The sequence below is a fragment of the Centroberyx affinis genome, unplaced genomic scaffold (genome assembly GCF_046629955.1).
Source record: "Centroberyx affinis isolate AG114_WGS23_722 - 3 ecotype Tasmania unplaced genomic scaffold, CSIRO-AGI_Caff_v1 ptg003079l_1, whole genome shotgun sequence".
Lineage (NCBI taxonomy): Eukaryota > Metazoa > Chordata > Actinopteri > Beryciformes > Berycidae > Centroberyx > Centroberyx affinis.
The window spans coordinates 1-72,089 of record NW_027281162.1 but is presented as its reverse complement, the minus strand read 5'-3'; the positions used below and the strand labels follow the sequence as shown (position 1 = coordinate 72,089).

Sequence of the window (72,089 nt, the reverse complement as noted above, 5' to 3'; positions counted from 1 at the left end):
AACAAGACTGTGCTCGCTCCCATCGCTGCATTAAGCACGGAGGTGAACCGGATCAAATCGGACGTCTGTGATACGATAGAAAACCGCATTACGGAAGTGTCTGCTGCCATTAGAGGTGAGATTTCATCCCTAAATCAAAGTATCCAGAAGTCTATTTCAGAACTGAAAAACAAATCAGCCGTACATGACGCCACTTCAAAAGAGTTAGAGACCAAACCAGTCCGACGCCCTCTCTACACTTCAGACCGCAGTGGATCGTTTGACAGCAGAGGTAAAACAACTGGATGAAAAATGTGAAGACCTTGAGGCACGTTCAAGAAGAAACAATATTAGGATCATGGGAATACCGGAGGGAAAAGAAGGACCAAAGACTAGAGACTTCATCTCCCAACTCCTAGCCGAAGCGCTGTCTCTGGAGGAGAAACCTCTGATAGACCGAGCACACAGAATCAATTGCCAGAGACCCAAACCAGAAGACCCACCCCGACCTTTCATCTTGAGATTACATTATTATCACATTTGCGAGGAGATTTTACAGAGGGCCATGGAAAAGAAAAACCTGAAATTAAAAATACACATATTTCCAGACTTTCCCCCCTCTGTGGTCAAACGGAGAGCAGCATTCACCAAAGTCAGAGAGATGCTGTGAGGAAGACCAGACGTCAGATATGGGCTGGTGTACCCAGCCAGACTGATGGTGACGCATGGAAATGTGAAAATGTCATTCACTGACCCAAAGGAAGCTCAGAATTATGCCGAAGAACAGTTTGGACAGCCGCGGTAGAAAGGGACACACTGGCTGGCTAAATAATATAGACTATCAACCCCAAAGTCTCACGGCTGAGTGGACAGACTGCCTACGCCGACATCCATATCCTATCCTGAGGAGTGATGGGCGGACGCGGACTCGTCGGTCGGGTGCCATTGGAACAGTGAACTCATTTTTTTTTCTTTCTTTTTTCTTTTTTCCTTTCCTCCTATCTGCCAAGAGAATGTTCCATCTCTGACTGACTAGATTAAACATATGTTGGAACTGAATACAGGAGGTGAACCGATCCAATCGGTGTATTGTTTATTAGCCTGCTGGTTTAATTTTTTCTCAAACTGCGTTGGCTTTTTCAAGTTCTTAAGGTATGCTCCGCTTTCCTTTGTTATCATAACCTAGCGGCTGGCCAGATAGCCTATCGTGGCTTTTTCACCACTCCGTTGCCCATGATGCCATCTGAGTAAAACCCTGTTCACATCCAATGCAAGGAAATTTCATATTGGGACTGTGAGTTGTATTTGAATTGTTCCAATTGTTCCAGAGACAAGTTATTTGTTTAGAGGAGAAATAGTAGTTTTAGTAGTAGGTTAACAGTAACAGCTCAGGGAAGTAATAGATTTTAGTTAGATACATTATCGTTTGTTTATTTGTTCATTATTATTATTATTTGAACACTTCCTGAAGTACATTCGTGCCATACTTGTTTGTTTTGGTTTTTGGTTTTTGCTTGTACAGGTTATTGCTCTAGGGAGTTTAAGGGAGTATATAGAACTTGGGGGTCTAGGAGGGAGGAAGGGAGGGGACTCAGCCATCATACTACTTTAGAATCACTACTTGAAGGTTGGCTAATTAAAACAGATCTTTACTTTGCACCTTTTTTTGATGCCAACACAAGATGATCTGAATACAGAGGAACAGAGGAGAGGTCTGACTCTAGCCAGCTGGAATGTACGCGGTCTGAATAATCCGATTAAAAGAGGGAACGTTTTTGCTCATCTTAAGTCACTATCACCATATAAATTTTTTTTAAAGGAAACTCATTTGAAAAATGATTCTCATACCAGACTAAGGTGTAAATGGATAGGAAATATATACCACTCATCATTCCCTGCTAAAGCAAGGGGTACAGCAATTATGATAAGGAAAGGCATTCCCTTCATTCACAGAGCCACAATATCTGATAAAGAAGGTCGGTTTTTGATTGTAACCGGGGAAATATATTCTACACCTCTCACCTTATTGAACATATATGCACCCAATGTAGACAATCCTAATTAATGACAACTCAGAGACCTCTCCTTCTATACTTTGGGAGGCATTCAAAGCCTTTCTTAGAGGCTGTGTTATTTCATTTGAAGCGTCTAGAAGGAAGAAGAATAAAGCCAGATTACTTGAAATAGACCAGCAAATTAACCTGCTAGACAAAGAGAATGCCCGAACACCTTCTAATGAATTACATAAAAAAATATCATCCCTAAAATATGAATATAACAAGATAATCTCAGCAAAAGTTAGTAAGGCATTTTTATACACCAAACAGAAATATTTCGAATTTAGTGACAAACCACATAGACTTTTAGCGCAGCAACTCAGAAAACAGGAACATGATCGCACGACTCACAAAATTAAATCTGACAAAGGTGAGGTTTTGACGAAACCCAAAGACATTAGTGACCAATTTCTCTAATTTTACAGAAACCTGTATACATCCAAAAATAATACAGACTACACTGTTATGCAAGATTTCATAGATAAATGCAACCTTAGACGAAGAAGAGTCAGCTCAGCTGGACTGAAATTTCTGTTGAAAAAATTCAAAGGGCCATCACTTCACTTAAAAGCAATAAAGCCCCTGGCCCTGATGGCCTCCCAGGTGAGCTGTATAAAAAATTTAACGAAATTCTCTGTCCATATTTACATAAGATGTTCACTCAAGCCCACACTGATGGTGTCCTACCTCCTACACTAACAGAAGCAGTCATTACAATGATATATAAAAAGGGTAAGGACCCAGAAGAAGTGGGCTCGTATTGTCCCATGTCCTTGTTAAACCAAGATGGAAAAGTGTTTTCCAAAGTCCTGGCTAACAGATTGAGCCCCCTTTTAGATAAACTAATACACTCAGACCAGACTGGTTTTATACCAAACAGAAATTCTTTTTTCAATCTTAGACGATTGTTCAACATCATGTACTCTACTGACAGACTGAGAGAAGAACTAGCCATTCTGTCACTCGATAGGCATTCGACCACGTCGAATGGCCCTATCTGTTTGAAATCTTAAAAAGGTTTAAATTTGGGGAAACATTCATTTCAATGGTCAGGCTCCTCTATAACAACCCTTGTGCACAAATCCTCACAAATCAAACAATGTCCCCCCGTTTTAATCAAACCTCTTGCTGAGAGTATCCGCTCAGACCCTCTAATTCGCGGTTATGACACAGAAAAATCTATAAATAAGATATAATTATACGCTGATGATGTACTGTTATATATTACTCAGCCACAAGTTACTATTCCAAAGATACTAGAAAAGATCAATTCATTTTGGACCTTCTCTGGATATAGAATAAATTGGAGTAAAAGCAAGCTAATGCCCATACGTGTACAGGATAATTCTTGGTTACAGAACCTCCCTTTTAGCGTATCTCCAGAGAAATTTACATATTTAGGAATTCAGACTACAAAATGCCACACCTCTTTATTCAAGGCGAATTTCCCTCCATTATTGTCTAAATTACAGTCAAATATACAGTTTTGGAAGACCCTTCCAATATCATTACTTGGCAGAATTAACGCTATTAAAATTGTATTTTTGCCCCAATTGTTGTACTTATTTCAGAATATCCCAGTGTTTCTTGCCAAATGCTTCTTTAAACAATTGGACTCAATTGTAACCCCTTTTTTTATGGGACTACAAAACACATAGAATTGGCAAGAAACACCTCTGCAAATCTAGAGGGGAAGGGGGCTTGGCATTCCCAATTTTTTTATCATATTATTGGGCTTCCAACATTAGGATTATGACATACTGGCTAGATGACACAGCAACTCCACCAGTCTGGCTTGAAATGGAACGGGAGGCATGTCAACCTTACTCGATAGGTGCCATCCTTCTGTCACCTTACACCATTGAAAAATCTTTATATAATTGCAATGTAGCGATTCACAGTACCCTGCGCATTTGGAAACAAATTAGATCACACTTTAATCTGGCATCCATATCTTATGCTCTACCTATTGCTAGAAACCCTACTTTTGCACCATCTACCATAAAACTTTAATTAATAGCCCGAGCTTTTATTATTACATTACATTTTATTATTTTTTTTATTACACTGAACTCAACCGGCCTATATTTGGGACAGGCGTCTATATGGGACAGGCCTTTAATTCCTTTCGCACAAAACTCTTGCTCAGTAAAGATGGGAAATACTATCAAATTGTTTATTTAAACCATTATGAATCCATATGAATGAATTCATAAAAAAAAAAAATAAAAATAAAAAAAAAAAAACTTTTTTGCACTCTATGCATTACCTCATAGCACTACCTTGTAGCACTCCCTCGTAGCACCTTTGTCCTGTTGGACCAGAACTTAGCTCTATAGCACTTACTCTCGTTGTTCTCTCCTATCTAGAAACTTGCTTGTGTTGTGTGCAAATCTCATGTGTAAATCGCTTTGGATAAAAGCGTCTGCCAAATGTGAAATTGTAATTGTAATTGAATCGTCTTGCTTTTTGCCTCTAATTTCATGTCAAGCCATTTCTTTTTTTATTTCTGTGATGGTGCCCTAACAACAAATCACTATAGACCTATAATATTCCTATAATACTCCGATACGGACTTAGGGTGTCTGTGATACTCACTAGTGAGTTTATAGTGACCATATCATGGTATTTTTTGTCTTCTGTAGTATCACTATAATATTCCTATAGGGAATTATAGATTTGTTGGGATATTTATTTAGTATTCATTTAAAATGTAGTATAGGAATACTAGGCCTATAGTTGATTCTCGTATGGGAACGCACAACAGACGGCACTGCATTAACAGCACAATTTTTTTTTTTCCCATTCCTTGGCTTTAGCAGGGCCTTTGATTCCACTATTGAATTATATTAAATATTATATGCTTTGGTTGACTTATTTCTGATAGTAGGACTTCGGTCTCAGAGCCGGTAGACTTCTCCTTAGTCTTCCGTGTCATTTTTATGAATGAAGCTTCCCGACACATGGGCCAGACCCCTAACCTTATATGGCATTATTGGGGCGTCAATTATGCAGCGTGCCCCGTATCAAAATACCGGTAGCCGACCTTAGAAAGGATAAAAGCCGAAAAAAGATCAACGGAGAAATGTCTTGCTGCTGCTTCTCCTGAGTTTTGTTCAGCAAATTTGAAACTGACAGCTTGACCTTGGGTTAACCAGCTATCATGGGGAGTGCGCAACAGTGAATGTGGCCTCTCCTCCAATCATTCCAACGCCTCAAACGCTCAATTTACCCAGTGACCTAAGTGTGCAAGTGCCGATTCATTCAGTCCCTTATGTGGACCGTTTTAACTATGCCAAATGGTTGTGTCTTGTTTGCATCTCTGTCTTAGAAACTTTGTATTGTCAGATAAGTCTCTTGTCATATTTACTGCTAGGTTACACTCTAAAAAAGAAACACCTAGCAACTTTGGAACTATCAGGAACAGATTTTTGTTGTTTCTTTTACTCTTGATTTCTGGTATACAGCCAAATCCTGGCCCTGGTATTGCTATTTGTAACACACCTACTGAATTTAAGGATAGGACTGGGCTAGGTATAATCCATCTGAATATTCGGAGTTTGCCAGTAAAGATTGATATGCTGCGCATTTGGGCAAAATCAACTAACGCAGATGTCATTGTTCTGTCTGAAACATGGCTCAGTAAATCTTACTCTGATAAAGCCATCTCCATTAAAGGCTACAATGTATTTAGGGCCGACTGTCCCAGGAAAGGGGGTGGGGTTGCAATTTATTGCAAATCCAAATTTAATGTAAATGTCTTGCTGTCCAAATCACTCAGTAAACAGTTTGAGTTCCTGGCCATAAATCTTGAGGTGTCAAACAGGTTTTCTGTAACTGTTGTGGGCTGCTATAGACCCCCATCAGCTATTGCTGAGGCCCTAACCTCCTTGACTCAGTTGTTAGCTGACCTGAATTATAATGAAATAATCTTAACCGGTGATTTAAATTGGGATTGGCTAAATTCTAAATCTGATACCTTCAAAGATGTCTCACTAAATCTTACATAGTTCATTGAGAACCCCACACACCTCAATTTAAAATTCCCTGATAAATCATCTTTAATTGACTTGTTCTTGACTAATGCTCCACACAAGTACTCTATGTCAGGTGTTTTTGCAAATGATATAAGTGACCACTGTGTGATTGCTGCAGTCAGAAATGCCAAAGTCCCTAAAACCAAACCCCGTATTTTGATAAAACGTAATATGAGGGCCTTTGTTGAACAGGGGTTCTTCCATGATCTGTATAATTTTAATTGGGGACGTATTGAATTAATTAATGACGTGGAGACTGCATGGAAATTCTTCTCTGAAGGTTTTTCTTCTCTGGTTGATAAACATGCTCCCCTCAAAAGATATAAGGTTAAAGGGAGGGATAATCCATGGTTCACGCCTGATTTAGCCGATCTACTGCATAATAGAAACCTTGCTTGGGCTAAGGCTAGGAAGACCAGGTCCGAGGCAGATAGGCTCATCTTTAGGCAACTCAGAAATGGTTTTACCTTTCTTATCAAAAAAGCCAAGTCTGATTTTTATGTCTCTGCAACAACCAAAAATTTAAATGACCCTAAAAAATTTTGGAAAGTGATCAAATCTATTTCAGCCACAGATAATCATAGTGAACTCCCACCCTGTATTGTTAATGATGCCACTACTGTAACTGGTAGGGCTTCTATGCTTGATTGTTTTAATAAGCATTTTATTGCCTCTGGCTCCCTATTCTCCAGGTCTTCTCCCCCGATTGCCGCACCTGCCCTTAATCTTGTGCCTTCTACTCCAGATGATGGTCACATGTCTGTTGGTCAACCTTCCTTTAGTTTTAGGTTGTTCTCAGTGGAAGAGGTCTGTAGAGCTCTCCTCTCTCTGGACATAACTAAATCTGCAGGCCCAGATCGTTTAGAACCTTATTTTTTAAAGTTAGCTGCTGATTTTATTGCTAGACCCCTCCAATGTCTTTTTAACCTCACTATTACTACAAATTGTATTACTGAAATTTGGAAGGTTGCTTATGTTCTACCCCTTTTAAAAGGGGGGGACCCTACCTGCTTGAATAATTATCGACCCATATCCAAGTTGTCCATTTTGTCAACGGTCCTCGAAGGTCTAGTTAATGATCAGTTGAAGGATTTCCTCCATACTAACAATATTCTCTCCCCATTTCAATCCAGCTTCAGGAAACAACACAGCACTATCACAGCCTCCCTCAAATTCACCAATGATATAATAGACTCGCTGGATCGCAAACAAATTTGTACAGCCCTCTTTGTTGATCTTTCTAAGGCCTTTGACACAGTGGACCACTCCATTTTGAAGCAACGATTGCTTGATATTGGTTTGTCTGAGCAGGCCGTTGGCTGGTTTGATAGAAAGCAATGTGTTTATTTTAAAGGCAACTCATCCACACTGCTAAATGTTTCTACTGGCGTGCCCCAGGGCTCAGTTCTGGGCCCACTTCTGTTTGTTATTTATGTGGACACGTTGGGCAGAAATGTCCCTAATGCCAAACTTCATTTTTATGCCGATGATACAGTCATATACTGCTGTGGCTCCACCCTTGTTGAGGCCCTTGGCAAGTTACAGATCGCTTTTAACCTTGTGGAACGTCAGCTCATTGAGCTAAAACTTGTTTTAAATGCTGCCAAAACTAAATTGATCATTTTCTCCAATGGCAGGAAAGTACCTGAGTCCCCTCCCAGCATTTTATCATTACAAGGGTGTGAGATTGAACTTGTGACCTGTTACAAGTATCTTGGCATTTTAATTGATGATCGGCTTTCTTTCAAATCTCACATAGAAAACCTGGTAAAAAGATTAGGGTTGAAACTGGGATTCTTTTTTCGTCACAGGTCTTGTTTTTCTTTTGCTGCCAGGAAAAAGTTGGTTGCTGCCACCTTTCTCCCTGTGCTTGACTACGGCGACATTTTATACATGAATGCCCCTGCGAATTGTCTGCGATCTCTGTATTCTGTGTATCACGGTGCCTTAAGGTTCATCACGGGTTGTAGAGCCCTCACTCACCACTGCACCTTATATGCTCGAGTTGAGTGGCCCTCTTTGGCGACGCGCCGCCTTACGCACTGGTACACTTTTATTTACAAAGCAATCCTAGGTCTACTCCCCCACTACTTATGTGATTACATTTCTAAAAACCACAGCAATTACTGTTTACGTTCCAATGATTTGTACTTATTAAACGTGCCAACGGTTCGTTTTGAATTTGGGAAGCACTGTTTTAAGTACTCTGGACCTGCTGCCTGGAACTCACTGCAGAACACATTGAATCTGAAGGAACTCATCACTCTTGGAACTTTTAAAAACCGTATGAGAGATTTTGTAGCAGCTACATATCGCACTTGTTGTTGTTTTAATGTAAATTCTTAATCCTGTTGCTTATATCTAGCATGAATTTTATTTATTTTGTTGTGTGAGTTGGTGTTGTTTGTTTTTAATTTTTTCTTAGGCTGCTGTCTTGGCCAGGCTTCCCTTGAAAAAGAGGTCATTGTATCTCAACGGGATCGACCTGGTTAAATAAAGGTTAAATAAAATAAAAAATAAAAAATGGATATATATGCTCATGTATATGTATTTATGTCAACATGCTCAAATAAAAAACATTTGACAGAGACTGATATTCATCTTGATGCTTTGGCAATATTGTCTGTGAATTTTCATGCCAATAAAGCACATTGAATTTAATTGAATTTAATTGAATTTAATTGAGAGAGAGAGAGAGGGAGAGAGAGACACGAGAGAGACAGAGAGAGAGAGAGAGACAGGAGAAAGAGAGAGACGGGAGAAAGAGAGAGAGACACGAGAGAGAGAGAGAGCGAGAGAGAGAGAGATGGGAGAAAGAGAGAGAGACAGAAGAGAGCGAGAGACAGGAGAGAGAGGGAGAAACAGGATAGAGAGAGAGAGAGAGAGAGAGAGACAGGAGAAAGAGACAGACAGACACAGAGACAGACAGGATGGGAGCAGAAAGGTCACCTGGGGTCGTGAGGTCCGGGTCAGGAGGTCGAGGGTTCGCTCCACCAGGAAGTCGTGCCACAGTAAAGCCAGGCGGGCGTTCGACCGCACCGACCAGGGAACCAGCCAGCGGCACAAAACGTACAGACCGACCGGTACCGCCAACACCGTGACCAGCATGCTGAGGCAGAGAGACACAGAGATAACATTAGAAACATACTGAGAGAGAGGGAGAGAGAGAGAGAGGGGGAGAGAGAGAGAGCTAACAGAAATATACTGAGAGAGAGACAGAGCTAACATTAGAAACATACTGAGAGAGAGAGAGAGAGAGAGAGAGAGAGAGAGAGAGAGAGATCTAACAGAAATATACTGAGAGAGAGAGACAGAGCTAACATTAGAAACATACTGAGAGAGAGAGAGAGATAGAGAGAGAGAGCTAACAGAAATATACTGAGAGAGACAGAGCTAACATTAGAAACATACTGAGAGAGAGAGTGGCATCATGCAAGCCAGGAGGTTCAGATAGTTAGCTTGACACCATTGGCTGTAGTATAATTCTGTGCTGCTATTCCTCCTCTGACCAGAGGGGGCAGAAGAGTCAAAACACGAACAGAATCCTGACAGAATTCATCATCAGTCCAGTTTGCTGGATGCGGTCGGACCGAAGGGCTTTAAGCTGCGAATGCAGCCATCGTATCAACAGAATGTCAGCAGATCCAAGAGGAGCCACGCCTTGGAATGACTCTCAGCCAATCACAATGCAGGGGTGGGACTAACTGTTAATTAAGGCTCTATGGATCAGTGTCGTCGCTCTGTTCTCCACTTCTGGGCACTTGGTGAAAGTGTGCAGCAGGAAGTTTGACTGCTGAGTTTGACCCAGCAGAGATGCTTCTACAAAATTCAACATGGCGGCTGCTAGACTCTTAGTCTTGTTTTATTGGCATTGAAACTTTTGAAAGGGTTTGGGTTTCAATGTAATTTCCACAGATGCTCTCCCAAGTGCCAGCGTTGAACCAAATGCAGAAGAAGAGCTGAGCAGAGAGACAGAAGAAAAGCAGAGGAGAAAGAGAAGGGATTTTAATATAATTTAATTAGAGAGAGCAGAGGAGAGGGAAGTGATGCAGGGTGACGAGGTGATTCTAAAAAAATGAGTTTTCAACCTGTGATGGAGACAGACAGACAGACAGACAGACAGACAGAGGACAGACAGACAGACAGACAGACAGACAGACAGAGGACAGACATCCCTGTCATTGAACACCAGGGCATTCCCCACATCACAGCAAATGAAAGGCCAACATATTCTGCCAGACTTTTGCAGAGAAGTGTAGATTGCCACATGCACAACCTCAGCACCCATGTCCATTACCATCATCTTCTATTGGCAATGTCCACTTCAAACCAAAAGATGTCAGGAACATCTTGCGCAACCTGGATCCAGGAAAAGCATCGGGGCCTGATGAAATTCCAACAAGAGTCCTCAAAGAATGCGCCGCAGAACACATGTCTAGTGTCTGATTCGCTCGTGTGTTTTTCAAGCTGAGAAACGTTGCAAAGCTCAGGCCCATTGTGTCTCAAGCGGAGATGGAAATGTTAATTCATGCTTTTATATTGTCCCGTCTTGATTATTGTAACTCCCTTTTCACCTGCCTCAGCAAAACATCCCTGGATCGTTTACAAGTGGTCCAAAATGCTGCTGCTAAACTCTTGACCAGGTCCTCCAAAAGGTCTCATCTGACACCAATTCTGATTGCTCTTCACTGGCTCCCCATCAAATTCAGAATCCAATTCAAAGTTCTTGTGATCGTCTATAGAGCTCTGCAGCCCTATGTGACCAGCAGGTCTCTAAGGTCCTCTGATCAGGGTTTGCTGGTTGTTCCTCGATCTAGGCTAAAAACTAAAGGAGACTTTGCTTTTGAGGTTGTGGCTCCTAAACTTTGGAACTCTCTCCTTCTGGACTTAAAATCTGTGGACACTGTGGACACCTTTAAAAAGCAGCTCAAGACCCATTTGTTTAGACTTGCCTTTGTATAATTTTCTATTTACTTTTGTTTTTATGGTGTTTTCTTTGTTTTTTTGTCTGTTTTTATTGTGCTTTATGTCTGTTTATGCTTTATTTCCTCTGTGAAGCACTTTGTGACGTCTCTGCTCTCGAAAGGTGCTGTATAAATAAAGTTACTTACTTTCTCTCTGGTCAGTCTTCATCACCATGCCCCATCAATGCATCAGTACCTCAGGGATCCATTCTCGGCCCATTATTATTCTCCATCTTCATAGATGATGTTGTGGAACAATGTGAGAACAACATGTTTCTTTAGACGGATGATTCCACCATCTTCACACCCAGAACACCATCAAATGGGCCTGAGGTGGCAGCAAGTGTAAGGCAATGATCCTGTTCCTATCCAGAAAGAGGAATCCATCTTGTCCTGATCTCTTCTTTGGGAGCACTAAAATCAAGCTCATTGAGCAGATGGAAGTTCTAGGACTGTGCATTGACAGAAAACTCCAGTGGACCAGCCATCTGTCTAACATCTGCAAACGTGCTGGACAACGTCTTGGAGCATTGCGGAAGTCGGCCAACAAGCTTGATCCTAGAGGCAGAGCCAATGTCTACAAAACCCAGGTCAGGAGCATCATGGAGTACTCCTGCCTTGCCTGGATGAATGCCTCTCAAACCACTCTTAGGCAGCTAGATATCATCCAGAATAAGGCACTAAAGATCATTGGTGTGGATGAGGACTATGCTGAGCCATCGCAGAACAGTTGCTGCAACAACTGTTCTTTTCAAGATGCACACTCCCAACTGTCCAGCAGACCTGAAAGCACCGCTACCCTCAGCTCATGTCCCAGGTTGAACCACCACACCATGCCTTGTCACTCCCCAGAGCTAACACCAAATGCCTTGACAGGAGTTTTCTCCGCTTTGCTGTAACAACATGGAACAGCCTTCCCCTCGCTGTTGTCAGAGACATTACATCAAGTAGTGTTCATGCCTTCAAGAAGAAGACTGAACAAACACCTCCTCAGCACGAGACTGCAATCCTAAAGCTCAAGGACTTTCAAACATACACAAATCAGCCCCATATATATTCCTGAGTAGTTGCAGATCAGTGATAGGCTCTCTGAATGGTATTCACCAAGCTTGTATCTGTAAAAGCATAATAAAAAAAAAAAGAAGACAGACAGACAGACAGACAGACAGACTTACCTTCCAGTAGCACCAGTACCAGTTCCAGTAGTAGCAGTACCAGTACGGTACAGTAGTACTGGTATTGTAGTATCAGTAGGATTAGCAGTGAGGGTTCCAGTCGTAGCAACAGTCTTAGTTTCCTCTGTTCAACACAGAGAACACTCCTCCTCCTCCTCTTGATTTCTCTCTCTCTCTCTGTCTCTCTCTCTTGTTTTCCCTCTTCTGTTCTTCTTTCCCTCTCTCTGATGTGAGCTAAAGGAATGTGCAGCATGAGGTCAAATTGCTGAGGTTGGCACACTCAGTACACACACACACACACACACACACACACAGAGCTGATCACCAGCTAGTTTTAATCCTACTTCAGCCAATCATGTTAATAATCCCCTTCTCTCTGTCTGCATCTGCATCTGCCTGCCTGTCTGTCTGTCTGCCTGTCTGTCTGTCTGTCTGTCTGCCTGCCTGCCTGCCTGCCTGTCTGTCTGCCTGTCTGTCTGTCTGTCTGTCTGTCTGCCTGCCTGCCTGCCTGTCTATTTGGGCTTTTTCTTTCAGTTCATTCACGGCCAAATTAAAATTACCTATTGAACTGTTTTTTAGTCCTAAATATGTTTAATTTGTGGCTTGAATTTTATTAGTGAAGTTCTGTTTGGTTTCCTGGTGTGTGGATCTTTTTTGAAATATAACTACTTTGGTTTTTTGAAGGTTTATTGTCAGGGCCCAGGTCAGATTGAAATTCTGCTGTAGACCCTCTTCTGTTGGGACAGCAGAACCAGATCATCAGCAAACATTAGAGATGTAACTTTAAAGTCATGCAGGGTGAGACCAGGTGCTGCAGACTGTTCCAGTTGTTTTGATATAAATGTTGAAGAGGGTCGGAGAGAGCGGGCATCCGTGCCTCACGCCTCTGAGTGAAGAATTTTGTTCTTTTGTCTCTAATTTTAACTGCACACTTCTTGTTTGAATAAATTGATTTTATGATGTCATATGATGTCATACGTTTTCCCCTACACCACTCTCAAGAAGTTTTAGGAATAAACCTTCATGCCAAATTGAATCAAAAGCTTTTTGGAAATCTACAAAGCAGGCAAAATTTTTGGTTTTGTTTTGGTTGACATATTTTTCAATTAGGGTGTGTAGGGTGAAAATATTGTCAGTTGTTCTGCAATTTGGTAAGAATCCGATTTGGCTTTTACTCCAGACAGTGTTCCTGCAGGGAGTCTGTGAGTCTTTTATTTATTTATTTAATCCTTCAGCTGTTTACACAGACGCCTCTGTAGGTGTTGTGGTCAAATTTGTCTCCACTCTTGAAAATGGGGTTATGAGGGATCTAAGAATTTCTGCAAGTTGCTGCTCAGATATTGGACAGTCTAAAGCAGTGATTCTCAACCTTTTTCATATCAAGGACCTAACTTAGCCCACATTAGGGTCACGGACCCCCGTTTGATGAGATTTTGTCTCTCGGACCCAAATGTGAGAATATTTTTATTGTTAGATATGATTTTGTCCAGAATTCCATGACTATCTGTATTGTAGGTAGAGAGATAACAGTGAAACTATGATCAAAATAATCATTCTTCTACATTCTCTACTTGTGTTAGCTTCTTGTAAATGAAATAATGCTGAAGTTTAACAGTTCATCAATTTGCTGGGGACCCCCTGGAACTCACTCAAGGACCCCTGGTGGGCCCGGAACCCCACGTTGAGAACCACTGGTCTAAAGGGTTTTCATAGTCTTTTATGCAGGATTCAAGGTTTCTTAATTTGTCAGATATTTGTTTTTATTCAGGGCTTAAAGTTTTTTCATTATATAGGTTTTCAAAATGGTTTTCTCATGTGTTCGCATTTTGAAAAGGCAGTGGTGTCAGTTCAAGTTTGTTTATTTATATAGCCCTTTATCACAGCATGTCTCAGAGGACTTTACAGAGAATGAGTCTAGCTAGATCTAACTAAACACAATCAATGGTGAACAAAAAGATACAGGACAACATAGCGAAAAACACAGGTAGACAAGAGCAGATTTAGCAAGACAAACAGTCGACCTGTTCTACAGCCTGAGACCCTGATGCACACAAGGAAAAACTCCCAAGAGAAACCTTAGTAGGAAAACTTGGAAGAAACTTTGGGCGGGCTGAGGCAGAGAGGGACCCCCCCCCCCCCCAGCGTGCAATATGTGCCAGGCAAAACATTGACAGAGTCATGGGCAACAAAAATTACAGGAGAAAACAGAGAGAGACAAAAAGAAGGAGAAGCAGCAAGCGGCGATGAGAGGGGGGGGGGGGGCTCTCTGCCTCAGAGAGACGAGGGCAGCAGCCGAAATTCAGCGTCCAGCTGGGAACAGCAGCAGGAAGAGGAAGGCAGCACTGATGACGAAGAGCCAGGGCAGCACCCGCCACTGACAGGTAGAGACTGACCTGGAGTCAGAGAAGAGGAGAGAGAGGAAGCCGTGTACACACACACAACACACCCACACCCACACACACACACACACACACACACAACACAGAGGAAGGACAGAAAAACAGCTGCACACAGAACACACAGAGTCAGAGACACATCAGGTAGGAGCAGCATCAGGGACTAAAGCTGGGCTCAGATTACAGGAAAATCCTAACCGATTTTGAAATCGGGTTGCATCACGCACATAAGGAGAAACTTCACTGATTTTCTTCTCTCAAATTGCAAACAAGCTCACACTACAAGTTTAGAACCGCCTCCTCTGCCAGCCCATCTCTGCACACCTGTCTCCACTTACCATTTAGTTTGCTGTGTGTATATATACCTTGTGTTTTTGTTAGTCTTTGCCAGTTCGTCCTAGTGAGTTGTTCCCGGTGTCTGTTTCGTCTGTTTCCTGGTTTTTTTAACCTGCCTTGGTATGACCTGTTGTCTACCTACTAGACTCTCTCTCTGCTCTCTGTTCTGCACGGTTGCATGGAGATTATGTACTTGGATTTGGATTTTTGGATCAGTAAAGACCACTGAACTGCTACCCTTGCCTCTGCCTGGTGTGTTTCCGCTTTTGGGTCCAAACTACAATCCTGACAGGTTAGTATTCTGGCGGCAGCATTTTCATGAGTTGTAGTTTTTTAATACTGCAGTTCGGTAGGCCAGAGAGTAAGACATTACAATAATCAAGTCTGGATGAAACAAAAGTGTGTATTAAAGTTTCAGCATCCGTCGTATTTAGCAGGGAGCGAATTTTCAAGATATTGCGAAGGTGGAAAAATGCTATCTTAGTGATTTCCTTAATGTTGAGCTGAGAACACTCCTGGTGTTGTTGCTATGCTAAACGTTAGCCTAGCTAACGTTAGCTATTAAACGGCAGGATGCCGGCTCTTGGTCCCGCCCCTGCTTCATCCTCATTGGTTGGTAGAACTCTGAAGTGACATTGACGAGCGGTGCGCTTTAGAAAAGTTGAAATAGTTTCAACTCGAGAACAGGCCCAGCACTCATGGTGCTCAGCACTAAAAAGAGGTGAGGTACTTGTTTTGGGTCGTAGGCGCTTTTTTCACAGTGTTTGGAGACACAGGACCTCACTTCCTTCACCTCCATCTTCCCAGCATAACCCACCCAAGACCCCTCAAGTGTTTTGTTGGCATTGCAAAGGCTCACATCCCCCAGCTTCATGTCCTCAATATCAGCTGGGGAAAAACACATTTTCCAAACCCTCAACCCATCAGTCTCATCAGCCCCATAATGACAAGCAAGGTCAAGCAAGGTCAGCCTAACCTTAACAGTCTGACTCCCTCTATCAGGAGCCAGAATCAGCCACTGAAACTCATCTCACCACCATCATCCAAGAATCTGCCTCCACCGCTGGGAAATCCACTTCCACATCAGCTTGTTGTAGCCTTATCCCTTATCCCTTATCTCTTATCCCTTATCCGTTATCCCTTATCTCTTATCCCTTATCCCTTATCTCTTATCCCTTATCTCTTATCTCTTATCCCTTATATCTTATCTCTTATCCCTTATCTCTTATCCCTTATCTCTTATCCCTTATCTCTTAACCCTTATCCCTTATCTCTTATCCCTTATCCCTTATCCCTTATCCCTTATCCCTTATCTCTTATCCCTTATCCCTTATCCCTTATCCCTTATCCCTTATCTCTTATCCCTTAACCCTTATCCCTTATCTCAATTTACAATTTAACATTTGGCAGACGCTTTTATCCAAAGCGACTTACACGTGAGATTTAAAAATGCTTTCAGTCTCTTTTGGAGTAACTATACAAAGACAAAATCTGAATATACTTCTTTACAACAGTGGTGGGATATAGGGAAGGGTAAAATAAAACATCTGTGCCTACAGTACACTCTCAATGTCACAAAGGACATGGCCAGGTCTATGAAAGCTCTGGAGAGAGAAATAGTGGAACTGCAAGATTTAGCAGACTCAACATATTAAAGTTTTCAAAAGCAAAAAGTCAGCTCTATCTGATCTGCTGGGTTTTTCTGCTCAAGGTGCTCTGGTTCGCTCCCGTTTCCAAAATGTTGCCAAAATGGATGCTCCCTCTCACTTTTTCTTTGGCCTCGAATGCAAGAATGGACAAAAACGTCTCATGCATTCCCTGCGGTCCGACACTGGGCAGCTGCTGCAGGAGTCTGCAGAGATTCACAGATGTGCAGTCGCCTTCTATGAGGAGATCTTCAAGAAGGAGTTCCAGGAGAGACCAGAGGTGGCGCAGTCATTCTGCGAGGGCCTACCCGAGGTTCCCCTGGAGGCCGAAGCAGAGTTGGATGCACAGATTTCTGCTGATGAACTACATGCTGCGCTGCAGAGCCTAGAGAGCGGTGAGGCTCCAGGCATTGATGGCCTTCCTGCCGATTTTTACAAGGTTTTCTGGCCTGTGATTGGCAAAGATTTGCTGATCGTTCTCAGAGACAGTCTTAATAAAGGACAGTTACCTTTGAGCTGCAGGAGAGCGGTCCTCACCCTTCTCCCCAAGAAAGGAGATCTACAGGAGATTAAGAACTGGCGGCCAGTAGCTCTGCTCTACACCGACTACAAACTTTTGTCCATTGTGTTGGCCATGAGGCTGAGAGAAGTGATGGAGAATGTCATTCACATTGACCAGACCTATTGTGTACCCAGCAGGCTGATATCTGACAACATTACTCTAATTCGTGACATTTTGGACCTCTCCAGTTCATTGGGCTGTGAACTTGGTCTGATTTCTATAGATCAAGAAAAGGCTTTTGACCGAGTTGAACACCAGTACACACTAGATGCCTTTGGGTTCAGCTCTGATCTCATAGCCAAGATCCAGGTCTTGTAGAGTGACATTGAGAGTGTACTAAAGATTAACGGTGGTTTAAGTGCTCCTTTTAAAGTTCAGAGGGGAGTCAGACAGGGCTGTTCCCTGTCTGACATGCTGTACTCCTTGGCCATAGAGCCTCTCCTGCATAAACTGAGACTGCATCTTTCAGGTATAAACCTCCCTGGTTGTGAACAAGCTTTTAAATTATCTGCTTACGCCGATGATGTTGTTATCCTTGTCAAAAAACAAGATGATATAAATGTACTTGCTGAAACTGTTAATGCTTTTGGTGCACTATCCTCTGCTAAGGTTAACTGGGGAAAAAGTGAAGCCTTAGCAGTCAGTGATGAGCTGAGCAGGAAGCTCGTCTTGCCTGGGGGGTTAATATGGAACAAGGGAGGCTTTAAATATCTTGGTGTTTATCTTGGTGATGATTCTTTTATGTGCAAAAATTGGGACAATGTTTTAGAGAAGGTTGAAGGACGACTCAGAAAATGGAAATGGATTTTGCCACATATGTCCTTTAAAGGCCGCACATTAGTGATTAACAACTTGGTGTCCTCCATGCTATGGCATCGACTGGCATGTGTGGACCCCCAGCAGGTCTGCTGGCCAGGATACAGGCGGTGCTGGTGGATTTCTTCTGGGACCGTCTTCACTGGGTCCCGCAGAGCGTGCTGTTCCTGCCAAAGGAGGAAGGAGGACAGGGGCTCGTCCATCTGGCCAGCAGGGGCGCTGCCTTCCGACTCCAGTTCATCCAGAGGCTCCTCGCCGGACCCGTAGGCCTCGTCTGGAGACCCGTAGACCTCGTCTGGAGACCCGCAGCCCGAGCCATACTGAGCAGGGGTGGGAGCTCGGGTCTCGCTGAACCTCTGTTTCTGATGGACCTGAGTGCTCACAAACTGTGCAATCTTCCAAAGTTTTATCATGGACTGTTTACTGTGTGGGGGATGTTCCACAAACAGAGACTGACAAACTGTGTTTCCCTGTCTTGGCTTTTGAAAGAGCCAGTCCTGCACGGGACCCGCTTCAACCCTCTGTGCTGCAGCTGTTCTGCTCGGCGGGGATCGTCACGCTGGGACACCTGGTGGAGATATGTGGACCAATGGTGGAGATACTGTATGTGGACCTATGTGGACCTATGGTGGAGATATGTGGACCTATGGTGGAGATATGTGGACCTATGTGGACCTATGGTGGAAATACTGTATGTGGACTTCATCTGATCAACGCTACAGATCTGGCCTCTCGTTTGGGAGTTAGATCTGTCAGGTTCATCGATCACCTGCTCAACACCTGGAAGTGTGAGCTGACAGACTGAACACTGTGATGGACACTGAACTAAATGTTAATGATCCTTTCCCTGAACTGACACTTGTTCCTGATTTTAAAAACTGCACCGGTCAACTGTTGGAGTCCAGCGAGGCTCCAACAAACAGGTTAAATGTCATGGGAGGAAAAACTATGTACAAACTGTTGGTTAAAGTTTTAAACAAGAACAAACTAAGTGGTTGGGCTGACACTCCTTGGAGAGCTCAGCTAGGGCTTGAAGATGAGGTCAAGCCTGGGTGTAGAGCACTATATAAACCACCGTGAACCAGAAGGGTTGGAGATCTGCAGTGGAGAATTCTGCACGGTACTGTGGCTGTCAATGCTTTTGTTTCTGTTATTAACCCCAATGTAAGTGATAATTGTCCTTTCTGTTTATCTCTGCTTTTTGGACTGTGGCAGACTGTGTTCCCTGTTTCAGCTGCTACAGAGAATGTTCAGGATGTTTGGAGAAACTTTTTCTAAACATGTTCATCCTGGGCTACAGATACAGGCAGAGGTGGAGAGTGAAATGCCAGTTGTTTAATTTTGTTTTGGGTCAGGCAAAAATGGCTATCTACCTCAGCAGAAGGAATAAGTTGGAAGACTCTTTGGACTTTGATGTGAACACTATTTTTGTCAGGATGATGAAGGCCAGACTGAAAGTTGATTACAGTTTTTACAGCACAACAAACAATGTGGAAGAATTCACAAGCATATGGTGCCTTAGAGATGTTTCATGTTCTGTTGTAGATAATGACCTGATTTTTGGACTCATTTTGATCTAAATTATGCTTTTGTATTTATTTATTCATTTATTTTTATTTATTTACATCTTTTTATTTTATTTTTCTACTCTTTGAAAATACAGCGTCATTGTATTTAGAAAACTCTGTTTTGAGCAAATAAAGAGGTTTTGAAAATTCAAAAAAAATTCTCTCTCTCTCTCCTCTCTCTCTCTCTCTCCTCTCTCTGTCTCTCTCTCTCTCCCTCCCTCTCTACCAAAAAGAAAAACATTTTACATCATTATTTCACTTTGAAATAAAACAAAAGCTGCACACAGTGAAGTGATTTTGTTTTTAATCTTTTATCTAATTGCACCTTTATGTATTTTCTCCATGAAGCACAGTAAACTAACCCTAGTTCTACAAATAGTTATTTTTTAGTTTTTTTGATTCCTTCACATTTCATATGGATATCCATATTTATTTATTTGGTTGTTTGTACCTCTGACGTCACAGTGGTACAGTCCGCTGGTTTGACAGGTGGAGTCTGGGTCAGTCCGTTCCTCTGGAGGGGGGCGGGGTTTAGCTTCATGTACACTCTGTCAATCAAACACACTGACCGGTAAAACCATCTGGATGTAAGGAGATCTGGCACCGTCATGTGACGTCATGTGATTTTACCGGGATCTGTGAGTGACAGGCCGGTACCGGACCGCCGCATTTGGAGGGTGGGTTCGGGATCTCCGCCAGGACCTGCCGGAGGAGCCGAACGGAGAGGAGCGGAGCAGAAACATGGCGGAAGATTACTGGGAGACAGCTAGCTGTGGGAGATTCTGATTAAAGCTAACCGAGCCAAAGACTACCGGGACAAACCCTCCGGTAAGAACCGATCCTCTGTTTATAAGAGCCGGACACCGACAGACAGAGAAGTGAAGCCGCCTCGGCTCTCAGTCTATTTCCAGACTGATTATTTCCAGACTGATTATTTCCAGACTGACATTTACTGTCGCTGCAGAAAATAAACTGAATCACAGCAGCTGCAGCTCAGGCTTCAGACCAGGAGACTGTCAGAGACTACCATAGACCAGGCCTACTGTAGACTACTATAGATCACTATAGATCACTATAGATCACTGTAGACTACCAGGGATTACTATAGACTAACAGACTACTATAGACTACCACAGACCACAGTACTGCTGGACTGTAATCATAGACTGCTGCACCATAACTACAGTAATGCTAATGCTACAGCTAACAGCTAACGGCTAATGTTAGCCAGGTCAGGTCCGTGTTAAAGACAGAAACCCTGCAAGACTAACAGACTGTTTCCACTCTAGCTTCAGCTTGTTGTACACCAAGACTCACCAAGCTCACTCTACAACAACAACAACAACAACAACAACAATAATAATAATAATGCTAGGCAGTAGCACCGTAGCTGTACAGTGGGATACTAGCTGTCCAGTTAGCTAGCCTGCTAATGTAAACCAGGCTTTAGCTTGCTAGCAGTTATATAACGTTACAACAGGTTTGTTAATAATGAATCTTCAGTCTAAAGAAGCTGATGTGTTTTGTATTTTGGATCCAGCAGCTAAAGGCTAGCTGACGGCCTGTAGCTGTTAGCAGTTAGCTAACATACAATATAATACTAACAGGGTTAGCTGTTAGCTGTTAGCATCTGGAGCTGTGAAGAAGGGAAGTTCATGTTTTTAATGTCTGTGTAGTAAGGGTCTCTCTCTCTCTCAATTCAATTCAATTCAATTTGCTTTATTGGCATGAATGTCATAACAACAAAATTGCCAAAGCGTCTCAGGACAGTCAACAAAAGAATACAACTGACCTAACAACAACGTAAACAATGAATACATTACTGAACAAGACAGAATTAGTTCTGCTAGTAAAATAAATCAAATAGGAATTGTACTAGTATTGTAATATTACAGACCATGACACTATTATTAGTACAGTGTTAGAATAATATAATACAACAATAACAGTATTAAAATAATAATTATAACAATTATAACAATATGTAAACAAACAGTAGTGAGTACTATAGGTCCAGATGATCATTGTGGTCTCAGTCCCTCAGTCTGACACGCGGTCTCTGTGCAGCTAGACCTGCTGCCTGTCCCTCTCCAGCAGGATCTGCTGTTGGACACTTTCATTTAGTTTAGTGAAGTTGGGGATTAATAATTCAAATTTCTTAAAGTATTCTACTCTAATTAGATTATATTTGTCACATTTCAAGAGGAAGTGCATCTCTGTCTCCACCTCACCTGTTGTGCAGTGACCGCATGCCAGGACTTCTTCTGTCGTCCTTTCTCTACGGCCAGACTGTGGTCACTCAGTCTGGATCTGCTCAGGATCTGGATCTGCTTTGGGTCTTTTACACTGAAAAGATATTCTGCCAATTTATATTTACGGTTTAGGGCCAGATAGCAATTAAGTTTGTTTTGTGTTTGTGTTTGATTTGTCCAATGTTCCAGATATGTATCTTTTGTTTGTTGTATAATTTGGTTTACTCTGATTGGTGGTTTTGGAGCAGTGCTGGTCTGAGGTTGGTCTGTATCAGTCAGTCTCCTGACCAGCTGGCAGAAGGGGCTCTGCCTCCTTTGGGGGTTCAGCTCCTGGGTTTGCAGCCTGAGATCTCAGGGAGTCTTGGGGACTCGATTTGAGATGCATCCAAAATGTCAGAGTTGTTTTCTGGATGTTTCTGAGCAGAGGGTAACGGCCTGGTTCTGCCCTGCATGTGTCGGTTGGTGTTTTTCTGTGGAGGTTTAGTCTGGTCCCACAGAACTCTGCATGCAGGACCTCTGTAGGATGTTTGTCCCAACTGGTGTAGTCCTGTTTGCTGAGCGGACCCCAAACCTCACTTCCATAGAGGGCAATGGGTTGGATTACACTGTCAAAGATTTTAGACCAAATTCTAACTGGTATGTTTATTTTGTGGAATCTTTTCTTAATTGCATAGAAGGCTCTACAGGCCTTTTCTTTCAGTGCGTTCACTGCCAGACCAAAGTTACCTGAGGTGATTTGGAGTCCCAGGTAGTCATAGTGTAGAGTGTGTTCCAGTACAGGATTTCCTATATTGAATGTGTATCTGCTTTCCTGAGATCTGGGCTTCTTTTGGAAGATCATTATTTTTTATTTTTTGTAGTTTACTGTCAGGTCCAGTTGTGACAGTCCTGCTCCAGCAGGTCCAGATGCTGCTGTAGACCTTGCTGTGTTGGTGACAACAGCACCAAGTCATCAGCATAGAGCAGGAATTTAACTTCCTTATTGTGTGACTCAGGCTGCTCCAGCAGCATCTCTCTCTCCCTCTTTATCTCTCTACATGTCTCTCTCTCTCTCTCTACGTCTCTCTCTCTCTCTCAATTCAATTCAATTCAATTTGCTTTATTGGCATGAAAGTTCACAGACAATATTGCCAAAGCATCAAGATGAATATCAGTCTAGGTGTGTGTGTGTGTGTGTGTGTGTGTGTGTGTGTGTGTGTGTGTGTGTGTGTGTGTGTGTGTGTGTGTGTGTGTGTGTGTGTGTGTGTGTGTGTGTGTGTGTGTGTGTGTGTGTGTGTGTGTGTTCAGCTCCTGAACCCAGAGCCTCCATCACAGACTGAGGATCAGTAAACTATGTGAAGGAATTAATGTTGTTGGTAACAAGGGTTACACACATTTTATATGCAGCCCACAATAACATTCAAAGAGAAAAATATCAAATATGTGGGGTTTCAAGATATTGAGAGATTAAGATTATGTTAATAAAAAAGAAAAGAAAAAGGACATAAATAAATGATTAAATAAATAAATAAATAAAATAAAATAAAAGTGTATTGGTCACTCACTGTTCCTCAGGTTGTGGCAAGTTTCTCCAAACTGACCTCAGGTCTGCTGTGTTTCCCTCTGCTAGTAGAAGCAGCTTTGACTGATCATCAAGCTCTGAAGTGGAGACTTGGAGCTGAACTTGTTAAAGTAGATTTCTCTGGCTGAGTTAAATTTTTCACATTTTAGGAGGAAGTGCATCTCCGTCTCGACCTCACCTGTCCAACAGTGACCACATGTTCTGTTGCCTTTTGGTTGCCATGGTTTCTTATGTCTTCCTGTTTCGATCGCCAATTGGTTTCACTGAACCTGTACCTGGTGAGGATCTGTCTCTGCTTCCTATCTCTGACAGCAGAGAGATATTCTGCCAGTTTATATTCTCTGTTTAGGGTCAGATAACATTCTAATCTACTTTGGCTTTTAGTTTCTTTTTTCCAATGTTCCAAATAGGTTTCTTTGTATTGCTTAATAATTTGGTTAACTGGAATTGGTGTTTGGAAAGCAGTGTTGGTGTGAGCCTGCTCAGGGTTTCTCTGTGAGCCTGCTCAGGGTTTCTCTGTGAGCCTGCTCAGGGTTTCTCTGTGAACCTGCTCAGGGTTTCTCTGTGAACCTGCTCAGGGTTTCTCTGTGAACGTGCTCAGGGTTTCTCTGTGAGCCTGCTCAGGGGTTCTCTGTGTTGGTGTGAGCCTGCTCAGGGTTTCTCTGTGAACCTACTCAGGGTTTCTCTGTGAACCTGGTCTGGGTTTCTCTGTGCAGCAGCAGTTAGTCTCAGCACCAACTGACACAGCGGACTCTGTTGTGGGTTCAGCTCTTGGGTTTGAAAGGCTTTAAAGTGGAGGCTTTCTTTAGGGCTAGATCTTAGGTGGTTCCAAAATGTTTATGCCTGTTTGTGGATGTGAATTGCTAATGGAGATCTACCTAGTTCTGCTCTACATGCATTTGTAGGAGTTTTCCTTTGAATATGGAGGACGTTGCAGCAGAATTCTGCATGTAAGGCTTCTGTTGGGTGTTTGTCCCACTGAGTGTAGCTGTGATGACTGAGTGGACCCCAGACTTCACTACCATAAAGCACAATAGGCTTGATCACACCGTCAAATATTTTAAGCCAGATTTTAATCGGAATTTGGATATTATAAAGTTTCGTTTTTATTGCATAAAGGCTCTTCGAGCTTTTTCTTTTAGTGCATTCACTGCCAGGCTGAAACTCCCTGAGGCTGTAATTGTAAGACCGAGGTAGGTGTAGCTCATGGTGTAGCTCATGGTGTAGCTCATGGTGTAGCTCATGGTGTGGTCTCATGGTGTAGCTCATGGTGTAGCTCATGGTGTGGTCTCATGGTGTAGCTCATGGTGTAGCTCATGGTGTAGCTCATGGTGTGGTCTCATGGTGTAGCTCATGGTGTAGCTCATGGTGTGGTCTATAGCGGTACTTCCTATGGTAAACTGGTGTCTGGTCTCCTGACACCTGGGCTTCTTTTGGAAGATCATGATATTGGTTTTCTTTAGATTTACTGCCAGGGCCCAGTTCTGGCAGTATTCTTGTAGCACGTCTAATTGTTGCTGTAGTCCTTGTTTTGTTGGAGACAGCAAAACCAAATCATCTGCATAAAACAGGCATTTAACTTCTCTGTCTAGGAGAAAAAGACCTGGAGCTGCACTTTGGTCCAACTGTCCTGCCAGTTCATTTATATAGATATTAAACAGTGTTGGATAGGGTTGTGCCGGTAACCGGTAAAACCGTATAAGACGGTATCTAAAAATAGCACCGGTGTCATTAAAAATACAGCCCATACCGTCATTATATATATATTATAATAATAATTTGTAATAAACGCCTAAATGGCTTTTTTTTGTCAAGCACTACTGTCTGTGTGTGATAATTTTACGACACTATTTCAGTTTTATTTTAAACAACTATAATTTGCCTTATGAATAACCTGTACATGCCAGCTAAATTTCATTAAGGAGACGAGTGGAAAGGTGCGGTCATGTAACAAGCCCGAGCAAGTTGGTCTCCAAACGGACTGGAAATGCTCCTATATGGCGGCATTTCAGGTTCCAGCCGAATGAAAAAGGAGAACCAGATAATCCCGATCTCGTCTCGTGCAAGCATGTATGAAAGAAGTGAAAGCCACGGGAGGAAATACCAGTAATTTGCTATCACATCTCCGCAAGAAACATCCCCTAACTGCTGCGAGGCTGGAAGCGAAAGGGAGCCCTGAAGTCCCCGACTTTATTTGCCAGATCTAAACTAGCACAGCCAACAATTACAGGTGCGTTTGGGAAATTGAAAAAGTACAGTCGGGAGAGTAAGCGGTGGAAAACATGCACCCGTGCTGTGACCAAATACATTGTCAAAGAAATGGTCTCCTTCCACACGGTGGAAAAAAAGGCATTTAAGGAAATGGTCACAACACTTGATGAACAATATGAGCTGCCTGGACGTAAATACTTTTCCAAAACAGCTGTTCCGGAATTGTATAATGAAGTCAAAGGCCAGGTTGAAGAGCTGTTGTCGGGAGTGGACAGCTACGCCCGAACAACTGACTTGTGGTCGGCGACTAATATGGTGCCGTACATGTCATTGACTCTCCACACAATTACACGTGAGTGGAAACTCGAGTCCCGATGTCTTCAGACCAGCTACCTTCCAGAAAATCATACAGCGGAAAATCTAGCAAATGCGCTTAGAGATGCACTGGAGAATTGGCAGCTTGATGAACACAAACTCTCTGCCATTACTACGGATAACGGTGCAAACATTGCAGCAGCAATCAGGTCTTTGAAATGGCCATGGATAAATTGCTTCGGTCACAACCTGAACCTGGCTGTTACCAACACAGTAAAGGAGCAGAAAAAAACAGTATTGGATCGACTGGCAAACTGCCGTAGCATCGCCGCCGCATTCTCACACAGCTGGATCCGCAAGAGAGAACTTCACAAGGAACAGGAGAAAGGAGGGAAAAAGCCACGCAGTCTAATAACAGTAAGGCCACATCAAGAATCATATAGAAAAAAAAAATGAGGTTCCAACCTTGCAGTGGTGGAGCTTCATAGAGCAGGCTGAAGCGATCATACACATCCTGGCTGGCGACAGAAGAACCCAGCTGAAACTTACTTGGGCTGACGTGGACGTTCTGACGGCTGTTTACAAGGCACTCAAACCAGTGGGAGACTTCACTGATATTTTATCTGCTGAAACCTACGTGACCAGCTCAGCCCTCCTTCCCATGCTTCGGCTATGCAGAGAGGATGTGTTGGAAGTATCAGATGAGGATGTGCCGTTAACGAGGGCCGTAAAGCTGGGCATCTCGGCCGAGCCGGAGGCCAAATATGACAACGACACGTTGCATCAGTTCATGCGCAAATGCACCCTCCTTGATCCTCGCTACCGGGGGGGCTATGAGAGCGACAACGCTGCTTTGGATGACACAAAGAAGCAGTTGGAGACCGAGATGGTGAGACTGGAGAGGCGAGCAGAAGAGAGAGGACCAGAACCTACAGAAGCCGCAGCAGCAGTTCCAGTGGAGGAGGGAGACTCAGGTGAGAAGACAGGAGGTGATGGGCTTGCTCACCCCGAGCCCCCCAAAAAAAAGACAAAAAAGTCTTTGGGCAGTCTCCTGCAGAAAAAAGCGGATGCATCAGGTCGCGTTGACGTCTGCAGCTGAGGAGATGACTAAATATTGCCAGGAGGATGTGATCGACGGAGACGAAGATCCGCTTCTTTGGTGGAGATCCTATGGAGAGCGACGTTTTCCACTGATATCGAGGCCCGAAAGTACTTGTGTAGTGTGCTACGAGTGTGCCGAACGTGTGTTCAGCACCGCAGGGAATATTGTTACACCACAGCGTTCTCTGCTCAAGCCAGAAATGGTCAATATGCTAATTTTTCTGGCGAGAAACCTCAAATAAGCATGACTAGAAAAGCCTCAGGATAAGCTATAGCTGGTTTTGTTTTTATTTTGTTTTATTTCAGTTTGACACAGCAACTGCGTATTTTCGTTCATGATGCCTATTTCGTTACTTGAAGATTAGCCGAATTGCAGCCTGTAAATACGCTGTTTTTATTATTTAAGTTAGTGAACCTTTTATTAAGAGAACCTGGCTGCAACTGTATATTTTCGTTAAATCTATTTTGTTATTTCGTTCTATTTGAAGATGGGGCCTAATTGCGGTCTATAGATAAGCTGTTTTTTATTATTTAAGTGATTATTTAAGTTTAAGTGAAGTGCAATTTTCGTTAAGCGCCTGTTTTGTTATTTCCTTAAATAGGTTAAGAAGAGCCTGTTGGCTACGCTTTTTTCTATTTGAAGTGCGTATTTTCGTTAATGGTGCCTGCCTGTTATATTTCATTATTTATGTAAAGTCGGCTGAATGAAGAGCCATAATGTTGCGACCTGTAGATGGGCAACGCTGTTTTTTATTTCATTGTGACACACGTTGATAAACCTAGTGAGAGATACTAGTAAAGACTGTGATTTTGTTTTGTTTATTGCACGGAATTGAGGCCGAATCAATACTTTTTTTTTCCTGAAGTTGATGTCATGTTCCTCTTGCACTAAGGCTACAGTATAGGCTAATGTATGTTGGCAGTCTCAGTTTTATGAGTACCCGCTGAATTTTCACTCAGGTTCAACATATTTTTTCTAAAATTAATGTCATGTTCTTCTTGCACTACTGACTGTAATAATTGGTTCATGACTGAGTACCCACATTTGCACTCAGGCTTTTAAATGAGTCACTATTTTTTAACTCAGGTTTTTATGAGTAGCTACTAAAGTTGTTAACGTGGTACATCATACATTTTGTCTTTGTTTCATTATTTTAAAATGTTTTTCCATCAGTTAGTCTGCTCTCTGGCGGCTCCTACGCTGCCCGCTGCCATCTAGTGGCGTTAAAAAATATAGCGAGCAAATAAAAGGGAAATTCAGCCTGTAATATTTGCCGCAGCTGCTTGCTTTTTTAATTGGACGGTAATACCGGATACCGGGGTAAAAATTAACGGCACCGTACCGGTATAAAAAATTCCATACCGCCCAACACTAGTGTTGGACTCAGGCTGCAGGATGGCGGACACCTCGTCTTTGGATGAAGACGAGGCTCTTTTCTCTCTCTCTCTCTCTCTCTCTCTCTCTCTCTCTCTCTCTCTCTCTCTCTCTCTCTCTCTCTCTCTCTCTCTACGTCTCTCTCTCTCTCTCTCTACGTCTCTCTCTCTCTCTACATGTCTCTCTCTCTCTCTCTGTCTCTCTTTGTCTCTCTCCCTCTCTGTCTCTCTCTCTCTCTCTCTCTACGTGTCTCTGTCTCTCTCTCTCTCTCTCTCTCTCTCTCCCTCTCTCTCTTTCTCTCTCTCTCTCTCTCTACGTCTCTCTCTTTCTCTCTCTCTCTCTCTACGTCTCTCTCTCTGTCTCTCTCTCTCTCTCTCTCCCTCTCTCTCGTTGATCTGTGAGTTGCAGTGTTTCCATACAGAGGTATAAAATCAAGTTGGTCAGAGTCCAGCCAGACCAGCAGACTGAACTCTGATGTGACATCACTTCCTGCCTGTCAGACCAGCAGACTGAACTCTGATGTGACATCACTTCCTGCCTGTCAGACCTTAGCATTCCTCACTGTGCTGCAGACTCTCCTGTTATAAACTCGTCTTCTGCTGTACAGGATCTGTTGGTCTGTACAGGATCTGTGGGTCTGTACAGGATCTGGGTCTATACGGGATCTGTGGGTCTGTACAGGATCTGTGGATCTGTGGGTCTGTACAGGATCTGTGGGTCTGTACAGGATCTGTACAGGATCTGTGGGTCTGTACAGGATCTGAGGGTCTGTACAGGATCTGTGGGTCTGTACAGGATCTGTACAGGATCTGTGGGTCTGTACAGGATCTGAGGGTCTGTACAGGATCTGTGGGTCTGTACAGGCAGACCATGACAAGTTACAAAAAATAAAAAATGTAGCCTGTTAAAAACAGACAAGGGCAACAGATACAAAATCCATCTTAGGAATATCAGTTGCACTCTTCAGTTACACAGTTTTTATATGTAAATAATATGTGTTATTGCCTGGTGGGTCACAGGAGAATCCATGTTGCCCTGTTGTCTGACTCAGTCAACCTGGAGATTAACAACTTGGAAATGAATTAGGACAGAACCAAACTCTGATGGAATAACCCAGCAGCTCAGTCACTGCCTGTAGGATCCATCCACATTTAAACCACTAAATCCTGTGATCAGTGACCTCATGAAGCGAGCAGGATATCTCCAACTAATGAAAAGAAATTAATCTCGGGACGCCGCGAGATCGGAGAATTCCGATAACGCTTTATAGTCGCCGATCGCAAAAAACGATCGATGACGCAAAACACGTGATCCATTTCTCAGCAGTCGGTGTCACATGCTAACTCTCCTCTGAACACGAGGCGGTGTGGATGTTCATTAAAAACACAAAACTTCACAGAAAGACATCTTATTAAACACATCAGTTCATCTTATTAAACATCAGTTCATCTTATTAAACATCAGTTCATCTTATTAAACATCAGTTCATCTTATTAAACATCAGTTCATCTTATTAAACATCAGTTCATCTTATTTAACATCAGTTCATCTTATTAAACATCAGTTCATCTTATTAAACATCAGTTCATCTTATTAAACATCAGTTCATCTTATTAAACATCAGTTCATCTTATTAAACACATCAGTTCATCTTATTAAACATCAGTTCATCTTATTAAACATCAGTTCATCTTATTAAACATCAGTTCATCTTATTAAACATCAGTTCATCTTATTAAACATCAGTTCATCTTATTTAACATCAGTTCATCTTATTTAACATCAGTTCATCTTATTTAACATCAGTTCATCTCATGCTGTTTGTTTCCATAGCACTCTGCTCTCTGCAGGCTGTCCGGAGCTGAACCGGATCACGGTAAGGGTTAGGGATCACGGTCCAGACCCTGACAGAGGAGAGGCAACTGAAAAGTCTCATTTCTCTGTCTGAAGAACATTCACTTCTATAAAAACAAAGAGTGAAACGGATATTTATCTTCAGAGGGAGTCTGCATTTATTTAACTGACTCAACAACAGTCTGGTGCTTCGTTATCTCACTAAATCTGCTACCCAGAATGCACGTGGTTTTGTTTACAGAATGATCAAGTAAATATTGAGGTAGAAAAAAAGAAAATGTGGATACTTTTTAACCAGGACTCAATTTGATGGATGAAATGTATGTAAAATGGAAACTGTTAGACCTGTAATACTGCAGAACCAGCCGCTATAACAAAACAAAAAAACTATCGGTATGGCCGATCGGTATCGGCAGATATGGATCAGAGGCGCAAAAAACGTTATCGAGGCGTCCCTAAATGAATCTAATGTATTCATTATGTAAATTCACGTCAACTATGAAGTGGCAACAGATTGCTCTAAAACAGCAACGTCAGTGGTGAATTTGGAGTGGTGACCGCAAGAGACGCAAAAGTACACTGATGGTTGTTGGCTGGTTTCACTGGTCACACTGGTTTCTGTTATGGTTGTTGGCTGGTTTCACTGGTCACACTGGTTTCTGTTATGGTTGTTGGCTGGTTTCACTGGTCACACTGGTTTCTGTTATGGTTGTTGGCTGGTTTTACTGGTCAGACTGGACCAATCAGCTGTCTTTATTTGTCTCCAGGTGTGCTGTCCAGGCTGGCTGCCCCCCCCTCAGCCTCACGGCCCCCCCTGCCCCCCCTGCCCCCCCTCATGGAGAGGATGAGGAAGATCAAACGCCAGCTGTCACTCACCTTGGGGAGGGGCGGGGCTGGAGGCGGGGACAGAACACTCAGCGAAACCATTGCCCAGGAAGTGACATCACACAGCGACTCAGGTACATAAGAACGCACACACACACACACACACACACACACACACACACACACACACACACACACACACACACACACACACACACACACACACACACACACACGTTGCATTGACTTGGAGACTTTTAAATGTCTCAGACTGAACAGAGTTTCAATGTTAGCTAACAGGAAGTGAAACAGAAGGTGCATCCCAAAGGGTTTTCCCTCCTCCACCTCTCCTCCTTCTCCTCCACCTCTCCTCCACCTCTCCTCCACCTCTCCTCCACCTCTCCTCCCTCTCCTCCACCTCTCCTCCACCTCTCCTCCCTCTCCTCTACCTCTCCTCCCTCTCCTCCACCTCTCCCCCCTCTCCTCTCTCTCCTCCACCTCTCCTCCCTCTCCTCCACCTCTCCTCCCTCTCCTTCCTCTCCTCCACCTCTCCTCCCTCTCCTCCACCTCTCCTCCACCTCTCCTCCCTCTCCTCCACCTCTCCTTCCTCTCCTCTACCTCTCCTCCCTCTCCTCCACCTCTCCCCCCTCTCCTCCACCTCTCCTCCCTCTCCTCCACCTCTCCTCCCTCCTCTATGTTTCCATTATGTTTTTTCAAGTTTTTTTTCAAGTTTCTGGTCAGTGAGGTCATTGGGATCCCAGTGAGGTCACTGGGATCCCAGTGAGGTCAGTGAGGTCATTGGGATCCCAGTGAGGTCAGTGAGGTCATTGGGATCCCAGTGACCTCACTGAAGGAGACTTCAGACTTCAGAAGTGTCTTCTGTTTCCTCCACTAGAGGGACAGAAAGAACATGGAGGAATAAACATAATTTTCCAGGTGTTGGAGGAAAGGAGGTTTTTGGAGCTTTGGGATGCACCAGAGTGGGTTGAGGCTGACAGTGACAGAGGCTGTGATCTGGTCCTCTCTTAGCTCTTCTCCCTGTTCAGCAAACTGTTCAGGAAACTGTTCAGGACCTGTTCAGGACTTGTTCAGGACCTGTTCAGGACCTGTTCAGGACCTGTTCCGGACCTGTTCCGGACCTGTTCAGGAAACTGTTCAGGACCTGTTCAGGACCTGTTCAGGACTTGTTCAGGACCTGTTCAGGACCTGTTCAGGACCTGTTCCGGACCTGTTCCGGACCTGTTCAGGAAACTGTTCAGGAAACTGTTCAGGACCTGTTCAGGACCTGTTCAGGAAACTGTTCAGGAAACTGTTCAGGACCTGTTCAGGACCTGTTCAGGAAACTGGTCAGGATCTGCTCCGGACCTGTTCAGGACCTGTTCAGGATCTGTTCAGGACCTGTTCAGGTTCAGTTTCCTGAACAGGTCAGGAAACTGTTCAGGAAACTGTTCAGGACCTGTTCAGGACCTGTTCTGGACCTGTTCAGGAAACTGTTCAGGACCTGTTCAGGACCTGTTCAGGAAACTGTTCAGGAAACTGTTCAGGATCTGTTCAGGACCTGTTCTGGACCTGTTCAGGACCTGTTCTGGACCTGTTCTGGACCTGTTCAGTCCCCTGATCTCCAAGCTCCAATGAGAGATGATGGGTCTTTCTCAGTCTGCGTTCTTGTCCTCCATAACACATTTGATGTAATGTGTAACAGCTGAAGTGTGAGCTTAAAACAAAAGAATGGATGGATGGATAAAGATGAAGAAGTTTATTTGCCAACCTCAAAATATGAAGGATGCATCAGATGGTGACTCGGCCAATGAGAACGAATAGGAAACGATGCTTCATGCTCCAACACTCCAACAAAACATAGAGGCTAAATTCCCATCGAGAGATTAATAACAATTACTGTTTTTTATGTAATTTATGTAAGTTATGTTGTCCATAAACACACATGTCAAGGGACGGTGTCAGTTAAAATGTTATCCAACAAGAATGAAGCACAAGAGCTAACAAACTTGACGGGGTGAAAGGGAGGGAGAGAGGTGCTGAAGTAGGCCAAGTATCCTAACAGAGTCAAGTAGCTTTCTTGGAGACAGCGAGTTGGGTGATGGAGAAGGCTCCACCCACTGACTTCTTAGTCCTATATTGGCAATGACTGGCAGAACTGGAGGAGTGTAATTGGGAGGAACCAGATCTGTGTGTTGTTATTGGACTTCTCTGCTAATCATGGATCATCCAGAACAAACACCGCAAACACAAGGAGGCTCATCAGTGAACATGGTACCAGAGCGGCTGGGGCCAAAGGTCGCTGATTGACTTTCTAGTCGTTTCATCAGACTGAGGCCAAATGTTCTGGACACTCACGGAAGAGAGGAGCCGAGCTGAACACTGATCATCATCTGGCTGCTGGACAGACTGGTAAACCCAGACCTGTAGAGGTTTTACTGAAGCCTGGTGAAGAGAATGACTGAAGAAGCTTCTCCTGTATCAGAGGAGGAGGAACATGGAGTCAGAATGGATTCTGTCATGAAGCAGCTGGTGGGATCTGTGGCCAGAAGGTGGGCGGAGTCTGGAGCTGTGTCCAGGAGGTGGGCGGAGTCTGGAGCTGTGTCCAGGAGGTGGGCGGAGTCTGGAGCTGTGTCCAGGAGGTGGGCGGAGTCTGGAGTTGTGTCCAGGAGGTGGGCGGAGTCTGGAGCTGTGTCCAGGAGGTGGGCGGAGTCTGGAGCTGTGTCCAGGAGGTGGGCGGATCTTGACTGGGGATAGGGTTAGAAGGTGGAAGGACTTTGAGGATCTGCTAAATCAGACATGTCCTCTCTCTGTTCAGGAGGCAGTGCTGGAAGACTGTGGAGGCTCTAAGCCCATCTTCTTGGCAGAGGTGATTGAGGTGTTGGAAAGCTCCTCAATGGCAAGGCAAGATCCCGTTATCTCAAAGGCTCTGGATATTGTTGGGCTGTTGTGGTTACATCACTTCGATATCAGGGAACAGTGCCTTTGGATTGGCAGAGTGGGATGTCTCCATTTTCAAAAAGGGGGACCGTAAGGTTTGTCCCAACTATGGAGGAATCTCACTGCTTAGCCTGCTGGGAAAACCTATACTTGAGTGCTGGAAAGGAGACTTGAGATTGTGGAACCTCAGATTCAGGAGGAACAATGTGGATTTCATCCTGGTTACAGAACTGTGGACCAGCCTTTTACCTTCTCACAGATAATCAAGGGGTCATGGGAATTTGCTCATCTGTTCAGCTGTTCTGTTGATTTAGAGAAGTTTTGTGCCTGTGTTCCCTGAGTGTCCTGCAGGAGGCGCTGTGGCAGCATGGAGCCGCTCAGTCCCGGTTTTGTGTTGTTGCTGCTTCAAGGCATCAGACTCCAACAAGATGCTGCTGGTCTCTCCTGTTTGTATCTTCATGGACAGCAGATTAAGGAGCAGCCGGTCTGGAGAGAGTCCAGTTCAGTGACATCAGGGAGGATCTCTGCTGTCTGAGGATGATGTCATCCTTCTGGCTTCAACACACTGTGATCTCTGATGGGAACTGGAGTGGTTTACAGCTGAGTGTGGAGCAGGTTCCCCAAGTGGAGAAGATCAAGTGTCTCAGTCTTATTCACCAGTGAAGATAAGAAGGATTGTGAGATTGACAGCCGATTAGATGCATCAGCTGCAGTAATGTGGCGTCGTATCAGACTGGTGATGAAGAGAGAGCCGGTCGACCTTCGGCCCGGCCGTCAGCTATAGTCATGAGCTTTGGGTAGAGACTCAAAGAATGAAATTGCAGATACAAGCGGCTGAAATTAGGTTTCTGGCCCCGCTCTTCGTGACAGGACGAGGAGCTCGGCAATCTGGGAGGACCTCAGAGAAAAGTCACTGCTCCTCCAGATTGAGAGGAGCCAGCAGGTGGTTCAGGCTCTTGGTCAGGATGAAACCTCACCTCACTTTCCCTTGTGTAGTTTCATGGGAAAAGTGTTTCTGGGCTGCTCATCCTGCCTTATACTGCCCTATACTACAGACTATACTATAGGCTACTATAGACTGTACTATAGACTAGTTGCTATGCACTGTAGTATAGATTACAGTGCTATTTCTTTTCATCAGTTAGTTTAGACATGATGTGTCATTCTCACAGTGAATTTTGGGGCTTCCTGCTGTTTCTCATCGGCCGAGTCACCGTCTGATGCCTCCTCCATGTTCTGAGGTTAAGTAAACGCCCAAGCGTTCTTTTATTTTGGAATTGTACATTATATCAAATGCATCATGGAGAACAAGACAACGGACAACTAACAAGAACCAACTAACAAGAACCAACTAACAAGAACCAACTAACAAGAACCAACTAACAAGAACGCAGTTTGAGAAAGAGGGGGGGAGGGTGGCCAGAAATGAGACAGGGTTTAGGGTGTGATTCCTGCTGATTAGGGTTAGGGTTAGTAAGGCTACAGGTTAGGGTTAGTAAGGCTACAGGTTAGGGTTAGTAAGGCTACAGGTTAGGGTTAGTAAGGCTACAGGTTTAGGGTTAATAAGGCTACAGGTTTAGGGTTAGTAAGGCTACAGGTTTAGGGTTAATAAGGCTAAAGGTTTAGGGTTAGTAAGGCTACAGGTTTAGGGTTAATAAGGCTACAGGTTTAGGGTTAGTAAGACTACAGGTTTAGGGTTAATAAGGCTACAGGTTTAGGGTTAATAAGGCTACAGGTTAGGGTTAGTAAGGCTACAGGTTTAGGGTTAATAAGACTACAGGTTAGGGTTAGTAAGGCTACAGGTTTAGGGTTAATAAGGCTACAGGTTAGGGTTAGTAAGGCTACAGGTTTAGGGTTAATAAGGCTACAGGTTTAGGGTTAATAAGGCTACAGGTTAGGGTTAGTAAGGCTACAGGTTAGGGTTAGTAAGACTACAGGTTTAGGGTTAATAAGGCTACAGGTTTAGGGTTAATAAGGCTACAGGTTAGGGTTAGTAAGGCTACAGGTTTAGGGTTAATAAGACTACAGGTTAGGGTTAGTAAGACTACAGGTTTAGGGTTAGTAAGACTACAGGTTTAGGGTTAATAAGGCTAAAGGTTTAGGGTTAGTAAGGCTACAGGTTTAGGGTTAATAAGGCTACAGGTTTAGGGTTAGTAAGACTACAGGTTTAGGGTTAATAAGGCTACAGGTTTAGGGTTAATAAGGCTACAGGTTAGGGTTAGTAAGGCTACAGGTTTAGGGTTAATAAGACTACAGGTTAGGGTTAGTAAGGCTACAGGTTTAGGGTTAATAAGGCTACAGGTTAGGGTTAGTAAGGCTACAGGTTTAGGGTTAATAAGGCTACAGGTTTAGGGTTAATAAGGCTACAGGTTAGGGTTAGTAAGGCTACAGGTTAGGGTTAGTAAGGCTACAGGTTTAGGGTTAATAAGGCTACAGGTTAGGGTTAGTAAGGCTACAGGCTATCAGTTAGAACACAGTAAGGCTCTGTCTCATTGGAAGGTAGTTTCCTTCTTTCTTGCTCCCTAACTAGGAAGGGAGCAAGGGTCCTAATAGGGTTAATAATAAGGATCCTAATTAGGTTCCTTGTTTGACTGTAGGCAGCAGAGAAATAATTGGTTTGAGGCAGAGCCTCAACAGCATCATGTAACTGCAGTTAATGTTACACAATGTTACAATGTAACAATGTTACAATGTAACAATGTAACAATGTAACATTGTAACACCGTGAAGAAACAGTCAAACTCCTGCTGTGGTTTTCTGTCAGTAGTGGAAACTGCAGCAGTTAATTTCTCCATCAGCTAGCTAGCTAAACTACGCAGGATGCTAACACCAATGTCAGCTGACTGGACTCAAATGAATCATATTATTCACTATTGACAATTTTCACATAAAAATGAATAGAAAATGTCAGATGTATTTTATTTTTTACAGTCATATGTTGGTTTTGGAAAAAAAAATTTCCAAGCGGGGAATTGCAGATGGGGAGGTTTCGCTCTTCATGTTGCAAGGTATTGTGGGATTTCCTGCTCTGCTGAGGAAACACTTGATGCTTCCTTCAAAATCAGCTGAAACAAGGAAGCTTAAAAGGAAGCTTCCTGTTTCCTAGACAGAACTACAACTGGAACACTTTTACCTGCTGCCTAGATAGGAAGCTTCCTTTGGTTTGAGACAGAGCCTGAAGGTGCATGAACCCTGATTCCCCTGTCGATGATTTGATTGGTTGGTTGGTTGTGTCTCTGATTTTGATTGGCTGTTTTCTGTCTGAATCCATTTCATACATGTTGACCAATCTCATCTTCTCTTCTGATCTTACATTCCATTTTCATCTTTCTTCTTTTATTATCATTTTTCCTTCATCAATCTAATCCTTTTGTTTTTTTCACTTCCCCTTCCTCACTTCTTTTCTTCTCAATCAACCAATCATTCTGTCCTGATCTCCCTTCACTCCCTTCACTTCTCCTCCCTTGTTTCCTACCTCCCTTCCTCCCTTCATCCCTTCCTCCTCCTCCTCCTCCTCACACCAACAATCTGTTACTAATCTCCCTCCCTATTTCTATCATCCATCCTTCTCTCTCTATCATCATTCCCTCTCCCTCCTTTTTCCTTGTCTCCTCCTTTACCTCTCACCTCCTTTCTCCTCTCTCTCCTCTCTTTCTTCCATCTCTTATCTCTCCTCTCTTCTTTCCTCTCCCCGTCTTCCTTTTCCTCCCTTTCTCCTCCTTTGCTCCTCTCTCACTCACTCCTCCCTCTCTCCTTGTTCCTCCCTGTCTCTTCTTCCTCCTCCTCCTCCTCTTCCTCCTCTTCCTCCTTCTCTCCTCCCACTCTCCTTGTTCCTCCCTGTCTCTTCTTCCTCCTCCTCTTCCTCATTCTCTCCTCCCACTCTCCTTGTTCCTCCCTGTCTCTTCTTCCTCCTCCTTCTCCTCCTCCTCCTCCTCCTCTTCCTCCTTCTCTCCTCCCCCTCCTCTTGTTCCTCCCTGTCTCTTCTTCCTCCTCCTTCTCCTCTTCCTCCTCTTCCTCCTCTCCTCCCACTCTCCTTGTTCCTCCCTGTCTCTTCTTCCTCCTCTTCCTCCTTCTCTCCTCCCTCTCTCCTTGTTCCTCCTTCTCTTCCTCCTCCTCTTCTTCCTCCTCTTCCTCCTACTCTCCTCCCTCTCTCCTTGTTCCTCCCTGTCTCTTCTTCCTCCCTGTCTCTTCTTCCTCCTCCTCTTCCTCCTTCTGAATCAACCTTTTCTTTGCCTCCCTCTGTCCTCCCTTGTTCCCTCCTCCTGCTCCTCCTCCTCCTCCTCCTTCCTTAGAGGTGGGCTCTATGCGGGGGTCTTCAGGAGTAGGTGTAAAGGTCAGAGGAGGTCCAGGAGGAGGTGCAGGAAGGACGGGAACCTCCTCTTCTTCCTCCTCCTCTTCCTCCTTGTCCATGCATGCCCTCCTGCAGTCGTACAGCAGCTCGCTCAGGAGGCCTCGCGGTCTGGGAAGGAGTCTGAGTTCCTACCTGAACCACACCACTAGACTGGGTATAACTATACTACAGTACTATATCATCCTGCTACACCATACTGTATCATACACTATACTGCAACATGCCATAATACTGTATACCATATGATATACCAGAGATACACCATGTGACCACAGTCTGACTTCCTGTAACACACAACACTCTGGGGACACTCAGCTTTTTAAAATACTTAATAAATCAGCATGTGTTCTCAGTCGGTTTTCAGTAACTTGACAACTAACTAGATTTAGTTTGAGAAAAAAATCATACATGCAAATATTTGTGATGAAAACACTAAAACAGTGAAACTGCTGCAACACTTCCTTCATGTGAACAGACTTCAGAGGAAAAACCTTCTTCTCACCAAACAGACACATTGGTGAACATGAAGCTGAGTGTTGAATAAGTATATATAAATATATAAATATATCCAAAGTTTTAGTAAATAGCTATTTTATGTTAACAAAAAAAATAACAGAGAAATTCAAATAGTACTTGTGTATAAAAGGAAAGGTGTCCCCAAACCTTTGATGGGCGGTGTATACTATATCATACTAGTACACCATACACTGTTCTATCATATACTATACTACATACCATACTACATACTAGTGGTGGGTGGTATATCGGTATAGACTGTACACCGGTACAAATGTGTGTACCGGTAGAGATTTATCAATCCTGTTTTTACCACGGTCGAACATTAAAACAAATGAGCCACTGAGTTTCTGTTGAAAACACCAGACAGGACTGGTTTCCCTCTCCATGTGTTTTCTGTGAGGAGTGAGGAGTGAGGAGTGAGGAGTGAGGAGTGAGGAGTGAGGAGTGAGGAGTGAGGAGTGAGGAGACACTGAGGAGAGTGAAGCCATGTTTCACATTCACAGCCTCATCTGTGGCACAGTATCAGCTGAGGTTCATGGTTTTGTTGTCTGTCACACCAGAGACTGATCTGGAAGGTTGGGGCTCACTCAGCTGTAGCTTCTAAAACAGAAACACCACAGGCTCAACACACAGTCTATATATTCAACAAGTCACAATCATACATCAGTGAATGAAACTTCAGTTTCTCTCTGAGCTGAAGGTCTAGCTGCAGACCAGATCAGCATCAGCACAGTCTGCCAAAGTGAAACTTAAAATTCTACAACTTTCTCCAAACTCAGATGTGTTTGTAAAAAGTAACTTCACACTTTTTAGTTATTGGAAATGTGTAACACCCATCTGGAAGTTAACATGAGTGCAGTGTAAGGATTTGTCAAACTGGAAAACACTGGAAGCCCAGCATAATCAAGATGACAAAGCACTTCTTAAAAGTTATTTTATCTGTTATGCAATTATTTAATAATCTTATCTTTTGTTTCTGTTTTATCATAAAGGTGCGTGAATGTTCCAACTAAAAAGACTAAATACTTTCAGTGTGATAGAATACCTTTTATTAGCCAAATAAGGCGTCACTGAGAAGAAGAAGGACTAATATTGTTCAATATTAGTCCAATATCAGTCCTAATATTGAACAATATTAGTCCTTGATCTCAGGGTTAGTTATTCTCTAGCGTCAGCTGCTAGGAAAAGATCATTCCTCTGTGCTGTGACTCTAAAACAGACTGAAGTTCCTCAGAGAGGCTGGCATGTTTTAGACAGGAGGGGAAGATTGGAAAATAGATAAAATATAAGGACCAACTGTTACAAGTGCCTCCTTTAAAAATTAGATGGGTAAAATATAATATATATAATAATAATATACGTGTATATAAACATTGAACAAAAAGTTCGGAAATTTGTGTTTGGTAGATTATTTCTCTGTTGTAACAATGCTTCTTGGCAATACATTTTATACCGTTGGAAAGCCTGTTTATTTCCCTTTTAAATGGAGCCTCATTTGTAAGGAACATGCATTTGTGGGATGAGCAGCACAGCTGAGTATGTGGGTTGCGCTCATGAAAAATTTGCCAAATCTTCTCTGCCAATGCCAAACAGCATTTTCTGCTGTTGCTATTGACTCTTGTTCGGTGTTGTTTGGTGGATTGGATGATTGAAGTCTAGTAGTAACAAGGAAGAAACAAGACATATTGGCAATTTTACAATTTATTCATTGAACAAACAGTCAGGAGCCTCAGTAGCGTGTGGAAGAACCATACACAGCCACAACAGCCTGGCACCTCCTCCTCATGCTGGTCACCAGCCTGGTCACACACTGCTGTGGGATGGCATTCCACTCCTCAACCAGGATTTGTCACAAGTCAGCCGACGTGGTTGTGTCGCTCACTCTAGCACGAACAGCACGCCCAAGCTGATCCCATAAGTGTTCAGTTGGGTTGAGGTCAGGACTGTTGGCCGGCCGTTCCATTCTCTCTACTCCCAAAGTCTGGAGGTAGTCTCAGATAAACCCCGCTCTGTGGGGGCGAGCGTTGTCATCTTGGAGGATGGAGTTCGGTCCCAGACTGTGGAGATACGGGATCACCACCGGTTGCGGAATCTCATCTCGATATCTCTCTGCATTGAGATCGCCTCCGATGATGACGAGCCTCGTTTTTCCAGTGATGGAGATGCCGCCCCACACCATCACACCGCCTCCACCAAAAGGTGTTACTCTATCGGTGCAGCGATCAGCATAGCGTTCTCCCCGTCTTCTCCACACTTTGACCCTACGATCCAACTTCCGTAGGCAGAATCTGGACTCATCGCTGAACATAACGTTCCTCCACATGTTCAGGTTCCAGTGCAGGTGCCAATCAGGTACCTGATTGTCAGCACCTGGGGGACCGGAAGCTCAAAACAAGAGTCAATAGCAACAGCAGAATAAGCTGTTTGGCATTGGCAGAGAAGATTTGGCAAATTTTTCATGAGCGCAACCCACATACTCAGCTGTGCTGCTCATCCCACAAATGCATGTTCCTTACAAATGAGGCACCATTTAAAAGGGAAATAAACAGGCTTTCCAACGGTATAAAATGTATTGCCAAGAAGCATTGTTACAACAGAGAAATAATCTACCAAACACAAAGTTCCGAACTTTTTGTTCGATGTTTATATACACCGCCCATCAAAGGTTAGGGGACACCTTGCCTTTTGTACATTTTCTCTGTTATTTTTCAATGAAGAAGAAAGGACAAAAATGCCTGTTAACATAAAATAGCTATTTACTAAAACTTTGGATATATTTATTCAACACTTAGCTTCATGTTCACCAAGGTGTCTGTTTGGTGAGAAGGTTTTTCTTCTAAAGTCTGTTCACATGAAGGAAGAAGTGTTGCAGCAGTTCAGCTGCAGGAGGCTTCATGGATGAACGTATAGTTTCATTGTTTTAGTGTTTTCATCACAAATATTTGCATGTCTGATTTTTTTTTTCTCAAACTAAATCTAGTTAGTTGTTAAGGGTTAAGTTACTGCAAACCGACAGAGAAAACATGCTGATTTATGAATCATTTTCAGTTTGACAGAACAGCACGATTGTTGGGGAAAATGGCAAATTCTCGGTCTGTAGATGAAATCTGGCGCTTGATGTCCTCCACCTTGTTGAAGTAAATAAAAAATTCCTGACACTTGTCAGTTGAGTCAATGTTCAGACTGGGTGGGAGCCTTAAAAACAACGGCATTGTGCTCAGACATCGATCAGTTTCATCTAGGGAGAAACCAGAGGAAAGCACCAGAAGTGTGTGACATTTACAGTGAGCAGCTTCTTTAACAGATTGGATGAGATTGAAAGACTCAAGATTCATAAAATCAGTGGAAAGAGAATGTGAATGGCAATGAACATGGATGTTAAAATCACCAAGATTAAGTACTGTCATAATGATAAGAGCCAAAATTCTTGAATAAAATTATTATTTAGTTATGGGGTTCTGTAAAATAAAGGTATCCAGTAAAAATTTGGGAATTCAAAGGAGGAAAAACTGTTGAGTCGAGGGCGAGTGTTTATAGACATTTTTGACTTTCGTTGTCCTTACGGATCATAACCTTTTCTATTTTGAGAATGTTTGTCCCAGTCGTTAGAGAACACCTGAACGCACCACAACACGAGCCAAAGGATTTTTTATCCATCGTCTCCAGCAATCTGAAGTTTTCAGCTTGAAAACCGTTTGACACATCCTGCTGTAAACTGCTGACTGGATGTTTTCACTCGTCTCCTAGCAACAGTCTATACTAAATCAATTACATACGATTATTTACTATAATTTAAAGCAAACACGTCAGCAGCAGTTCTGCCTGTTTAGGCAAATTCAGTTTTTACCCAATCCGATCATAAAATCATGAGTATTGAAGCTTATTGTACGAATATGGATCAGATTCTGATTATAAAGTGATCGGCCCAACCCTACTACTGTACTATACTACACTACACTAGACTCTACTACACTATACTATACTACACTACACTACACTATACTACACTACACTACACTACACTATACTACACATACTGCACTAGACTCTACTACACTATACTACACTATACTATACTACACTACACTACACTACACTAGACTCTACTACACTATACTACACTACACTACACTATACTACACTACACTAGACTCTACTACACTATACTATACTACACTACACTACACTATACTACACTACACTACACTACACTATACTACACATACTGCACTAGACTCTACTACACTATACTATACTATACTACACTATACTATACTATACTACACTATACTATACTACACTACACTACACTACACTACACTATACTACACATACTGCACTAGACTACTACACTACACTAGAGTACTACACTACACTACACTACACTCTACCACACTATACTACACTACACTAGACTCTACTACACTATACTACACTATACTACACTATACTATACTATACTACACTGTACTATACTATACCACACTACACTATACTACACTATACTACACTACACTAGACTACACATACTGCACTAGACTCTACTACACTACACTAGACTCTACTATACTATACTATACTATACTACACTGTACTATACTATACCACACTACACTATACCATACTACACTATACTATACTACACTACACTATACTACACTACACTATACTCTATTACACTATACTACACTATACTATACTACACTATACTACACTATACTATACTACACTACACTAGACTCTACTACACTATACTATACTACACTACACTATACTACACATACTACACTAGACTCTACTATACTACACTAGAGTACTACACTACACTGTACTACACTACACTAGACTCTACCACACTACTATACTACACTACACTAGACTTTACTACACTATACTATACTACAATACATTATACTATACTATACTACACTATACTACACTACACTAGACTCTACTACACTACACTATACTACACTACATTATACTACACTATACTATACTACACTATACTACACTACACTAGACTCTACACCATACTGTACTACACTATACTGCACTACACTATACTACTACACTATACTACACTATACTACTCTACACTATACTACACTACACTAGACTCTACTACACTATACTACACTACTATACTACACTACACTACACTATACTGCACTACACTATACTACACTAGACTCTACTACACTATACTATACTACACTATACTACACTACACTACACTATTCTATACAACACTAAATATATATATATCCTAGTACTACACTGGTACTATACTATATAATGTGTACCATAATATACAGTACTACAATACTATATACTGTGTACCTATACAGTACTATTATAGTTTACTGTGTGTTCATGCTGTGTGTGTGTGTGTGTGTGTGTGTGTGTGTGTGTGTGTGTGTGTGTGTGTGTGTGTGTGTGTCAGAGATCGTCCATGAGGATGTGAAGATGTGTTCAGATGGAGAAAGCGATCCGGCTTCATCTTCAGACGACGTTCAGAGTCCAGTCAGAGTCCGGCTGAGGAACAAGAAGATCTCTACTGAGGTACACACACACACACGCACGCACACACACACACACACACACACACACACACACACACACACACACACACACACACACACACACACACACACACAGAATATATATACACACACAAACACACAGAGTATACACACATACACACTAGGGTTATAACGGTTCAGAAAACTCACAGTTCGTTGGTCGTACCGGCTCTCCTCCTCCTCTCCTCCTCCTCTCCTCCTTCTCTCCTACTCCTCTCCTCCTCCTCTCCTCCTCCTCTCCTGCTGCTGCAGAGTGACGTCGGGCTCTTCTGCACCGCAATAACTTTATTTTTATTTTTATTTATTTAATATCGGCACGGAAGCCAAAAATCAGGTCAGTGTATAGAAATTGATCCAAATGGATCTTTAATGGGCCGATGTGCGTCATCACCTCATGTTTCACAGAGCAGCAGAGCAGCAGCAGAGCTTCAAAGTGAAACTTTAAATTCCACAATTTGCTCCATACTCACTCCAGCTGTGATGTCATCGTAGATTGACAACTGATTGGACAGAAACTCTCCAGGGAGATCGGACCCACATGGAGAGTAGAGGACAGAACCGAATGAACTGCGGCTCACATGAGCAACCTGAACCGTGGGAAGCAAACGGTTTGGATTTTTTTCAGGAACCGTTTCACCTCTAATACACACACACACACACACACACAGACACACACAGACACACACACACACACAGACACACACACACACACACACACACAGACACACACACACACACACACACACACAGACACACACACACACAGACACACACACACACAAACTGACTGGGTCCATGTTTACATTGACTGTTTTTCCACATAAAACAACACAGGATACAAAAAGTGTGTGTGTGTGTGTGTATGTGTGTGTGTGTGTGTGTGTGTGTGTGTGTGTGTGTGTGTGTGTGTGTGTGTGTGTATGTGTGTGTGTGTGTGTGTAGGACATTAACAAGCGCCTGTCATTGCCGGCTGATATTCGCCTTCCAGACGGTTACCTGGAGAAGTTTAATCTGATTGGTCCAGCACTGTTTGACCAGCCAATCAGCAGGCGGCTCCGCAGAGTCTCTCTGGTACATCTACGAGTTTCTATTCTATTCTATTTTATTCTATTGGCCTATTTGATAAGTTCATCAGTACGAGGTTCTGATTGGTTTCTGGTATATTATCAGTATGTACTGTATATATTCTGTCTTAGTCTAGTTCCTACAAATCCTGTCTGTCTCTTCTGTTTTTCTGTTCTGCAGTCAGAGATTGGCTTTGGGAAACTGGAGACTTATGTCAAACTGGACAAACTGGGAGAGGTAAGGAGACCCCAGTCCATCCACACTATACTGTTACCTAGCAACCTCTCAGTGCTGTAACCTAGCAACTTTTCAATGCTGATACCTAGCAACCAGTTAATACTGTGACCTAGCCATGCTATTGTGGTGTTGGAATGTGAAATTTCACTGTCTGAAATTAGTTTAAACCAAAAGGCAGAAAGGGACAAATTTTTAGTTTAATTTATTTGCACATTGATAAAAATAGATATAATTAGTGTGCTGAGTTACCAGGACAACCTCCTACAGGTTGGTCCGTCAGAAGATCCAGTTTTATTTTATTTAAAAAAAAAAAAAGGCTTCTTGGACAGAAAGAGCACCAGCTCTCCTGTGCGTTGCAGTGAAAGGATTGTGGAAGCAGTTTTGCTGTCTGTTCTGGATTATGGGGATGTGATTTACATCCATAGACCAGTACAGTGTTGGGGGTAACGAGTTAAGTAATATAACGTAATATTATTATTTCTCTGAGTAATGGAGTAGTGTAACGACTTACTGTTTTAAATGAAGTAATATTATTACAGTTATTTTTGTAAGTACTGTAATAATATTACTGGTCGCGATGATTCAAAGAGCAACTGAAATAAAATCTGTATATCCTCGTCTTTTCTCAGCTGCTGTAGGTCTGATGCAACTTCTTGTTTACTGTCGCCATGCTGCTGAATGCAGGATGGTTTTTTTTCTAAAGTGGTGGTCAGTATTGGCAGTTTTGAAAATAATTTTGCCTACACACAATGTTGTTTTATTTTTCAAGAGCTCACTGTGAGCTTGTAGGCATTCTGCTTCTTAATCCCCATTTAAGCACTTTATTTGATTTATTTTTTGTTAACATTTGCTGCTAATCATACATTCTTAATTAGGAGTGAAGAGGTTGTTTTATGTCTTTAAATAAAGAGTTAAAAGACATTATTTTGTGCCTGTGTCCAATTTTCAGTACCTTACCACCGGTTGGACTTATCAGCATATTTGCCTTGAGTGGAAGTACTGAAGTAATATAACTGGGAATATAACTAGTGACCATATACAGAAAGTAATAAAGTAACTTAATCACACTACTTTTAATAAGGAGTAATAAGGAGTAATAAATCATATATTACATTTTGAAAGTGACTTCCCCAACACTGGACCAGTAGACTCAATATATCATTATAATCATTCAGATTTCTCACTGGTAGCTATGGTACTCATCACTGCATGTAGAACGAAAGGGTTCGGCGGTCATCTCTGGGATTTGTTTAACTACAAAGCGCTTATTGGAAAATTACCTTGTTATATCATGACAATGTTAGACTGGAGCTTCGGACCAAACCCGTACAAATGACTGGCTTCCTCCAGTTAATTCTGAACTTGGAAATACTTTTCCAGGTAGATGGAACAATCTACAACGCATACAAATCAACATTCTTGTATTCCCTCCATTCTTTTAGGAGGTTGACATGATATTTTTGTGTTGCTCCACCCCTGTCAGTACACGCTAGGGCTGGACCCGAATATTCGACTATTCGATATCCGTTCGTTGGGTAGGTATTCGGTTCTCAATTTTGGGATTCGGATATTCGTTTTTTTAAATATAATTTTATAAGCCGGTTGCCATTGACGCTGTGAAGCAGTTTCTTTTTTTTTTTTACTTCCATTCAAACGTCAGTCACATTTGCTGATCTCCATGGTGGCACAGAGAAAAAAGTACGACCTGAAATTCAAGCTGTCAGTTTCAAATCTGCTGAACAAAACTCAGGAGAAGCAGCAGCAAGACATTTCTCCGTTGATCTTTTTTTTTTTTGTAATCTTTTTTCTAAGGTAGGCTACCGATATTTTGATATGGGGCTCCCTCTCCCTCTCTCTCTCCCTCTCTCTCTCTCTCTCTCTCTCTCTCTCTCTCTGCGCTTTAGAACGTAACCGCTGTGAAACAATCAGAAAATAACGTTTTATTTCTCTGATTCAGCGGCTTTCTTGTTACTACCGCTCCCTCTCTTCATTCACTTTCTAGCTCGCTCGACCATCGAGTTGGTACATCGCAGAGACATCAAATTTGGCCCAATGACAGATATTGGTAACCATTACAGGAGGATGAATGTATTTTTAACAACTAAAACACAGCCACAAATCTTTGATCCATGTCGTTCATAACTGGACTTAACTGTATTAACTTTGTCTGAAGGCTACAGCACAACAAAGTAGGAAATAACAACAATAAACACAATTAAAACAGACAAAAAAGAAACCATTTAACTACGTAGCCTCCTGGTAGAAGCACAAAATTCAAGGAAAAATGACTAAATCAGCAAGTCAAACAAATCGGCCAAACAAAACGCTCCGCTTCTGAAACGCTCCCGGTGTGTTATGAAGCCGATCGGAGGACAGAACAAAACTGTGGAACGCAACGCAGCTGCCGCCGGTGGAATCCAGGCGTTACTAGGTCCAGAAAAATGAACCCAATCGGCCTGAAGGTGGCGCTATAATTAAAGGTTTTACGTTAAAGGCCATAACTTCCACACCGCAAGTCCGATTTTCACGAAACCTGGTCCACATTATACAGGTGACCATTCTCTACAACTTTGCCGTTTGGACCGTCAAGGTGCACCTGGAAAGTTTTTGAGATATTTTTGAACGTTTTGAAAAACACATTTTTAACATCTCCTCCTACAGCATTTGACCGATCACCACCAAAATTTGTATGTAGCATCTACAGACCTATCTCATTAAAAGTTGTTAAAAGGTTGTTGATATCTACTGTCGTTTTGAAGATATTCATTTTTAAATTTGAGAGAGAGCGTGGCCTGTCAGCTAAATTGTCGTAACTTCATGACCGATTGTCCAATCATCACGAAACTTTGCGAACATGTTCAGATATCATCAATGACCATGTGTGCACAGCTGTTTTAATCTTGAACAGTAGGGGGCGCCACAAATGGGAAAAGTTTATATCTTGTAATCAGCTACATGGATTTGTACGAAATTAGTTTTCCACGATCTAGGGTCATGACTCAGTCGATGCATAAAATTTGGTAAAGATTGATTAAGGTGGGCGTGGCTTATTACAACTAATCGAAATTTCTAGACATTTCACATTCCAAAATTCAAAAAATCTAAATAAATCACCTATACGTCCAGAGAGACATTTTTTCAGCACATCCACTGAATTGTGACAAAAGTTTGCCTCACTGCAACCTATGGTCAATTCAGAAGTCCGTCACTCTATATTTTTCAAAATATGCAAAATCAATTAACATCTATATCTCCACAAGTCTTCAATCATATGCTACCAAAATTGACACAGACATTCTCTAGATGGCAGATATCAAGTGTTTCAAAGGGTGTTCAGATCGGTCAAACGGTGAGTCTGCAGTGACATTCAATATTTTGCTGTAATTTGTACTGTATGCACAACATTTTCTATTTCGCCAAATATTTGATCAAACTTCACCAAAATATTTGACAATACACTCGAGAAAAGCAGGTTGATGTGTGATTTTTTTTTTCAGAATTTTCCCCAACAGTTAAATTGTTGTGAATTTTTTTTGTTTTGTGACATCCCTCTCTCTGTTTTCTGCTTGTGAGGTTGGTTTGGCTTCCTGGCTCAGGAGCCAGTGGGCGGGGTTGGAGAGGGTGTCAGGAAACTACCTGCACCTGGGTAGTTGTGGCTTCATTGTTAACCTCTTTGTCATTGCCTCAACTTGTGAGAATGTGTGTGGAAACCAGGTGGAAACCATGTGGAAACTGTGGAAACCAGGTGGAAGCCTTGTGTCCCCAGTGGTGCAGGCAGTAAGTCACCTAATCTCTAGATACAAAGGTCCAGGGTTCGAATCCCCAGGTGGCCAAGTCCTACTTGCCAACAATGTAGCAATTCATGCATGTGGTATGTAAATAAGTAAATATAATCAATTTACATGTCAGTACCATTCCGAAAAGGCTTGAACCCCATATATTTCACAATTAATTGTGACAAATTGAGGGTCTGCTAAAAGACTGTAATTCACTTAATTGAGACTAATTCACACCATATCAGCCTATAATGAAATGTAGATTGTTTTTGGATGAACGATTGGCTTTCAAACTAAAGCAACAGACACTATTTAGTTGTAGCCTAGATATTCTTCTGACGCAAAATAATTCTTAGAGGCCATTCTAATTTGATGAGGAGTAGGCCTGTAAATGAACTGAGTGTAAAGAGTGAGTGCCATCTAAATCATTTCCCACTGTCTCCAAAATGTGCACACACATGGGTCAAAGTTTCCGTGGCGGTACGCACATTCTCACACCAAGTTTGTTTTTATAAATCCAAAATCTGTGTGAATAGTGGCACACATGCTTTACAGGCTGGAATTGTGAATACGCAATGTTTTATCAATGAAGCCCCTGGTCAGGATCTCTTTCGGGACCCCGACACGGGAGATAATACTTAAGCGTGCCTGCACAACGCTCTTTGCAGAGATATTCTGCAGAGGCACTGCTTCGGGATAATGCGTTGCATAATCCACCAGGACCAACACAAAGCGATATCCCTGTGCACTGCGCTCTAATGGCCGGAGGATCTCCATACCCACTCTATCAAATGGGATGCAAAGACGCTGTTGGAGCAGCCGTTTGGTTAAGTAATTGACATTCAGGGCAGGCGGCACACCACGTTTGCACATCTGCCCGAATGCCCAGCCAATAGAAACGGGCCATTACGTGCTGTAGTGTTTTATCGCTTCCTAGGTGATCAGCCTCAGGTTTGTGGTGAGCCGTCACGACCCACTCTGTACAGCCTGTCTCTAATCAGGGCAAAATGGGGGTAGGTGAGTGCTGCACTGGGGCGCACAAACTGACCATTAATAGACATCACTTGGTCTAAGGCTGAGTGTAGCATATTGTCATGAGACTGCTCCAGTGGGAAATCCTTCAGAAAATTGGGAACGCAAGGAGGCTCTGCCACAGTCTCCTCACATTCCCTGTCGGACAACCACGTGTCACCAGCCAGCACAGCGCACATCCTACATCCATCTGCTTGTCATGACCACACCTCCTCTCTGTTGCCTAAAACCCTCCAAAACCCCGGCCAATCAGTTTCCAGGATGAGAGGGTGCATAAGGAGGGAGCTAACCACGGCCTTAACACTATGCTTTTTGCCCGCATATCTGATTTCTATGGTCACCAAAGGATACTCGTGAACATCCCCATGCACACACCTTACCTCCACCTATTGTGCTTCCAGCAATGCCCCGGAACGCACCAGGCGTTGGTGGATCATTGACTGCATACAGCCTGAGTCCATCAAAGCCTGGTGTCTACCCCCCTGGATCCTTACAGGTACACGGTAGGTCCCCTCCTGATCGGGGGAGGGCGCTGATGGAGCAACGACCCAAACCACCTGCCCCACCTGGAAGTGGCTGAGCTGCCTGCACCACCAGCACTCCTGCCCAGTCGTCTGAGGTTCCCCCTGTGGGGATGGACACTGAGGCTGGGACCTGGGGAGAAGGGTTAAAACAGGAATGGGGCATGGGAGGATGGGGAAGAGGTGTGTGTGTACCCGAAGGGGTTGGACATCGGTGTTGGTGTTGAGGCAGCTCTACTGCTGTCCCACTGTTCTGAGGAGGAAGAGCCAGATGGTTCTCTGCCAGGGTAATGGCTTCGTTCAGACTGGAGGGCTGATGTTGCTGGGGGCAGCACCTGGATGAACTGCTCCAGCACCACCATCTTCAGGACCTCGTCTGATCTGCTGGGCGAGGGGGAAAGGGCGGCCGACGTTCTTGAACTGCAGGATCCGGAACTGGCGCTGGTGATTCTCTGGTGTGTATCCCATGCGGTCCAGGATGGATTGGTGGAGCTGGTTGTAGTTGCTCCTCAAGGACGCCAACAGGCTGTGCGCCGCTATTAATGCTTCTCCCGAAAGCAACGGGAGGAGGCACACAGCCCATTCCCCAGCCAGCCACCGGCAAGATCTGGCCAGCTGCTCGTACATGTTCAGGAACTCCTCGTGGTCATTGCTGGCTGTCATCTTCTGTGGTGAAATGGAGGGGGTTCACCCTGAGGGTCCGTGGGCTGGCTGTTTGCTAGCTTGCGCCAGCAGCAGCTGCAGAATGGCCTGGTTGGCTTGCAGGGCCTCGCGGTCGGCCCGTTGGGCTTCGGCTATCTCAAGCAGCGCTTGGCCCTGCTGCTGTTGGAGCATGACCTGGGCCTCTGTTGGAGCATGACCTGGGCCTCTGTTGGAGCATGACCTGGGCCTCTGTTGGAGCATGACCTAGGCCTCTGTTGGAGCATGACCTGGGCCTCTGTTGGAGCATGACCTGGGCCTCTGTTGGAGCATGACCTGGGCCTCTTGGAGACGGGCGAGATGCTGCAGCGCCTGCAGATTGATGGCCTTCTACAGCACACTCGGATTTTACCCCCCCTTACTGGCCACTACTGTTGTTAGAGTGGCCAGTTAGAGTGGCTGTAGAGATGCACACACACACACACACACACACACACACACACACACACACACACAGGGATGGGAAGACATGGCTCATCAGGTCTTTTATTTAGTCAACTCATGGCTGCCACCATCAACAAAAGGATAATTCAAAAAGGTCTAGTAAGCTCAGAACAAAATAACTCAAACTACCCTCTGACGGGTTTTCCAGCTCCGAGGTCACCGGTGCGCTTTTCCAGGGACATTCTGTCCCAGCCTCACTGCAAGAGATGTAAATAGAGGTTAGAGTTGATTACTAACCCTTGCAGCTGTGTCCCAGTACCATCAGAGCCCCTGCTCACTCTTTCACCCCTAATAAACATTTACTAATAAACGTTTGTTCCCAGTCCTGCAAGTGTTGCTGGAATCTATTCTTTTCCAGTGTTACCTGCCCATTCCATGCACCTTGTCAGTAGGTGAAGTTGTGCCAGAATTCCCTTTCATCTTCTCACTCTCCTGTCCCAGACAGATACAAAAACCAGACCCCACTACGACAATCACATATTGTGACAAGAATGGGTAGGTGGTGAGCAGCAAGTGCAGTACAATAATTAAACACATGAAGGAAAGAGATTAAAGTTTCTAGCTTCTGGACAATGACCGGGGGTTGTTAGAACAAGACTCATAGTCTCATAGTAATTTTGTGGAAGCGTTCCTGCAGGAAATCGAACTCTGGTCTCCTGAGTGAGAGTCTGCAGTCTAACTCCCTGCTGCACACTTTCACCAAATGACCAGAAGTGGTGAACAGAGCAACCGAATGACTGACCAACCAACACTGAGATCCATAGAGCCCCTACTGTCCTGGGGCTAAAAATTTGGCTTCCATAGTGGTTGTCCAAAACCAAACTGAAACAGCGGTCTTCTGACTCTCCTGTAATGAGCCATTTAGCTGCAGGAGTATGGATGGTCTGGCTTGGAGTCCTCAGCCCTTTACACCCTCCACCCCCTCAGTGTTGGTTTAGAGGGAGGGGCAGTTGAAGGACACCCTGTCTGGAACAGGGTGTCACGTTACCCTACCTGGTTCCAGACCTGTGGACCACAGAGAAATACAATTCTATTAAAGACAGGAACCATGTTTCAAGCATTTGTCTCTCTTTTTTTGCTATTCAGAGGAGGGATGCATGGTTGGTCACCAGATGGGACTGATGACTCAACAGGTAATATGAGGTGAGGGCCTTGTTCTTGGGCCTCCTCCAACCCAAGCTGGCACTGTGGGTTGCCCATTAGTCCTGTCCTGCAGAGAGCCTCCAACACAGCTGTAAACTGCTCCTCATGGCTATCCCAGTCTGCACTGTGTATTATAACATCATGAATGTACACTGCATCATACTCTGTGGGGTTTCAGGATCTTGTCCATCAGCCTGAGTCCATCACCAGACGAGGGAGACAAATACGAGGAATACAAAGCATCTCTAGCATACTATTTCTGTAATAAATTGATGTGGTGGACCTGTATGGATGTTGGGTGACCAGGCTTGTGAACTTTGTAGTTGACTGGAACCATTCTTCCTGTTGCCTTATGAGGTTCTTGCCAGGTGATGCAGAACTCTCTGCTCTGTTGTGGACTCCAGCACCAACGCCTTGTCCTATGGCAGGAATTCTTGATGATGATTCCCCGATTGTACACTTGTTTCTGGGCCTCTTGGGCTTGAGATATGTACTCCCTTACCATAGGCTACTAGTCCTTGATACATTATCTCCATCAACAAGACTGCAGTGTGAACTGGGTTGTTCAGACCTCCGTGGAAATGCCAAGCAGGCTGTGTGATTGATGTCCATACAGGAGTTCAAAGGGGGAAAACACTGTAATGTGGTAGTAGCTGATTCCAGTTCCTGCCGTCTCTGTCAATCACTTTTCTCAACATTGGCATCTTATTAAGGTTATTATCGAAGTTTTCAACTAGGCCGTCTGTTTGCTGATGGTAGACAAATGTTGTAATTTGTTTTACCTTCAGCAGTCGCTGCAGGTCTGTATAGCCTGTCAACAGGAGAGTGTTAGCCCAGCAGGACCAGCTCCTCTCCTGATGACACAACCAGCTGCAGGTGTGTGTCTGGCCTCCAGCATCATTATCTTATTTTATCCATGAAGGTCTCAGCAATCATGACTTCCAGGAATCTGGTTGATGAAAACTGATTTATTGTGTTTGTTCCAGTGGAGATGACAAGTGGTTTGCTGTCTTTTTGCTGTAAAAATTAAGATGGATTTTTATGCTTGCCATCTAGATCTGCTTGTGTTGTTAAGAGACTGTAGTATTTTCCTGTCTGATCAAGTTCTTCTCTCTCCCTGTCTGTTTGTCACTCTGTCTGTCTGTGTCTGTCTGCCTGTCTCTCTGTCTCTCTCTCTGTCTCTCTCTCTCTCTCTCTCTCTCTCTCTCTCTCTCTCTCTCTCTCTGCCTGTCTGTCTGCCTGTCTCTCTCTCTGTCTGTGTGTCTGTCTGCCTGTCTGTCTGCCTGTCTGTCTGCCTGTCTCTCTCTCCAGGGAACCTATGCTACAGTCTATAAAGGTCGGAGTAAACTGACTGACAACCTGGTTGCTTTGAAGGAAATTCGACTGGAACATGAAGAGGGAGCTCCGTGTACAGCTATCAGAGAAGGTACTACATAGTACTGCATAGTACTGCATAGAGCTACATAGAGCTACATATTGCACACTAGCTCTCTTCATAGTGCATACTACATGGTACTACATACTGCTACGTAGTACACACTATTTCTCTACATAGTATATACTACATAGTACTACACAGTGCTACATAGAACACACTAGCTCCCAACATAACATATCAAATCCACTCTGAAGGTCTTGAAGTTCACCTGCTGCAGCAGCACCAACAAAGTCCATATAGATCAACATTTAAAGTTAGAGTAATACACAGATCAAACAAGCCCAAGAAACCCAATACACAGCCTTGGGTGATACAGCGTTGTGGCTTTGTATGTTAGGATTTTTGTTTGCGTATTACTCTTATTTTGAAATTTGGTCTTGGCATGTAGTATGGACAGATGGTGGACTGGTGGAGGTTTCTGTTTCTGAGAAGCTCAAGATGGATTTTAACAATAGAACAGAATGTTTGTCTATTTTTCACACTAAAACATACTAGCTGACTACATAGTACACACTAAGTCATGCTAGCTGCTTATTAGGTTCCTACATATTAGGTTTGTGTTTGGTGTGTGTGTGCTTCACATGTGTTTGTGTGTTCACGCGTGTGTTTGTGTGTGTGTGTGTGTGTGTGTGTGTGTGATTACTCCCCTCAGTGTCGCTGCTGAAGGATCTGAAACACGCTAACATCGTCACGCTACATGACATCATCCACACACAGAAGTCTCTCACACTGGTGTTTGAATATCTGGTGAGTCTCTTTCTCTCTCACACACACACACACACACACAACACACACACACAAACTCTCTCACACACACGCGCACACACTGTGTCATTTTCAGTTTTCTGTTTTCTTATTGCTCGTCTTTCTCCTCAGTAGAATGAGCAGAGAGCTACTGCTACTGCCAAATAACTGTGTGTGTGTGTGTGTCCATTTGTGGTTGTGTTTGTGTGTGTCTCCATTTTCCATGTGTGTGTGTGTGTGTCAGGACAAAGATCTGAAGCAGTACCTGGATGACTGTGGAAACACCATCCATGTTCACAACGTCAAGGTGAGTCCTGATTATTTCTCTGTTGTTGTAATTATTACTGGTAATAATATTTAAGATTGTGTAATAAAAATAGTAATAATAACAATTATATTTGTAATTTTCACTGTTATATTATTGTTAAAGCCAGATGCAGATACAGAACCACAGTACAGTGACGCAAACTTGTCAACTTTGGTGATATTCACCGTTTTGATCTAAAATGGGAAATGGGTCGGATGTCAGATATTTGGGGGGGTTCCTGAAATAAACACTTTTTACACACAAGTTTATCTGCCTGCTTGTTCTTCAACCAACTGATGAGTTGAAGACAAGAGGTGAGTCAGCTGACTCTGACTCTGAATCTGAATCTGTCGTATTTATGATGTGAACTGGCAGCTGGAGTCTGTAAAGAAGAAATGTCAGAAGGGTTAGAGACAAACTGTGAAGCTGCAGTGGTTTGTATTTGGAAAGTCCATACAGTTTGTATTGTAACAGATGGAAAGTCCATAACTTAATTTTTTGAAGTCTGAGTTTCAAACATGTTCTACTTTGGCAATCACATCAACGGTAATTTATTTGGTTTACTTGGTGATGTTTTGGGTGTTTTCATAGGAGATTGATAACTGTGTCAACTTTCAAAATGAAAAAGAGTTAGCTAGATAGCTAAATATATATTATATTAAATTAAATTATAGTATCAAATATTAAAAATCATACAGGGTATAGTACTAAAAACATTACATCATGCAAAAATAGAATAAAATGCTCTATGTTTGGTATCTAAGTGATTAATGGTCACATGATTGGTTCTGTTTCAGCCATGATTTCAATTGTGATTTAAAACTAGTGAAGGTAGAGCATTGTCTGATATTGTGTTCCAAGAGTTTGTAGCTCTAATGGAGAAAGCTGACCGGCCAAATTCAGTGGACCTGTGTTGCACTGCACAGTTGCCTCTGCTAGATGCTCTTGTCTGCCTAATGTTATCTGAACATAGTGAATCAAACTCTGTCAGTGGGGGAGGAGCAAGATTGTAGTAGATTTTGTACATTAAACAGGAGTTTGCAAGGTAAACAAAAGTATCAAAGGTCAAAAGGTTATAGTTTGTAATATGACAGTGATGACACCTTGCAGGCTTTTTGTCCAATATTTTGAGTGTTCTTTCGTACAAACTGTGCATGGGCCTAAGAGTGTTTTTTCGCTTGGGACCAAGTGGTAAAGCAATATGACAGATTTGGAAAAATCATAGAATAATTGTACAACTTAGCAGCATCTGTTGACAATTGATTCCTAATGAATTTGAAATTTCTAAGGTTTAGTTTAGCTGTATGGATGAGCCTTTTCACCTGTTTTTCAGGTGTGAATCAATAATTATCCCAAGGTACTTAAAACGGAGACTATTTGGAGCGTTTCGCCCTTAACAAAGATTTCAGGCTGATGAACATCATTCCTCCTGATTGAAAAATAAATACATGCAGCATTTAAAGTGAGACAGGACTGAGTGAGCCAGTCAGAGATACTAGACATTGCTGCCGTTAACTTATGTGCCACCTGCTGTCTTGTCTTGGCACATAAATGCACATAAATTATGGTGTCATCTGCATACATTTGAGTCATTACATCAGGGCATACAGTAGGAAGGTCGTTAACATATAAGCTAAAAAGCAAGGGGCCCAGGACAGATCCCTGGGGCACACCTGTGGAACAGTCAATTGGTGAAAAGAGCTTTGTTCTAATCCGTGTGCATTGCCTTCTCATTGTCAAATAGGACTCCATCCATTTCATAGTATTTTCAGAAAAATGAAAATGTGAAAGCTTAGACAGAAGGACATTATAATTCAGTGTCAAATTCCCTGCATAAATCCAAAAATACTGCTCCTACAACGCCACCTATGTCCAGCTTTTACTTAATTTGCTCTATGAGATAACAATTTGCGAGTACTGCTTTCTAAAACCAAATTGCATTGGGTGAAGTGAGACATGTCCTATGTTCAGAAAATCCACGTTGCTCCGTTACCACTTTTTCTGTGATCTTTGATGCTATTGGCAGAATGCTAATGGACCTATAGTTTGCCACATCTGTTGGTTCACCGGCCTTGTAAATGGGTGTCACAACCGCAGATGAATTTTTGGGCAGTAACTGGAAATAATATAATATTATATATTGTATTATAATATGGGCCTATAATGATATATATATACATCCATGATAATATAATACTTGACTAGAATGGACCAGACACTGTCTAACTGCTCCTGTGAAGGGTTAACTTAAGCAGCTAGTGTTAGTTGATAGTATAAAGATGAGTCAGCATTGCTTATGTTTATTTATTGTTACTCAACAGAATAAACTCTAGTGAAGTTATTTGCTTCCCTTCACAGCAGTGGTTGAAGAGCGGTAAATTAGAGAAATTATAAAATGTGAAAGTGATGCATTCAATACAAATATATATATCTTTTAGGCTGGACCGCAACAGCGGGGCCAGCCCTATAAACGCGAATGTCTGTCACTCACCGGCTGACTGACTGACTGAGTGATGAAGTTACACCATTGGTCGGCCGTGGCACGTGGCACACCCATACACGGTCCAGCCATATACTAGGTTTTGACCTAGTCTTGTTTACCCTCTTCTGCTTTTTCGCTGTTTTTTAACTGTTCATCCTTTGAACCAAAATTACCCTTAAAATGATTTTGTAATGACATTAAAGACCCAATCATGATTCAAATGTAAACAAAAGGAAAGCATCAATAGAAACCCTAAATACAACATTTGATGTACTTTTTCCATTTTCAAGATTCAAGATTCAATAATTTATTACCATTTCAATGAAACATTGATTGGAATTAGTCTTGGTGTGTGCTCGAGGTAGACAACAACAATAAAATACAAATACACATCATCAAAACATAAAAATAAAATAAATAAAACTACAGGCAGCATTTAGAAAAAGAAAAGAAAAAGAAGAAAGTGACAAGTGCATTAAAACAAAAGCCCACTAGGAGTCTCAGTTAGTTGCTAAACATACGTACATACAGAACCATGCTACATACATAACCATGGCTACAGACATGGTCCAAAATTAACACCCGCCAAGCGCCAAATGTGGGTAAATTTTGGTGGAAAAATAAAAAGGGGTCACTGGCCAGTTGGCTGCTAAATTATTTTGGAATCACAACGCACTGTCAGGTTTACATCGCTGTGTTTATGTGCTTAGACCAGCTGAGTCTAATACAACCCTCCTGTACCGCGGCCTACCTGTCATAACATGAGCCAATCAAATCAAAGAGTAAAAGCAGCCGAATAACAAAAGATTGGCTTTTGTTCTGTAGCGCGATTACTACTCAGCCTGCAGTGTTTCCCCTAGAGTGTTTTTTTCTTACAGCAGCAGCATGGTCCGTGGGAGAAACACACACGCAGCAGTTATTATAGTAAATGGCTGAATGATCATAGAAACACTATAGGCAGCAGTTATTATAGTAAATGGCTGAATGATCATAGAAACACTATAGGCAGCAGTTATTATAGTAAATGGCTGAATGATCATAGAAACACTATAGGCAGCAGTTATTATAGTAAATGGCTGAATGATCACAGAAACACTATAGGCAGCAGTGTGTCTGTGTGCTTCTCTCACTCTGTCCGTTTCTAACAGCAGTTTACCTACCAAGTGAGACTGTAAGGTTGACCGATTGGCTGAGGCACAAAAGCTGAGACAAAACCCAGTTATGCAGTCCAAGTGTATTTATTTACCAGTGGAAACCGACAATCCCATGCAGCAATATGTACAGTGCAGGCCTGGCAAAAAGAAATGACTAAAGAAAAACAATACAATAAAAAATAGAAAAAATAACTAAATGCAAAAAACTGTGTAAACAAAGAAAAAGCTCAGCTCTGCACTAGGCAAAGCCCCTTTAAATCTTGGGCCCTCGCAGCTCTCCACACTGGCTTGTCTCTGTTTGAAGTCTGACCATAACTGAACTCCCAGGAACTCCAGCCTCCTCCTTTATATCAGCTGGGTCCTACTAAGAGACATTGATTAGTGTTTGATAATCAATTACCCTACAGGAGATTAACACCTGGTCCACAAAATGTCCAAACATTTATAATTGAATTACAAAAAATTCTAAAACACATTTTTAGACAAGTACTTACTCAAAAGGCAATTGTAAATAGCATTTGCACATTAACGAAGAAAACACCCCTCCAACTCTACCATACTTGGGCCTTCCCCTGGGAACCCCTTTTCAAAAGCCAATGGTACCTTCCTGTACGGTACTGCAAAGGAAAAGCAGGTGACAAACAATTGGTTTTCCTTGCAAAACACTTTTAACAATAAATAGAAATGTTTAATACAAATTCTAGTCCCTGTGTCTTATTTAAAAATACATTGTGTGATTTGTTACACTATGACCCATGATGGAAAAAATATTAACGTTTTGTCGGCAGGCCTCCCGACAACAAACAAAAGTAATGATGAGATGTGAAATCATGCTACGCTAACACTACAACACACACCTCCAAGCCGGCTTGATTTAATTATTAATGGACGTGGCTATGTAGTGTGTGCGTGCGAGTGTGCATCTTACTTTATAGGGCACGGGCTAATCCTGTGACAGAGACCATTTAAGCCTAAAATAAAATTATTTTGAAACTAATATTATTAATATATACAGGGGAAACACTGGACTTCTACCTGACTCCTACAGTACCAATGTCCACCTATCTTTTTAGTCATAAAAGAAACACTGAGCATTAGTTAGTTAGTTAGTTAGTTACATTACAGATGTGGTAACATACAGCCGGTGTTAAATCACCAAAAGAAAAAATGAAAATGAAGAGGTAGACTATGAGAAAAGTCACAGAGGGGATCTGTGTTTCAGTGAGATGCAGCGTCAGAACGATACATGAGCCTGTGTGTGTGTGTGTGTGTGTGTGTGTGAGTGTGTGTGTGGCACTAGAAAAGTACTAAGTGTTGATTTTTCATTGAAAAAGTTTTGAATAAAAGTTGTGAGGCTAAACATGAATTTGCATACTAAAAACTTAAAGTAATAATTTTTTATGAAATATTGTATGATGCAGTTTTAGGGGCAGTAAAACATATTTTAGGCTGGTACATTTTCTCAGTTTTCCTGCCATTGGCAGATGGCCCAAAAAGTTAATTTTGAACCCTGGCTACAGACTAATACATATAAACAAGTACTGGGAAGTGTATCTCCCTCTATATTTCCAATTTATCTTCCTCTATATTTTCAGTGTATCTCCCTCTATATTTCCAATTTATCTTCCTCTATATTTCCAGTATATCTGTCTATACTTCCAGTTTATCTCCCTTCATATTTCCACTTTACTCCTCTCTATATTTCCAGTTTATCTCCCTCTATATTTTCAGTTTATCTCCCTCTTTATTTCCACTATATCTCCCTCTATATTTCTAGTATATCTCCCTCTATATCTCCAGTGTACCCATCTCTATATTTCCAGTTTATCTCCCTCTATATTTCTAGTATATCTCCCTCTATATTTCCAGTTTACCTCTCTCTAGTTTACCCCTCTCTATATTTCCAGTTTACCCCTCTCTATATCTCCAGTTTACCCCTCTCTAGTTTACCCCTCTCTATATTTCCAGTTTATCTCCCTCTATACTTCCAGTTCATCTCACTCTGTTTCCAGTTTATCTCACTCTATATTTCCAGTTTATCTCCCTCTGTATTTCCAGTTTACCCCTCTCTATATTTCCAGTTTATCTCACTCTTTATTGCCAGTTTATCTCCCTCTCTACATTTCCACTTTACCCCTCTCTATATTTCCAGTTTATCTCCCTCTATATTTCCACTGTTTCTCCCTCTATATTTCCAGTTTGTCTCCCTCTATGTTTCCAGTGTATCTCTCTCTATGTTGCCAGTGTATCTGCTATTTTCCAGTGTGTCTGTTGGTTTTCTCCTCTGCAGCTTTTCCTGTTCCAGTTGCTTCGTGGTCTGGCCTACTGCCACCGGAGGAAAGTTCTCCATCGAGACCTGAAGCCCCAAAACCTCCTGATCAATGACAAGGGAGAACTAAAACTGGCTGACTTTGGTGAGCGAGGGAGTGTGGTTCAGTCTTGGGTCTCCATGTGTGGAGATGTATACAGAGGTTTTAAAGGCCACGACAACAATCATAAACTTTGGGCCTTATTTTCGATGAAATAATTTTCCTCAATCTAGACATACATTTGTGATACAAACAGCCAATCGAATGACAAAAATAAGCTTGCATGTTGCTGATGTACACACCCACTCACAACAATGACAACATCACACAGAGGGACCATGCGGGTTGAGTTACTGGAGAAGATAATACAATAAGTTGTGATAAGTGGCTCAAGATTGGCAAGACGTAATAATGAGCAAACCAGAGAAGTAAAGCAACAGTGACAGTGACCATGAAGATGGAGTAGTGTCACACAACCTCTATCATGTGGAAATGGTTTGGTTATCTCCAGTCTGACAAACCACAGAGCAACACTGTGTTAATCTCCACAAAGCTCTTCCTTCATGTGAAAAGGTTCGCTGCCGTCCCACAGAGCTCACAGACAGTATGAGTTAGCAGTATCGTGCTAGCCTCAGACGTTCATGGAATACTAGCCAACCTATTAGCGGTCATTCGACTGCCAGCAAAGGCAGTCGAATGACAATTCAATTTGGTGGACAGATCAGCTTTGGGGAAAGGAACCTGGGCTTTCAATTACATGATTGTTGCTTTTGAGTCATAACTATGAAATTAACGGGATAGACTTAATTCCAAATCCTAAAGGTATCTTTGCAACATCAAGAAACCAACTTCACTTCAAATTTAAGTGATAGGAATGATATCTTTCTTTGTTAACAAGTTGTTGAATTGTTCAGCTGTTAGCGGTTTTCGCTCTCTGAGTGCCTTCTAGTTTATTTTGTCCTGTTTTCTGCCTCAACAAACATGAGAAAGATGTTTGAAACTGAGGTTCTTGCTGGAGCGTTAAGACTAGGTCTGTGCATTATATTGTTTTTTTTATTGCTATTGTGATATGAAATTGTGCAAATGCACATTGCAGTGGACTGCGATATAGGCTTTTTTAAATAACGTAATTTGCATTTTAGTCATGCAATCCAATGTCTTCATGCAAACCAGTTGCAAACAGATTCCGACGAATCAGCTGGACCTGTAGGTGAACATGAAAGCAAAATAAGTGAAACGGGCCGTGAACAAAAAGAGAAAACTGTTATTGAAACAGTTGAGAATTTGGATGCAGAGGAATTAGTACCAAAAGGAATGGTGCATCAGGGGCGTGCTGGCTCAGTGGTCCAAGGCACGTACCATGTAACCGTGACGACCTGGGTTTGAATCCAGCCCTTTCCTGTCTCTCTGCACTGTCAAATAATGGCAACAATGCCAAAAAAGAATCTGCAAAACCTATCAAGTAGTAGTGGCAACAAGAAGGGGTACCACCACCTTAAAAGCAACCACAGGGAGTTGTACGAAGAATGCATGACAAAAAAGTCTGAAACAACTGAAGAAAACAGTAGGACTTAAGTCAGCAGCTCCTCAAACTGCAACTTCAGCAGCACTGAAGGAGCAATCCATTGAGTTTTGCGGCATGACTCCATATGAAAAGTCTTCCTGGGATGAAGAAATAACCAAAGCCATTACAAATTATTTAGGACATGGTGCCAATTTGCACGATTGGTAGAGAAGGCTTCAAGAACCTCATAAACAAGTTGGACAACAGATACCATCTTCCATCACATATGTATTTCTCACAAGTTGCTACTTGTTATATGAGAAATGCAAGAGGTTATTCAAGTTTTAACTTTTGCAAGTGGAGTATTTACCCAGCATGACAGACCTGTGGTCTAGTAGAACAGAGCTGCACATGAGCCTCACTGTGCGCTTCATCAGTAATTTCCAAATGAATAGTCAATGTTTACAAACAGCCTATTTTACCAAGGAACACAGGAGATAAAATATAACAGTTGGTTTAAGAGTAAAACTCAGTGGCTGGTTTAGACAGACTACATCTAGCCATTGCTAAGTAAACTGGTATGGGAAGTGGGTATGTGCGGATGCAGATTTTTTTTACTCTGTTTAATGTGAAAGCAATAAAAGAATGTTCAAAATAATTTATCCTCATACATAGTTTACTCAATTTTACAGTGTAAGACTATTACTTACATGTAGGACATTAGAATAGTACACTACTGAATATCGAAAGTCATAACACAATCATAATATCCAGTGTAGTAATCGCATATCGCCTTTGTTCATATCATGCAGCCCTAGTTTAGGTGACTCCGGTGATGGATGCTCATTATTTTACCAATTATTTTACTAGTTTGGGAAAGAGTGTTTGTGTTTGAAATACGTTGTGGGATGTTTGGACACAGTCTTTTGGAGGACGTTGCAGCAGTGGAACACCTCTTCTCACTTCGACACGCAACATTTTATTAAATTATTTTGGAGGGATTCTCACAGTAAATAAACTACCTAGCAGTCACATGGTGGGAGCACTACAGTACACTTAACGGTATGCATGGAGAGCGCAAGCTGGCCCACAGCCCAGAGCCGGCAAGTGGACTAGTGTGGACAAACAGTGCTCACATCTTTCCTTCGCTTTTTTCTGTTTATCTAGACTGTGAAAAGTTGCAAACCTTTACCTTTTAAACTTAACCGAGGTGATAGGTTTTACATTTGTAACAATATATACATACTCATTGTCATACAGGTATTTTTCCAGACAGAATGAAAATAGCAAAGGTTATTCCACTTTTTAAAACAGGAAATAAACACAGCTTTACTAACTACAGACCAGTGTCTTTGCTTTCACAATTTTCCAAAGTGCTTGAAAAACTGTTTGTACAAAAATTAGATACTTTTATTGAAAAGAATAAATTGTTTTAGTGAGAGTCGGTATGGCTTTCGGACAAATCGATCTACAGCTTTAATGAAAATAATGGAAGAAATTACAACAGCAATAGAAAGTAAGAAGTACACAATAGGGGTATTTATTGATTTAAAAATGAAAAAGTTTTACTGTCTATAGATGGAGTTTATATTGAAAGAGTATTTGAATTTAGATTTTAGGGTGTAATAATGGATGAAAAACTGACATGGAAATCTCATATAGCATATGTAAAAACAAAGGTGTCTAAGAATATTTCTGTTTTGAACAAAGCAAAGTATGTGTTAGATTACAAGGCAATGCAAATTCTGTACTGTTCACTTATTTTGTCATATTTTAGTTACTGTGTGGAAGTGTGGGGCAACACGTATATGAGCAACATAAAGCCATTGTTTATATTACAGAAAAGAGCAGTAAGAATTATTCATAAAGTAGATTCAAGAGAACACACCAACAGCCTGTTTATTAAGTCAGGACTAATGAAACTTAAAGATTTAGTTGAGTTACAGACATTATTAGTTATGTACTGGGCAAAAAGCAGAGTATTACCAGAAAACTTACAAAAGTTGTTTGTTTTTAGTTCAGAGGACGAGGACCATAGAAGGAAATTTAATTTTAAGCATCAGTATGCACGGACCACTTTAAAGCAGATGTGTATTTCAGTTGTTGGTGTCAAACTGTGGAATTCTCTACAGAATGATTTAAAGGGTTGTATAAATATCTTTCAGTTCAGGAAAATGTATAAAGAAAGAATAACTAGACTATATGAAGTTGTCAGGTAATGGGTTTCCTTAATTGATGGTGAATTATTGTGTATGGCTTTTGATTCTTTTTTATTTCTCATGTTACTGTAAGTATTGGTTGTTAAGTAACTGTAATTGACAGACCATCTATTTCTATTGTTTAGTTATGTTTTGAGTAAGGGGCAGGCAGAATAAGATTTTCTTCTCCCTGCTCCTTTTCGGTCATGGAATTAGTTTATTGAGTTTATTTATATCAGGGACCATGTACAAAATACATTAATCTCAAACAAAGAGAGAAGATGCTTTGTACCAGATTTAGCTGCTAGCTAATTTCCATCTGTAGTCCCTGAATGTGTAAATTGAGTTGTGTTTTGATTGTGAATTGCTTTTTTTTCTTTTCTGGAGCTGTGCATTACCATGAGCGGAACAAATAAATAAATAAATACATACACTACATGACCAAAAGTATGCGGACATCTCTTCTAATTAGTGGATTTGGCTATTGCCGCACCTATTGCTGACAGGTATATTAAACTGAGTTCACAGCCATGAAATCTCCACAGACAAACACTGGCAGCTGAACGGGCTAAACTGAAGAGCTCAGTGACTTTCAGCGTGGCTCTGTCACAGGAAGCCTCCTTTCAACGAGTCAGTTCACCACAGGAAAGCCTTTCAACGAGTCAGTTCACCACAGGAAAGCCTTTCAACGAGTCAGTTCACCACAGGAAAGCCTTTCAACGAGTCAGTTCGTCAGATTTCTGTAACAGTTGTTCCTGTGAAGAGGAAACGTCTAGAGCAACAACAGTCAGACTGAAGCTCACAGAACAGACCGCCAAGTGCTGAAGAGCGGAGAGAGAACAAAGTTTCTGTCCTCGGTCCAACGCTCATTACTGAGTTCATAACATCAGCACAGGAGCTGTTCATCTGGAGCTTCAGGAAACGTGTTTCTGTCGCTGAAACGTGTTTCTGTCGCACACAAGCCTGAGATCACCATGCGAAATGCCAAGTGTCTGCAGTGTGAAGCTCGCCGCCATCGGACTCTGGAGCAGAGGAAAGGCATTCTCTGGAGCGATGAATCATGCTTCACCATCTGGCGGTCTGACAGATGAATCTGGTTTGGTGGATGCCAGGAGAACGCTTCCTGCTCGAACGCCTAGTGCCAACTGTAAAGTTTGGTGGAGGAGGAATAACGTTCTGGGCTGTTTCATGGTTTGGTCCTTAGTTAAGTGAAGGAAATGTTAATGCTACAGCAGACAATCACATTCTAGATGATCATGTGCGTCCAATTTTGTGGCAACAGTTTGCTGAAGGCCCTTTCCTGTTTCAGCAGGATGACGCCCCAAACACAGAGCCTGACCTCTGACCTCAACCCTACTACCTTTGGGATGAACTGGAAGTGGACTGCGAGCCGGGCCTGATCGCCTGACATCACAGCAAATCCAGTAGCAATGTTCCAACATCTAGTGGAAAGACTTCAGAGTGGAGGCTGTTACAGCAGAAAAGGGACCAACTCCATATTAATGAACAGGATTCTGGAATTAGATGTTTCCACAAGCAGGTTCCACATACTTTTGGCCATGTAGTGTATATATGCATGTATGTATATAGAATACAGTTTATAATACACACACTCGATTATAGGTACAGTATGTGTACAGTATGTGTGTGTATATGTTGAATATTGTGTACATACACATGTATATATGTATGTGTATCTATATGTATGTATGCATATATGTATGTATATTAGGGGTGTCACGATTCTCCAAATCCACGATTCAATTTGACTTTCGATTTTAAGGTCACGATTCGATTTGATTTTCGATTTAAACATTTTTTTTTTCAGCACTGACAGCTATGCCATTGTTAGTGGGTGCCATGCCATTGTTCCGACAGCCCATTATTCTGAAACCCCAATAGTCCGAAAAATGTCCAATTGGACCGAAAGCCCATTTGTCCGACAACCTGTTATCCCGAAAACAAACGCCCATTGCTCTGAAAATACACACTCTCCCTGTAGTTAGAAAGATAATTTAAACAAACATTCCAAATAATAATTATAATGAAATGAATCTACTCTGAGGCAAATTTATCCTTCTTTATCTGTCCATTGTTCACACTAAATCTTCCATTGTTTCTCCAACAAACAGAAGCACATGGCTAATTATTATGCAGAATGACATCATCGGACCTTCTCGGGTGCAACGGAGGAAGCTGGCTGTCGGACCTCACGGTCGGATATTTACTCTACAATCCTGCTTCTCTGGTTGGAATTCTGCAGCGTTCTATGCAGCAGTGATATTAAGATAGTAGTGAGGCTTAATCCCCTAAGAAGAACAAGCTACTCATGTTTTCTTCATGGACGCACATGGTCTGATGTTTGGAGCAGTCGAGTGGTGTAGTTGGTAAGTTACTGAACGTCAGTTCTGACAGCCGTATATATACACAGATGCTCCCAATCAACCGGGGGAAAGAGGGTGTGAAACATCAGGAGGCAGCAGGACCGACTGATTGCAGGCCATGAATCTTTCCAACTGCAGGGAGAGTGTGTATTTTCGGAGCAATGGGCGCTTGGCTGTCGGACAAATGGACTTTCGGTCCAATGGGACATTTTTCGGACTATTGGGGTTTCGGAATAATGGGCCCTCAGAACAATGGGCGGTCCCCCAGTGGGTGCTGCGCTGGTGGGATGGTGTCTCGAAAAGTAACGCAGCTGCAGGCTACCGGTGAGCTCGTTAATTAGCAGCTACGCTGTGTCGTCATTGAATTTTTTTTTATTTTTTTTTTTTCGGACGTGTGCAAGTAGGAAGGGGTGGAAAGAAAAAAAAATACTGGGAGAATTGCGAACCTGCTTGTGATTTCGAAGGTCGAAATTGAATGCTCATTTCGATCGATTTTCGATTTAGAATCGACACCCCTAATGTATATGTGTGTATGTAGAATGCAGTACATAATACACACTGATGTAGCCTGGGTTAATCCAGTCTGTGTGTTTTAGGTTTGGCCCGGGCCAAGTCCATCCCTACTAAGACCTACTCCAATGAGGTGGTGACTTTGTGGTATCGTCCACCAGACATCCTGCTGGGCAGCACAGATTATTCTACACAGATAGACATGTGGTAAGTTGTTACTGGAATACTAGTATTAGTATTGGTACTAGTAGTAATAATATTAGTAGTGGTAGTGGTAGTAGTGGTACAGTGATATCCTACTGAGCAGCACAGATTACACAGGTTGGGTAGTAACACAATACTTTACGTATTATTGTATTCCTTTACATTACCTAGAAAATAATGTATTCTGATTACAGATGCTTGTGAAAATTAGTGTATTGTTAAACCTGGAATAAGCAATATCAGCCCTTCTAACCAATCCTGAAGCTCATGTTACTGTGTTGAGATTTCATTGAGACATAATGATGGAAACCAGTATCCAGCTGTGTTGCTGTTTTCTCCTCTTTTCTAAAGCTTGTTGTCAGATTCTGCTCCTGATCGAAGCTCCTCCCCCTCAATTCAGCAGCTTTTCATTTTTTTAAAACTAGCTCGTCTCCCTCGCTGTTTAAAAGCGATGCTTTCTCCCTCCCATTCCTGAACATTTTCTCATAATGGTGGAATCGATGAAGTGAGCGAGTGAGTAAACTTGTTAAACTAGTAAATTTGTTAAACTAGCAAAGTTGTTAAACTAGTGAACGTGTTAAACTAGTAAAAATGTTATACATGTTAAACTTGTTAAGCTAGTAAACTTTTAAACTACTGAACTTGTTAAAAGAGTAAACTTGTTAAACTAGTAAACATGTTAAACTCGTGAACTTGCTACCTGCCTCACTTGTCAATGTGGGACATGTGACCTTCAGCAGGAGGAAGATCTGTCAAAGTGAGACTGGTAACTGGTGAGACTTCTCCGTAGGTACGGTTAGCTTAGCTGTTAGCATTTATGCACAGTGCTTCCGTACTGCAACTTTTAAGTGAAAGTAATAAACTCAGAAGGCCATTTAAATAGTGGCAGCTGGTCTACGTCTTTATAAAATGAGTCGCAGTAGAAAGTTGGTGTTTGTGGCATTCATTCAATGTTTATACGCTGAAATATCATTAAAATTACTAAAATATTACAAAATATATTACCAAAAAGAGACATAGCATGCAGTTGGACATGCTGAGATGTTTATCTCGTTGCCATTGGATACAGGTAGAGGCAGGAAAGCCTGAATTTTGTAACCAAACATAACTGTACTGCTTGGATCGCTATACAGCTTTGCTTCTGTTTGTTAGTCAATACAGACAGAGAGATTTTTTTGATTCACTTTTGTGCCTTTGGCAGTTTTTAGCCCCGTAACAGCAGGGGCTCTCCTCCTCTCCTCTCCTCCTCCTCTCCTCCTCTCCTCCTCTCCTCCTCTCCTCTCCTCTCCTCTGCTCCTCTCCTCCTCTCCTCCTCTCCTCTCCTACATTACACAGCTGACTAGCTGTGATTTAAAAAAAAAAAAAGGTTTAAATTCTAATCCAAATACACTAAGTAATTTCTTTCATGTCATTTTTTACTAATGTTACAAACTCCCCCTCCTTTATATTTATAGCCAACAGTTGGAGTGTAGCGGACTCCCTGCCTCTTCATCCTCAGAAGAGTTTTCCTGCTTTTCCTCTTTATGTAATGTCCATGTACTAGCTAGTACAAGCGCATTGAAAATGATGAATGTGTTGTTTCACAGCCAGACGATTAGAGAGCATAGTTACTCTATATTACCTCAGCTGATGGTAAACAAGCTGATGTAACAAACAATATAGGAAGAGATTTTGACAACAGCCTCTGAAACATATCTAATATTATATCTTTGAGAAATTGATATGAACTATTGTGATTTGATATGAACTCATGATGTCATAGCAGCAGATACCCAAGGGAGGTTTAATTCTTATGCTTGTTTACAAGACACGATGGACATTTGGAAATCTTGTTTTCTACATTTATTATTAAAACAAAACTAGCTTCATAAAGAACCCTCCGATTTGTTCAAATAAAAACAAATCAGAGAAAGCCCAGTGAGGATCTTAAAAGGTTCTTTTAATATTGGTCCTAAAACAATTCTTTATAGCACCAAAAGGGTTCTGTGCTATGGTTCTGTGCTGTACTAGTATGAACTATTTTGTGGCACTATATAGAACCCTTTGTAGTAATGGGACATCCTACTGTGACTACTGACTACTACTGTGAGCTGTCTGTCTGTCTACCTGTCTGTCTGCAGGAGGGTGGGCCGTATATTTTCTGACCTGTCTATCTGTCTGTCTGCAGGGGGGTGGGCCGTATATTTTCTGACCTGTCTGTCTACCTGTCTGTCTGCAGGGGGGTGGGCCGTATATTTTCTGACCTGTCTATCTGTCTGTCTGCAGGGGGGTGGGCCGTATATTTTCTGACCTGTCTGTCTACCTGTCTGTCTGCAGGGGGGTGGGCTGTATATTCTATGAGATGTCGACAGGTCGACCTCTGTTTCCTGGTTCCACCGTGGAGGAGGAGCTTCACTTTATCTTCAAGCTGCTGGGTAAGAGAGAGAGAGAGAGGGAGAGAGAGACGCAGAGAGAGAGAGACGCAGAGAGAGAGTTGCCGTCACAGGATTTTCAAGAAATTTAAGGGAATGATACTAATCTGGTGTAATAACAGTAATGACTGATGTGTAGATGGTGTGCAGGAGCTTTTTCTTTCTTTCTTTGTCTTCTGCTCTCCTGTCAAAAACGTTTTTTATTTTAAAATAATGCTGTGGATCTTTCATATGGAAGGAATTTAACGGAGGTAGAAAATATACAAACTAAGTGTGTGTGTGTGTGTGTGTGTGTGTGTGTGTGTGTGTGTGTGTGTGTGTGTGTGTAGGTACTCCTACAGAGGAGAGCTGGCCTGGGATCTGCTCTAATGAAGAGTTTATCTCCTATAACTATCCTCACTACCGAGCTGAGAGACTGAGCAACCACACACCCAGGTACACACACACACACACACACACACACACACACACACACACATAGTCAAATGTATTACTTGTGTCATAAGGGTTACAGCTGTTTTGGTTTGTCCTTACTGTTGTATTTGGAAAAATACATTATTTCAGTATTTAGAGTAGGCATTTGGCATTACTTTTTGTTAAGTGATACAATGGTCATCAGGCTAAATGATACGTCAGCGGAGTGATACGTCAGCGGAGTGATACGTCAGCGGAGTGATAAGTCACTGGAGTGATAAGTCAGCGGAGTGATATGTCAGCGGAGTGATAAGTCACTGGAGTGATAAGTCAGCGGAGTGATACGTCAGCGGAGTGATACGTCAGCGGAGTGATAAGTCAGCGCAGTGATAAGTCAGCGGAGTGATACGTCAGCGGAGTGATAAGTCAGCGGAGTGATAAGTCAGCGGAGTGATAAGTCAGCGGAGTGATACGTCAGCGGAGTGATAAGTCAGCGGAGTGATAAGTCAGCGGAGTGATACGTCAGCGGAGTGATACCCTTGTGATTGAATTTGCACTTGAACAGTAAAGAAACCTAAACTGTTTCTTGTGGCTCAACTCATTTCATTGCTGTTAGTGTAAGAGAAGAAACATGACAGTTACTAAGAGGGTTAATTGTAGAAGGTGCCATGCAGAAATAAATGTATGTGTG

At 42.4% G+C, this 72,089-nt stretch overlaps 2 protein-coding genes across 2 annotated transcripts in view; one reads left to right on the top strand and one right to left on the bottom strand.

Annotated features, from left to right (window-relative positions):
• Positions 1–9,181, bottom strand: part of LOC139659378 (catechol O-methyltransferase A-like) — an 11,790-nt gene extending 2,609 nt beyond the window's left edge. The window contains exon 1 of the mRNA XM_071537628.1: positions 9,023–9,181. Within this exon, the coding sequence (XP_071393729.1) occupies positions 9,023–9,181 (159 nt within the window). The remainder of the gene's footprint in view (positions 1–9,022) is intronic.
• Positions 9,182–20,171: 10,990 nt separating this feature from the next.
• Positions 20,172–71,419, top strand: LOC139659380 (cyclin-dependent kinase 16-like; the record flags this gene model as incomplete). Its single annotated transcript, XM_071537629.1, has 14 exons — positions 20,172–20,364; positions 30,973–31,164; positions 33,825–33,863; positions 38,365–38,472; positions 44,284–44,402; positions 45,365–45,493; positions 45,668–45,724; positions 54,651–54,765; positions 55,430–55,524; positions 55,766–55,828; positions 61,755–61,878; positions 68,456–68,576; positions 70,890–70,987; positions 71,314–71,419. Coding segments are annotated over exons 2-14 (1,298 nt in total), but the record flags the coding sequence as incomplete, so codon positions are not given.
• Between the last annotated feature and the right edge of the window lie 670 nt (positions 71,420–72,089).